At 42.4% G+C, this 72089-nt stretch overlaps 1 protein-coding gene and 1 pseudogene across 1 annotated transcript; both read left to right on the top strand.

The window, feature by feature from the left end:
- The first annotated feature begins 22288 nt into the window (after window positions 1–22288).
- Window positions 22289–29723, top strand: LOC147455339 (uncharacterized; annotated as a pseudogene).
- Window positions 29724–30063: 340 nt separating this feature from the next.
- LOC147455338 (uncharacterized) lies at window positions 30064–31983 on the top strand. The gene has a single exon (XM_086513693.1). It carries the CDS (start codon window positions 30064–30066, stop codon window positions 31981–31983), a length of 1920 nt encoding a protein of 639 aa, XP_086369819.1.
- The last annotated feature ends 40106 nt before the right edge of the window (window positions 31984–72089 follow it).

Genomic DNA, 72089 nt, shown 5'->3' with positions numbered 1-72089 from the left:
TCTCTCTTGCTCGACAATCAAAGCCAAGCAAGGGCTTTGCAACCACGGCACGGTTCTCTCTCTCTTGGCTTAAGGAAGAAGGACACTCTCTTTCTCTCGTCCTTCGCTAACCAAAGCACAAGGCTCTCTCTCGGCCTTTTCTAAGGAAGGAACCAAGGGGATATACTCTCTCTCCGCTTAAGCAAGGAGAGAGCAAACAAGGCATAATCAGTCTTCAGGGAAGAAGGCCAAGGTTTGACATAGCAAGCAGGACAAGTTTTGAGAGCTCGGAGCAAGCCGACCATGAAGGGAAATTGGAAAGTCTAGTGCTAAAGAAAAGGCAAGATAGTGTTAGAAGAAAAATCAAACAGATGGAGCCAGCACATTAGGATTTTTCTCATCAGGAGGCAACCTAGTTTAATTATTTCTTTTTGATGAGTTGCGGAGCCGTTAACGGCCCGGAGTGATCTGTAATGGGAGTTTAGCTCCTAAGCTATCATTAGCATTATTTAGTGTTGTCCTTAACGACACTTCTTCTTGATTGCGTATCAGTTTCATCGGTGTTACCAATTTTTGAGCAAGTTTTGTGTGTCAATAGCATTAGCAAGTAATTATCTGTTGTTGTATTGTGCGGTGCGGCAATTTTTCACTCTCAATTTTTCCACAGCCAGCATCCCGGCGTTGACTTGGCTCAAGTTTCGAACACTTATCCCCTGACACCTGGCGCACCCGACGCGAAACCGAGCCGGGGTGGGAAAATTGTTGAAGCCTATGTCTACATCACAAGAGGCAGCCATGCAGCAGATGATGCAGCAGTTTGTGGCATACATGCAACAGGCTACCCAGCAGCAACATAATTTGCAAGAGCGGATTCGCAAAGCTCGGCAAAGTGTTACAGAAAAGCTGCAAAGGTTTGAGGGCGAGATATTTCAAAATTTTGCAATTTGTATGAGCAGTCTATGGAAGATAATGGTATTGAAGACCAGGATTCAGTGGAAGGATTTCATCTAATTGTAGTACCAGAACTTAGGGCCCGGATTTAAGAAATTCATGCGGCTCAAGGACCGAACTGGCAGGATTTTAAGAAGGCGCTGCAAGAGGAATATTTTTTGGAGGATTCTCAACGGGTTACCAGACAGAGTTTTACGAAGTGGGTGCAGAAGAAGGGTAAAAATTTATCTTCATGAGACCTGTTGCGAGAGTTTGAAAAGAAGTTTGATCAGTTATCGTCAGCAGAATAACGTTCCTTGAAGGATCAAAAGGTGGAATTGTTTATTCAAGTTGCTGATCCGCGACTACAAAAGAATTTGGTGCAATTATTGGAGGACCCGGTAGGAGAATTGGGGTTGACATTGGATTCGAAAATATTCTGTGAAGCGGTGAATATGATTGTAAAATGACAGAAGCGAGCTGACAAGCAGATCGTGGTTGAGGTTGTAGATGATGATGAAGAAGAGATTAAAGAGAAGCCGCCCTCTACAATACCCAAAGTGGAGGGGCCTGTTCTTGACGACCTGGTTAAAGGTATTCAAGAACTAAATTTGAATTTTAAAACTGTTAAATTTGAAGGGTTAGGTGCAAAGGCATCTACTTCGGAACCTAAGCAGCAGCAGCCACCACGTAAAAATTGGGATCGATGCATGTGGTGCGATAGTGAAGACCACAGGTTTGTGAGAGAGTGTAATGAGTTTGATGAAGCTTATAAGAAGAATGTGGTTTTCTAGAAAGACAAGAAGATTCATCTCAGGGCGACAGGGGAACTGCTTCTCTTGAACTTTAGCGGAGGCGGAATGAAGAAGATAGTGGAACAAATACGGCATAATGTTGCCCTTGTGGAAGCAGCTACATATGGGCTCCAAGTTTGTGGTAAGGAAGATTATGATGGTATAGGTACAAACGGCCAGTTGTGGCCATATGCTTTAAAGACATCAAAGTAGGTAAGGTAACATATGGGAAGTTACACCAGGTAGGTAATTCAATTCGAGAAACTACTGGGTGGACCGATTCAGTGGATTCTCTTTCAGTATATGCTTATATTGCTAAAGCTCAAGCCAATGAAGCTATGGTGGAAGAGAAGCGGAAAAGAGATGAAGAGGTGGCTGGGACGTCAAAAGGGCAGACGAGATCCAACAATAAGAAAGAAGAAGTGCGAGCTCCTAAACCTTCTCCGGAGGTGGTTATGTAAGAGCCTCCGAAGGACAAGAAGCAAGGTAAGCCTAAAGGACCCTCGTATAAACTCAAGTCTGATATTGAATTGGCTACAAATTTGAAGAAATTTTTTGAAGAATGTATCCTAAATAGTAAAGTGGAGCTCACATTGGGGGATATTCTAGGAATTGCTAAGCGCGAGTTCCACGAAGAGATTATATACATCATAAAAAGAAAGCGACAAGTACTGAGTGATCAAGAGTCAGATCCAGTTAAAAGCCAAGTGCTTCGTCACATTGAATCAATTTTGGAAGACTATGAAGAGTATTTAGTAGATCTTGAAGAAGAAGAGCCAAAGCCTGTGGTGGTTCCAAGCCCGATTATACCTAAGGTAAGAAACATGCATTTTAATGATGGTGAAGCTGAAGAAGTTATACCCAAGAGTCACTTTTTGAAGACTCATTGGGCCATAGCAACGACAGAAACAGTGGTAAAGCTTGGCGACATTGAGGAGCCGGTCTTAGCCCTCATAGACCATGGTTCGGAAATCAATCTCATGGCAAAGAATTTGCACCAAAAGGGGAAGTGGCCTATTGATGTAGATCACGGGTGGCGGATTCGAGCTACCAACATGCTTCCTGGAGATCGTTATGGTGCATGCACAAATGTTAAGGTAACTATTGGGGATGTCTGTGATGAGCAGAACGTTTTTATACAGGAGCATTCCTCCTACCCATTGATTCTGGGACAACCCTACATTACACGGCTGTGCTGATGGAAACTAAGGTGCTGGATGATGGCTCGTCCTATGCCAGGGTTTGAAGCTGAGATGGTAAGAAATCAGTTCAATTTCTAACTGTATGTGTTGATCATGCTAGAAACAAAGACAATTTACGTGATCGTCCAATGCCAAAGATACGTAAGGAGTTTAAAGAGAAAAGATTTGCTCAGGATTTTCTTGGGGTTCCACTATAAAGCGGGACTATGGTGGTGCAAGTGAGGAGAATTTCTCGCAAAGAGAAACCTTCTCTTCAGGATTTCTAGGGTTGACATCTGAGGGTTCAGTATCTTACAGGAAATTTAATGATTTAACTAAGTGGGAGAAAAAATATGTTTCAAGCATTCAAAGTGACTTGTAGGGATGTGATGTGCTAGAACCGGATGATGCGATTTCAGGAATCTTCGAAGATATCTCTTATGTTGATACTATGTCATAGCTTGAGGATATCAAGCAGAATAGGTTAGAAAGTGGAACTGAAGTTGTTAAAGTGCACTCAATGGACATATATGAGGCACTTATGCATATTGAGGATGACTTGGATAAAGAAGTTGAAGCACAGGTAGAGACGAAGTACAAGACAGTTACAAAGAAAGTGAGACCTGTGGCTACACCTCTACCAAAGGGAAGTGATGAAGTAATTAAAGAAGCTTCTCAACAGCCTATGCTCAGAAATCCTAAGAACATTGGGCACAAATTCACTAAAGAGACATTGCAGCAGCTTAAGGTGTGAGAAGATGGTTTTCTCAACGAAGAGGAAATCAAGTGTTTTCAAGGTATGCTCGAAAAACATGGTAAATCTTTTGCCTTTGATCCAAGTGAGATTGGGTGTGTGGATCCAAGTGTTATTGCACCTATGGTTATATTCAATGTTCCTCACATGCCATGGAGCTTACGTCCTATTCCAGTTCCTAAAGCTTACTTGCCAAAGCTTATCAATTTGCTTAATGAGAAGATACAAATGGGAATCTTGGAACCATCATGTGCACCATACTCTAACCGATGGTTCACTGTTCCGAAGAAAAATGGTGCTTTAAGGTTTATACAGGATATGCAGCCTGTTAACAAGGTAACAATCAGCAATGTGGGTACCGGCCCAATTGTGCATGAATTTGCTGAGGCTTTTGCAGGTAGGTCAATTTACTCTATGGCTGATCTTTATTCTAGATATGATCAATTTCAGTTAGCTTTGGAGAGCAGGGATCTTACTACGATGCGTACACCTCTCGGATTTGTAAGGATGTGCACTCTGCCACAGGGTGCTACTAATTTTGTAGCTCATATGATGAACGGCATGAATAAGGTATTAAGGGACTTTATCCCACATGCTACTATGCCTTTCATTGATGATCTACCGATTAAGTGCTTTGTTTCTAGCATGATCAACACATACAGTTAGAAATTGAACCGCTTTATTACCATCTCGGCTTCAAACCCTGGCATAGGCCGAGCCATCATCCAGCACCTAATTAGTTTCCATCCGCACAGCCGTGTAATGTAGGGTTGTCCCAGAATCAATGGGTAGGAGGAATGCTCCTGTATAAAAAAAGTTCTGCTCATCACAGACATCCCCAATAGTTACCTTAGCATTTGCGCATGCACCATAAAGATCTCCAGGAAGCATGTTGGCAGCTCAAATCCGCCACCCGTGATGTACATCAATAGGTCACTTCCCCTTTTGGTGCAAATTCTTTGCCATGAAATTGATTTCCGAACCATGGTCTATGAGGGCTAAGACCGGCTCCTCAATGTCGCCAAGCTTTACCACTGTTTCTGTCGTTGTTGTGGCCCAATGAGTCCTCGAAAAGTGACTCTTGGGTATAACTTCTTCATCTTCACCATCATTAAAATGCATGTTTCTTACCTCAGGTATAATTGGGCTTGGAACCACCACAGGCTTTGGCTCTTCTTCTTCAAGATCTGCTAAATACTCTTCATAATCTTCCAAAATTGCTTCAATGTGACGAAGCACTTGGCTTTTAACTGGATCTGACTCTTGATCACTCGGTACTTGTCGCTTTCTTTTTATGATGTCTATAATCTCTTCGTGGAACTCGCGATTAGCAATTCCAAGAATATCCCCCAATGTGAGCTCCAGTTTACTATTTATGATACGTTCTTCAAATTTGTAGCCAATTCAATATCAGACTTGAGTTTATACGAGGGTCCTTTAGGCTTACCTTGCTTCTTGTCCTTCGGAGCCTTTCCATAACCACCTCCCGAGCAGGTTTAGGAGCTCGCACTTCTTCTTTCTTATTGCTGGATCGCGTCTGCCTTTTTGACATCCCAGCCACCTCTTCATCAATTTTCCGCTTCTCTTCCACCATAGCTTCATTGGCTTGAGCTTTAGCAATATAAGCATATACTGAAAGGAAATCCACTTAATCGGTCCACCCAGTAGTTTCTCAAATTGAATTACCCACCTGGCGTAGCTTCCTATATGTTACCTTACCTGCTTCTCCTATCTTTAAAGCATATGGCCACAACTGGCCGTTTGTACCTATACCATCATAATCTTCCTTACCACAAACTTGGAGCCCATATGTAGCTGCTTCCACAAGGGCAACATTATGTTGTATTTCCTCCACTATCTTCTTCATCATCATCACAAGGGCCGTTTGTACCTGTACCATCATCATCTTCCTTACCACAAACTTGCAGCCCATCTGTAGCTCCTTCCACAAGGGCAACATTATGCTGTATTTCCTCCACTATCTTCTTCATTCCGCCTCTGCCAAAGTTCAAGCGGAGCAGTTCCCCTGTCGCCATGAGATGAATCTTCTTGTCTTTCCAGAAAACCACATTCTTCTTATAAGCTTCATCAAACTCATTACACTCTCTCACAAACGTGTGGTCTTCACTATCGCACCACATGCATCGATCCCAATTTTTACGTGGTGGCTGCTGCTGCTTACGTTCAGAAGTAGACGCCTTTGCAGCTAACCCTTCAAATTTAACAATTTTAAAATTCAAATTTAGTTCTTCAATACCTTTAACCAGGTCATCAAGAACAGGCCCCTCCACTTTGGGTATTGCAGAGGGCGGCTTCTCTTTAATCTCTTCTTCATCATCATCTGCAACCTCAACCACGATCTGCTTGTCAGCTCGCTTCTGTCGTTTTACAATCATATTCACCGCTTCACAGACTATTTTCCAATCCGATGTCAACCCCAATTATCCTGCCGGGTCCTCCAATAATTGCACCAAATTCTTTTGTAGTCGCGGATCAGCAGCTTGAGAGAGAGAACCGTGCCTTGGTTTCAAAGCCCTTGCTTGGCTTTGATTGTCGAGCAAGAGAGAGATTTTTTCACGCTTTGATTACCTCCTCGCCTCGCCTTACTTGAGCCGGAGATTGAGAGAGAGAGCCCTGCTTACCGCTTTGCTCCCCTCTTCTCTTCTTTACTTCTTTGAACCCTACCTTTTCTTGCTTCACGTTTAATTTTACTTGTGTCCAGCCCTCGCTAAGCCTCCCTTGCTATATTTGGCTAAGCCCATCAGCCACGGCGCCGTGACTGATGTGGCGTGTGACTTATGGTGATGATGTGGCACTTGAATCGTGAGTAGCACCGTTTGTGGCGGGAGTGGTTCCAAATCCGCTCACGAGGCCCTCCTGGTCTCTTTACGCTTCTGCAGCGACCGCATCTGAGCACCGTAGCGCCCAGCGCGAGTGCTTTTCCCCTACTGCTCGTCGGCTTTTTCTTCCATGCACGCCTTCGCCATGCCTGTTTCTTCACATAACGTTAAAATTTAAAAAAAACCCTTTTAGGCGGCCATCCTTAGTCCCTTGGGCGGCCATTGAGGAGGCCTTTGGGCGGGCCTTGGTTGTCTTGGTAGGGCGGCCTTCGGGCTCCACTTACATATTGGCCAAGCTCCACTAAGCGGCTCTTTGGGCGGCCACCTTAATCAAATCGCCACAACATTAGGCATACACACTGAGCAAAGCAATGCGAAGCACAACATCTTTCCCCCACAGTCCTTATCTAACCTTCATCTTGAACTTCGATGCCCATATCAACCTCTCGTATAATCCTGCATACCTTTAAGATGCAAGTATAGGTGATTGCATTGAAGTAAAGCCTTCTCATCACATACGATAAAAGGTGTCAAAGTTTATTTCTTGTCAGCTGGGTATTTCCAATAACGACCACTGTCGGCCAAGCACTGCATAAAAATGACATCCCACGCATGAGACTCATCAAGCTGCTACTACTCCAGCATCCCAAACTCTAGACAATAGACACAACTCCCAGCTAAGACACCGACCGAGTCGACTGGAGGCCAGTGGTGGTGGCAACCATATAGGTCATACTCGGCTCTATATATGTACATTTTTTGTTGTATTGTGTTTCTTGTACCCGCATTTGGGGGCTCCCTGTAAAAGCCCCCAGGATGATACTTTGCTAGTATGGTGATGTAATTGTTTTGTGGACTACATGGCTCATTTTGAGCATAGAGGAGTTGTATGGTTCTTTTGAATTTAATTTAGCTCACTTAATTAAGTAATTACTGCCAAAAAAAGGGTGTTGAAAGGCTTTACAAACCAAGACCACGCATGGTCCATTATGACCAAGGATACAATTGAAAAGGCAAAGCTCTTCTTGCAAGGTGGAGAGTGAAAAGAGCTAGAGGTGCACAACACCCTAGTGGTCATGCCTACAATTGGGTGGCACAATGGGCAAGCTAGTATGTAAGTTTACCAAATTAGAGGCACTGGAGCGGAGAGAGGTAACCAAATATTTTTAAAACTCAATAACACATTGGTCCACGTGGATCTCTAAGGCGAAAAGAAAACTATTGAATTCCTTTTGGAGGGAAATTGCCAAAAAGGTGGATAACAAAGGACTCCAACGACTAGCCCACTTCTGGGATAACTGCAACAAGAACTGGAAAGATTCTATCGACGGCTGAAATTTTTATTTGATGCCAATCGGCATGTCCATCTTTATATGGAAATCTTGGTGGTGGCCTAGGAGGAGATAATAAGTTTATAAAGTGTAAATCAAGAACATTCACCACACCCTAATGATCAAGACTAATTGGTTCTCCCACCTTAACAAGCACTAAGGTAAGCATTGGATGGAATCAAGATGGGTGGCAATAGCAAATAACATCTAGACTCCACATTGGCCACTATCAATGAAGACCTTTCTATGGAAAGCTCTTTGGGGGGTTCTACCAACCGGTGTCAAGATCTTTGCTAGAGGTATCGATGTAGGTAGGTGCTAAGAATGCAAAATTTCAAATGAAGACCTCTTTCACTTATTCAAGGAATGCAGGATGACTAGAGGCCTTGCATGGAAGATATTCAAATGGGTTCAAAGGACTTGGAAGATAGAGTTTTTTTAAAATGATACGTTCTTCAGAGGGAAAGCAATGAAAAGCCAATTATTGCTAATACATACTCAAACTGATAGGTTCTCCTACCTTGAGTAGGTTTGGAAAGCTAAGAACTGGCGGGTTTTTGAGAATGACCTGTCAATAGCTAGCTTCACAGAGATCATCCACAAAACCAGGGAAGTGATTGTTGCCATCGAAAAAAGGAGGAACTCAAATAAGTGGAGTTAGGCAATTCTTGCCATCATCACTGTTAACACCGTGTAAGTTGGCATGGGTAATGGCTCACCTCTTATTGGATGGTTATTAAGGCCCAAGCCTTCTACTATGGGGCCCCAAAGAGACCAATGCCTAGTTCTCATGGGGGTCACTTAATAATTTATGTGACTATCACGTGAGTGCAACAAAAGAAGTTATTAAATTTCATTTTTTCTCACATTTTTACATACAAAGGGGTATTGTAAAATAGAATTGGGATAAAAGTTTACAGATTGAATAGAAAAAGGGTGTATTTTATTTATCCAAATTTCATAGATAAGGAGTTTTAAAAATAGTCCTTGAACACACATGATATACACAATTTATACATAGTGACCCCCTTGAGGCCTAATTGTACCTTTTTCGTGTCTAATATTTTCCTTCCACTTGAGTGCATTTGTAGCTTTACTACATTTTTGTATAAACTTCCCCGTAAGTCCACCTAATTGAGCCTTGACATCAAGAGATGGAGAGAAGTCTATTTTGTATGTTGATGTTGGACCATAAACTACCTTCAGATCCCATGTGGGCTTCCATGACCATTCCCTTGCCATGACAACCCAGCTCTCATTTGTAATGGCCAGGGTGCAAAACAAATTTTCACATAAAGCCATGTCATGACTGATGGCATCAAGGATGTGAAGCTCTCCCTGAGATTTTGATTCAGCAATAGACGTCCATTTACCCCTTTGCCACGATCTTCCAGCAATCATTTTATTTCTCCACAAAAACTCCTTGATTGGTTTCAAGAAGAAAATCCAATTTCTCCGAAACAATTGCAAGAATGGTGATGTGAAGGTTATAAATGAAATGAACAAGGTACTAACTATTGTAGCTTTATAGTGGAAGGCAATCAGGATGAATTCCCAAAGCTTCATTTTCTTTTTAATTTATTTAGAACCCAATTAAACATAGTCTTGTGAGCAATTCCTTCCCCAACTGGCACCCTGAGCGACGAAAGATGTTACCTCTCTTCACAACCTCTCCAAAATCTAGCATGCAAAATCAAAATTATCATGTTTTGACAAAGAGATAGGTCTTGATTTTTCTATGTTGCATGGAGAACCTAAAGTCCACTAATGTTGGGGTGGATGGAAACATCTTTGTCCTAGCTGTTGGGGTATAAAGCCCAATGTGGTCGCCCAGGTAAGTGGGCGGGCCGCCAGGTATGTACACATATTCTTTTGTTAAAACCTAATAAGAACTCACTATGCTCTAAACATTACAGTAGAGCGAGTTCACCATATCGTCGTGCTCTTCTTCTCGCACTCTCTCTCGCGTCGCACTTTCGCTCGTACTCCTTCAATTGGTATCAGAGCTCAGATCGAGGCTCGGGGCAACACTGCAGGAGGCTAGAGTCACTAACTCAGATTGGAGTGAAATTCGACAGGCGAAGACACGGCCCCAAATCTTGTGAGTAAGCCAGAAGGGCTTGGTGTTGTCAGAATTTCATTCTGAGGTCATCTCGGCCACCGTTCGGCTTCGACAAAGGTCTGCGCAGGCCATTTTCGACTACGTGGTCTCAGCGGGTGCAGATACGACTCTGCAAATTTGGGGTTTTTCGGCCTACACCTGCAGGTGCTGAGGATATCGACACTCCCAGATTGTTGATTTGTGGCTGTCTACACATCGAAGGACGGCTCACAGTTCTTGGAGGCGTGTCACATACAACACATGCGCATCTACACACAGACTGTAGGCGACATCCACTAGTTCATCAGGTAGCTTGTGTTTGCTGCTTGATATTCCAGATTTCATCCTGACATTGCAGGTACTTCCACATGGGATGTATTGTCAGAGATGATGTATGTCTGTTGAGGGTTTGCTGGCTGTGAGTCACACAGCAAACAACTGCCGCAACGGCTACAGCATACAGTGGGAAATTTGTGGATGTATGACTTTGTGGGAAGTCTATGTACTATCAGAGTTATTGCAGCCTTTGTTCAGGGTCGAGTGAGGTTTTATTGAGCTGGGGGATTCTCGAATGTTGAGATCCTTTCGGTGATACAAGTCTTGGAGCGATCCCTCGAGCACCCTTAGATAGGCAGCTAGGATGTATTAACTGTGAGTTAGATAGTTGGGATTGCATCTTTGCTTTACTGCCGTTGAGGCATTGTCGCAGTCTATGCTTACAGGACAGTCAGAGACAGTACAGGTGCAGGACAGGTTTACCCACAGCTTACAGTGCCAGAGAGACAGTGTTTTTTGAGTTGTTTTTTGGTCTGTTTTTTGAGTACACCATAGCCATTTTACAAAGGAGACTCTACCAAAATTTATGCAGAATCTGAAGCTTTCTTGGTTCATTTGACAGGTTGATATTGGTTCAGAGGTCAGTTTACAAGGGAAACTCTGTCGAATTTTTCCCAGGAAAGTAAACTATTGTGAAGCATAGCTATGGCTGGATCACAAGACACTGCTCTTTACAATATCAAGAAGCTGGATGGAACCAATTTCCCATTGTGGAAGCAGTAGATTTGGCACGTGTTGGTACAAAAGAAGCAGATAAAACCTATAAAGCTCAAGGGGATAAAACCAAAAGATATGGACGAAGATGAATGGAACGAAATGGATGAATTGGCACTTTCTACCATTATGCTGACTTTGGCAGAAAGCGTTTACTTCAATGTAGCAGATGAGATGTCGGCTTATCAAGCATGGTTAAAGCTGAGTGATCTTTATGAGAAGCAGAGTGCAGCTTCACAGGTATACCGGCTTAAGAAGCTTGTTGACTTGAAGATGAAAGAAGTGACACCTATGTCCAATCATCTGAATGAATTCAACACAATCTATAGTCAGTTGTCAGCTCAAGGTGTCAAGTTTGATGAGCCTGTTAGAGCTATGTTCCTGTTGATCACATTGCTGGAAAGTTGGGACACTTTTCGCACAGCTTTGAGTAATTCTTCACCTCCAAATGGATTGAACATAGCAAGTGTAGAAGGAAGTCTGCTTACTGAAGAAACCAATAGAAAGACAATGGACAAAGGCAAAGGAACAGCCTTAGTTGTCAGGGGAAGGACCAAAGAAAAGTACAAAGGTGGAAAGAGGAATCAGTCTCGTAGAAAGTCCCGCAGTGTTAAAGGCAAGAGTGACATAGAATGACATAGAATGCTACCATTGTGGCAAGAAGGGTCACATGAAAAGAGACTGCAGAGAATGGAAAGCAGAAAAAGGCAAAGAGAAAGCTGAAGAACAAGTCCTCAGTGAAGATTCAAGAAATAAATGTGACAAACACCGTTGTAGAGGATGACAGTCTAGTGTCACGAGACATCTACTTCTTGAAGAATACAATGGACCCAGCTCTTCTTACAGCATCTGATGGAAATGCACTAGGTGACTGGATTATAGACTCAGGGGCATCACTTCATGTGTCTCCAAACAAGGAGTGGTTTACTTCTTATGTGACCACTAAAGATCATGTTTGGCTAGGCAATGGGCAAACATGTGAGATCTTAGGTGTTGGAGATGTTCAATTGAGGTTTCAGAATGGCTCTTCTTTCACGCTGAAGAATGTGAGACATGTTCCCGCAATTACAAAGAGCTTGATCAGCACAGGTTTACTTGATGATGCTGGCTACGTCACCACTTTTGGACAGAACATGTGGAAGATATCCAAGGGTTCTATGACAGTAGCACATGATTTATATATCAAATGTCTCTAAAAATGTAATCAATGTAACCGAGCAGCCGAACGTTTCTTTGTGGCATAGCCGGTTAGGACATATGTCCAAGAAGGGAATGGAAATCTTGTCTCGTTCTGGTTATTTGCCTGGCTTTTCATTTAATGATTTTGAATTCTGTGAACATTGTCTGTATGGTAAGAAAACACAGCAGCCACATAAGCATAGAAGCAGTAGAAGAGATACACAGTTGGCACTTGTTCATAGTGATTTGTGTGGACCTATGCCTAACCTATCTCTAGGGGGAGCTTCTTACTTTATGACATTTATAGATGATTACTCGAGGAAAGTATGGGTTTACTTTCTCAAGCACAAGGATGAAGCGTTTAGTGTTTTCAAAACGTTTGTGACACTTGTGGAGAATCAAAGTGGCAAGAATCTTAAATGCTTACGCACTGACAATGGTGGAGAGTATGTTTCAAAGGCCTTTCAGGACTTTTGTGAGTCAAAAGGTATAAAACGTGAACTTAGTGCTCCTTACAATCCTCCTCAAAATGGTGTTGCTGAGAGGATGAATGGGACCATACAAGAGAAGGTCAGAAGTATGTTGTCTAATGCACATCTGCTAAATGGGTTTTGGGCTGAAGCTGTATCAACAGCTGTTCATCTTGTAAATAGATCTCCTAGCAAGGTTTTGCAGAAGGATTCAGTGCCAGAGATGGTATGGTCAGGCAAAATGCCCTCATACAAGCATCTCAGAGTCTTTGGCTGTGAGGCATATACTCATGTTCCAAAGGAATTTAGGAACAAACTTGAGCCAAAGAGTAGAAAGTGCATCTTTCTAGGCTATGGTAATTCTGGTGAGATGGGGTACAGACTTTGGGATCCCGAATCCAGAAAGGTTGTCCGCAGCAATGATGTTCACTTTAATGAATCCAAATATCATTCTAAACCAGAGAGGGTTGAGGAGATTAGAAGAGTTGTCTTCCAAGAAGATGGACCTGCACGTGCAAGACAAAATGTCAGGGCTCAAGAGGAGCAAGGACAGGATAGAGTGGAACCACAGGTTGTGGCTGAGCCTGAGCCACCTATTGTGCGTAGATCTGGACGTGTCATGCGACCTCCTGATAGGTTTGTTCCATCTATGAACTATGTCATGTTGACTGATTGCAATGAGCCTTCATGTTACAAGGAAGCACTGCAAATGAAGGACTCCAGGAATTGGCAATTGGCCATGCAGTCAGAGATGACAGCTCTGCATAAAAACAAGACATGGAAGCTAGTTAAATTACCACAGGTCAAAAAGGCTCTACCTTGTAAATGGGTTTACAGGTATAAGATCACCGCTCATGATAGTCAACCAAAGTACAAAGCAAGGCTTGTTGCCAAGGGCTTTAAGCAAGAACAAGGGATTGACTTTGATGAAGTCTTCTCTCCGATGGTCAAGATGACTACATCGAGATGCTTTCTTGAATTGGTTGCCATATTAGATTTGGTGTTGCACCAAATGGATGTCAAGACAGCGTTCTTGCATGGTGATTTAGATGTGGAAATTTACATGCAGCAGCCAGACGGGTTTGTTGAGAAAGGCAAGGAAGATTTGGTATGCCAGTTGTTAAAGAGTCTTTATGGCTTAAAACAATCACCGAGGGCATGGTACCATAAGTTCCACAAGTTTATGCTTTCTCAAGGCTACAAACATAGTGAGTTCGATCACTGTCTATATACAAAGAAGGCTAAGGATGGTAGTTGGCTGATCCTTATTTTGTATGTGGATGACATGCTGATTGCTGGCAAGCACTTGGAAGAAATTTCAGCTTTGAAGTCAAAGATGAAAAAATCGTTTGACATGAAAGACATGGGTGAGGCAAGTCATATACTTGGTATGCGCATTGAGAGAGACAGATCAAAGAAGTTGATTTGGTTATCTCAAACAGAGTATATTGACAAGGTTTTGCAACGTTTCAATATGGAGAAGGGAAAGGCATTGAGTGTTCCATTGCCACCATATGTGAAACTTAGCAAACAAGATTGTCATGTGTCTGAGGAAGAACAGGCTGAAATGGATAAGATTCCATATGCATCTGCAGTGGGTAGTTTGATGTATGCAATGATTGCTACTCGCCCATACATTGCATTTGCAGCGGGAGTAGTAAGTCGATACATGTCAAACCCAGGCAAGGAACATTGGGAGACAGTGAAAGGAATATTGAGATACCTGAAAGCTACAAAGAGTATGCGTATATGCTATGGGAGTCACGAGCTAAGTGTAAAGGGTTTTACAGACTCAGATTATGCAGGTGACTTAGACAACCGAAGGTCTACGTCAGGGTATGTCTTTACATTGGCTGGTGGAGCAGTATCATGGCGTTCTAGATTACAAGATTGTGTTACTCAGTCTACTACAGAGGCTGAATATGTTGTAGCATCAGAGGCATGCAAAGAATCAATTTGGCTTAATCGACTAGTAACAGATTTGGGAATCAAAGAAGAGATGCCTTTGTTATATTGTGATAGTCAAAGTGCTATACAATTGGCTCGCAATCCAATTTATCACTCAAAGACAAAGCATGTGGATGTGAAGTATCATTTCATCAGGGAAATGCTCATTGATAAGCAACTTCAGCTTGTCAAAGTTCACACCACAGAAAATCCTGTTGATCTACTTACAAAAGGACTTCCCTCAGAGAGCTTTGCGCATTTTCGCAAGCAGTTAGGTGTAGGGTAGTACGTCACTTCTCTACATCTCTTGTATATTAGCTTGTATAGTAGCTTCTCTCACACTTAAAGTACCACATTGGACTTTAAGTGGGAGGTTGTTGGGGTATAAAGCCCAATGTGGTCGCCTAGGTAAGTGGGCGGACCGCCAGGTATGTACACATATTCTTTTGTTAAAACCTAATAAGAAATCACTATGCTCTACAAATTACAGTAGAGCGAGTTCACCATATCGTCGTGCTCTTCTTCTCGCACTCTCTCTCGCGTCGCACTTCCGCTCGTACTCCTTCACTAGCTACTCTAATTAATGGAGAGGGGGAATCTTCTTTTCCAATAATCTGGTTGAGATGGCCTATCATAACTTTGCCCATTTGATCAGGGTTGTTGATCTAAACTCATTGGTTATCAATCAAGAAGGGATGGTAGCATGTTGTTTTCTTAACTTGATCGTTTTGAGTAAGGTTTTTTTATTGATTTCCTTAGTCTTGATGCACCTCTCCTTGTCTCTAAATAGAAGGAGATTAGTCTCCTCCATTTCCCTTTTGTGCAAGGTCTATTTGATCTTTAGCCATTCAGTGTGTTCTTGGTTCGAGGCCTTGCCTTGCATTTTCTTCTGGCCTAGCTCTTCAAGTTTATATCTATAGACTGAGATTGCATGGTTATTATACTTGCTGAGTGTAGGCCTAGCTCTTCAAGTCTAGATCTATAGACTGAGATTGCATAGTTGTTATACTTGTTGAGTATAGGACCCACCCTCTTTATTGCAGTTTGGATTTTTTTTCTAAATCTTTTCCATGAGTTATTCCTTTCATTGATGATGTCCTGGTTTAGTTCTTCCGCAATTCGAGACACCAGAGCCTTGAAGTAAGCATTTTTAAACAAAATTGGATAGGTGATTAGTAGTTTCTTGGCACCCTATGGCTGATTTTTTCAAAGAAAATACTAAGGTTCCAAGAAGGGCAAAATGATGTGAGAGACTTTCATTTACGAGGACTTGCATAAGCAATGAAGAAGGCACCCAATATCCACGGTGAGAGAAATAGAGCCTATCGAGTCTGGCATGTGAGTTGTATCTAGAAAATCTACTATCTTTGCACACAACCATGACATTGGTTAAGTAATCCCTCAAGGATTTGTTATCACGTTATCCCTCAAGGCTCAAATGGTGTGGCAACACTAGTTGTAAGTCAGCGTTTTCTTACACATTAATTGCCAATTAGTGCTGGAGAAAGGTTTGCCTCAGCTTAGCCCAGAGCCGATTGAAAATCAAGATTAGCGGTTGCAAACCATGGTAATGGGAAGTAAAATTGATAAAGTAAACAAGAAAATAGTTAAGAAATACTACAAATTTGGAAAATTTTGTTTTTCCCATCTCACATAGTGAGTGTTTATATACTTAAAAAACCAAAATAGCTTACATAGCAAGTCATGCTCCTTCTAAGCCATGGAATTAGTGAGCCACCTAGATACAACAAAAATATACATCTGCTAAAAAAGGGTGCCACCCTAAAACCATTAGACATTTGAAGCAAAGAGGAACTAGCACCGACTTGGAGTTGCTACCAAGAAGCGAGCCATGTCACCACCCACCCCTTGATCTCCAAGTTGGAGTTAGACCAAGACACTGTCAACAAGAAACCAATAAGTATCACCTTTTCTTCTTCTTTCTTTCTAACAAACTAATGGTTCTAGTCGAAGGTCCCGCAACATTTATCACATGGCCAATGAGATCTAACCTTTTGATCTGCACATGACCTGTAGTAGTGTTAGGCTGGGAGGATTCAATGGGAGCTTGATTCTCCAAGGTTGTATCATAAGCGATCTGGTTTATCTTGAATCTCGACTAAGGGGTTCTCAAGATTATTATGCATCTCTTCTAAAGGGTTCTTGACTCTTTGCTAAGCCCACCCTGCTTCCTCTCACTGTCATTAGCCTCCTCCTCTATAGGCTTGTGGGAGGTCGCAAGAAACACAGTGTCCCTATAAACACGTCTCCATGAATGTGGGTAACCTCAACCTCAAGGCAATTCCTAGCATAGTGTTCAATTCTTTGACATTTATAGTAGGCATTAGGGAACGAAGTGAAAGCCACCTCTTGCCGAAAGGCACCATAATATTCCATATTGAGATCCAAGTATCTGGGGATTGGTATGCACATGTCCCATAGAATGCACACTTTCACATCCAAGCCCAGCATTGTACATCGCATCTTCAGAGAAAACAGCACCCGGCCCATAAGAATGGTAATAGTGTCCCTGGAGCCACAAAGGAAGGTTCTTAAGCATGACCAATATAGGGCAGAAATTCATAAACTCTTCATCTGGGCAGAACTTGGGCGACCATGGCATAGCGTATGCAAAGTAGGATGCCTCCCACACACCTCCTCTGATAACCAAACCTTGAACCGTGTGCTCGGCCAAGCACTCTACCACATAGAGCCCCTTGCCAACATCAATGAAATGGCAGATTGCATTTTTGTTGCTCGTTGCTGCCGACGCTGAGTCCCAATCTCTGGGACGACATTCACCAGCCCATAAAGTGTATAGGATCATCGAGCGAGTAGAGCACATTTCTAAGCCTTGTAATGCTAGCTCATAAAAATCGCCCTACATCACATACTCATCCTCAGTCTTTTTCTGACTGAACATGTTTGCCCCTTGCTGCAATATCTTTGTTGTTAGGGTACGCGCTCCAAAGGAGGATGGCTTCAAGATCTTCTTTGGTCCGGGATGCATCAATAGCAGTGGTGTTTTTTATTTTCACCTTGACAAGGAGGAAGCCCAACCGTTTAGCTAAAAAGACTTTCCCAAACACTCTTGCCAATGCACTAGGTGTTAACAATAAAGTTAGACTATCATGTGCAAAGGTTGGGCTTACTCAAAATCAACATAAGTTTTCTTGTGCTAGACACTGTTCTTCTATAGTATTAAATGGTCGATTCACCGTCAAAAGTGCACATAGAAAGGTCATGGGTGACATAATGTTGCTACGATCTTGGAAGCACGACAAATTATGGGGTATCTAGTGAGATACCCTCAAAAAAGTGAAGTATAACGAGAGAGAGAGAGAGAGAGAGAGAGAAAGAGAGGGAGGAAGAGAGGGAGACAGGCCACGTGTTAGTACATCCTTGAGGCGAGGGATATTTTTTGCACGTAGGTTGAGGATGGCGTGTGGAGAGAGAGAGAGACAGAGAGATGTAGGCGGGAGTCGAATGCAGGGTCGACGAGATCTCGAGAGGCTGGGCATGTTGCAGTGGAAGTAGCGAAGGCGTCCCTCGCATGGCGTCAGTCCCTCTCGGTCTCTCTTCCCTCTGCGGCAGGCTGCAGGTCGAGTGAATGAGTGTGCACGAAAGGAAGCCTGTTGTCTGGCAATTGGAACCCGGACAAAGAGGGAGATCCCAAGCCGAGAGTGCGTCCTAGTTATAGGATGGCGCTGTGCAGGGCATTGGGGACCAAGTTCGAAGCCAGTCTGAAGATTCTGAGACAGAGAGGCGAGGACGTGAGAGAGAGAGGGGAGGCGGAGGGCGTAGCTATGTGCGTCATGGTAGGCACAGTGGGAACGGGCGCGCAACACAGTTTCGCTTTTCCAAATGGCACAGCGGAAAGAATCTCCAAACTTAATTAATCAATGAATAGTGAAAGTACCCAATATGTACCATAAATGGGTGATAATCAAGCACACTATGGCGGTCGTTTTTGGTCTAGATTATGTCTATATGGCTAGCGTGTCACTCGGGCTCACTACCCATTGGACACGCATCTAGGTTGCATATCTAGAATTTTAGACTAGAGCCTTTGTCTATAGACCCTTGGTCTGACATTCCAAGTAAAGAATCACAAATACTTAATTTTCTAAATCTTGAATCGCACCTTCCCTCTACCCCTTTTTGGCCTGCGGAAGGCCATAGGGTTTGGGCTGCAAAGTTGTTGCAATTTTTTGGCCGTTCGATATATTCACCGGATGAGCGCCACGTGGCCCTAGGTTCACTAAAGGTTGTTTGAGATAGCCTGCGACGTCTTTTCCTACTGCGGCCTGCTCTTGGTAGGTCCCGTCGGTTTTTGCCTTGCTCCTAGAAGAGAAGGCGACGCGTGTAGGAGGTGTCGTCCTCCTGTGAAGCTGGCGCGCAGCAGGTACATGTGTTTTCGTGCTACTCCTGCCAGAGGGCGTGTGCAGTGGTGCGGGTCTTTCACACGGCAGTGCTGTGTGTTCAATGCTGAAGGCGGGCGCTGTCTGGATGCTTTTCGAGGTTGTGGATCCATGTGATTTTAGGGGCGCCTGCATTCAATGGTGTCAGCAAGTGTGGCCTCAGGTGCTGAATGGCGTTCGTCTTCATTCTCTGTGCTTGAGAGCACGTGTTGGGATGGAATGCTTAGAATATATTAATCTAGATGCTCATTGTAGCTTGTATAAAAGATGAGAAAAACGTTGTGTCATAAGAAGCCCCTGTCTCAGCCGATCGTCATTATGTTGTGTCGTCGTTTTGTACATGTAGCAGGAATTCTCAAGTTTCTTTTACTGTTCGTGCTTTTGAGCTATGTATCTAGTGGAAAATTCTCTCTGTCCTACCTCTGTAAATATGCTAGGAAGTCTTTTCTAAATATGCCAACAAGTCTTTTGTAGATGTAGCAACAAGTCTCAAGTCTTTTTTACTGCTTCAGATTTTGATGTATCTATCTACTGGAAGATTGTGTGTGTCCTGCTTTTGTAAATATGCCACGAAGTGCTGATCTTTGCTTCGATGTTTAAGCCTTGAGCTATCACTATTTGGCGGAAGATTCTCTTTTCGCTATCCAGTCTCTATGTGCTGCCCCTACTGGAATTCCAAATTTAAGTTCACTTGAGTCACCATATGTGAACGAACGTTTTCTTTTGCCGAATTCTGTTGAAGAGGTTGTTGTTGGTCGTGAGCAGTTGAAATTTGTCGAGCATCTGCTGCGGATTGGTTTGAGGGTTGTGTGTTTTGCTTAAAGTATCTCGATCCTTTATTATCATGGCATTGGATGCTAGTATTGTTGGTGGCGGTGAAGGGAGTGCAAGCAATGCCTCGCCTAGCGGTGGTGAGAGCATGGACTTCTCCGGAGGTTTGTTTCCCTGCTTTCTGAACAGTTTCGTGTACGCTTATGTATGCCGATAATTTTTTATTTTCTTGTGCTATGCTGGTGTTGATTTTGACTGTCGGTTCTGGTTTCTTTTTGCTTGCGAGCGATGCACTCGAAGTGTTTCTTGTGCTGGTGTTCTTGCTGGTCCTGCTTTCTTTTGGCTTGGTGCACCTGATGAGGCAACTGAGCATGACATGACGAGCCTAATTCTTGGCCTTAGCTGCACTGCGAGTTTCAAGTCCTCAATAGACTAAAATATATTGCGTGCCTGTACTTGTTATTAATAAAAGTAGTTATGCTACCCTTGTTCCCTAAGCCCTGCAGTATACTGTCGATCTCAGTCTTGGCGGGCTCTTGGTTATATGGAATCTTGCAATGAGCGAGAGAGAGAGAGAGAGAGAGAGAGAGAGAGAGAGAGAGAGAGAGAGAGAGAGAGAGAGAGAGAGAGAGAGAGAGAGAGAGAGAGTTGGACTAATAATCATCTAGCACAGCATCTCTTGCTACTCTTTGTCATGCCCACTGAAACTGTTTCGAGATTATGTGAAGTTATGTATGCCGATAATTGTTGATTTGCTTGTGCTATGCTGGTGTTGATTTCGACTGTCAGTCCTGGTTTCTTTTCGCTTGCGAGCAATGCACTCGAAGTGTTTCTTGTGCTGGTGTTCTTGCTGGTCGTGCTTTCTTTCGGCTTGGTGCACCTGATGAGGAAATTGAGCATGACATGACGAGACTAATTCTCGGCCTTAGCTGCACTACGAGTTTCAAGTCCTCAATAGACCAAAATATATTACTTGCCTGTACTTGTTATTAATAAAAGTATTTATGCTACCCTTGTTCCCTAAGCCCTGCAGTATACTATCGATCTCAGTCTTGGCCGGCTCTTGGTTATATGGAATCTTGCAATGAGAGAGAGAGAGAGAGAGAGAGAGAGAGAGAGAGAGAGAGAGAGAGAGAGAGAGAGAGAGAGAGAGAGAGTTGGACCAATAATCATCTGGCACAGCATCTATTGCTGCTCTTTATCATGCCCACTGAAACTGTTTCGAGATTATGTGAAGTTCCTTCAGCCCTTTGCCACGCAGCAGGGGACAACAGAATTTCCAACGCTTCGGCAATGGCCGAGTGGTGGCTGGCAACGACAGTTGGCAGGACACATTGCATTATTTTTCCATCCATTTCAACAGTGATGCCCAGCTCATCCACCATTGCAATTACACATTCAATCTCGGAATCAACCTCGGATTCGGGAGCCTAAAGCTTGACTTTGACGATGAACTCGAACCTGGTGGCGTTTATAACCATCATTCTGCGCAAGGCCAGTGCAATTACACTATAGGGGACATCGGCAAGTAAAGTTGTGAGTAGCATGAGGAGTGAACTTGTCACATATACATCGACTTTTCCCCCCACTACTCAGCCGCATCAACTCCTCAACTAAAGGATCAGTCATCATTTCCATGTGCAGACCTTTTGCATGACGCACCCACAGATGTTGCAGTTCCAAAACTAGAACCCTGCTTCTTGCTAGCGATTGCTTTGCTTTCTCCACCCTGCTTGATCTGAAGCTGCTGCAAATTGAGAACGTATCGTCTGTTCTATAAGTATTGCATGGCTCAGCAAATGCCACCGAAGCATCCTGTTCCTGGACAGCATGCTCCGGCATTGTCATTGTGTATTGCAGTGAGAAAGAGAGTGAGGGAGAGAGAGTGTGTGTGTGTGTCTTACGTCTAAAACACTGCTAGATCTTGTTTTTTAGGGTCCATTCAAATAGATAATCAGAATCGATGTCCAAAATAAGGTGTTTAGAACTATATTGCCCAAATTTTGACCTTGGAAATCAAAGGTTGAATTAAATTGAAACCGGGAAATCTACGCTTCAAACTGGGATATGTGAGCATTGATTAACTTGAGTAATGGGGCTCGGTCGGTAAAGGATGGCCTTCATACTTTTCGTATTTCTGTTGGGATGGGATGGGTGCAAGCAATGTAGACTCCTTGTCAGCATGGAGACCATTGCAAGGCTGTAGTCATTGACACACCTAACTCCTTGTTGCCATACCATACATGTCATGTGTAGCGTATCACAAGAAGCACGAGAATTCTCACAGCGTGACTTGCCTCAACATCATGAGCTTCTGTGAGGGGGGCACCGTATACCTGGCTGGGTACGATTCGGGGCAAGGGGCTTAGCAGTAGCATCATGCGCACACAACGGCTGTCTTGTATCCCACAACCCCACTCTTCTTATGCTCTGGTTATACCTTTTTCGAGCTGTCTCTACATGCAACAGCTCACAAGCCTCAGCAAGGCCAGGCCCGGGCATCAGTCCTTCATTAGCTTTTGACTTATGCATCTCTACACATGCTCGCATCTCTCGCCCACCTGAGGGGAGTGAATCAAGAGGCTCCACCTGACGCTCTTGATGTTCATGCTCGCTTGAGTAACTTGCAATGTTGCTTCCTGGCTCGGAGGCCTCCATATATGTTGCCTCTCGAGAAAAGGCTCATGATGTTATACATTGTATGAAAAACATTGAGAGACTCTGTTTTCCTGGATGAGAAAATTTCTAAATCTTCTTGTGTATGCAACCTGGCGAGGGATTTGAAACGTGAAATTTTCCAAGATTAAATAGCTTGTTTGCTTGCTCACCCAAAAAGAAATCATATTCCGTGCAAGTTTGTTCGCATCCTTTCAATAAGTTCATTTATGTGCCTCGTTCTTCCTTTGCTTTTGCAAGTGTGCTGCTTGTAGGATCTTTTTTACTCTCTCTTTGCTTTCCTCAACTAGTCAATGCTATGGTTAATTGGATTCTTGCTTTTCTTTTCCTCTTGCAGAACTGCGTAGGTTAGTTGAGTCTCCTCCATGTCCTACAGGCAAACGTTCATCACAGCTGGTGGTGTCAAGCTCTGCCGGGTCGCCGCCAGATCCGGCCTTCCAGGAAATCGCAACTGGGAAGAGGTGTAGGCATGTGTTGCTTCAAGGAAGCCCTTCTACCGATCCCGTTGGCAGTGCATGTATCGCCGATGCGCACAATCATTCTTTGTGGAACAGCCTTAACGTGTCTACGGTGTTCTTCGCTACAGTGCATTCTTGAGTGTCGAGTTGCGTTAAGATGGTGCTCTGCTCTTTTTTGCAGGCAAAGGATACTCTCCACTAGGAGAGGAGTGCGCACAAGCACCGTCTTCTTCTCAACAACAACTTCCTTGCCCATCTCGCGAATTAGGGAAAGCTGCAGTCTCATTCTCTGAAGTTGGCCAATCTTCGGCTGCTCATAATGTCTTGGACAATGGCAAGCTACTGGACAAAGGGAAAAGCTTGTTAGTCAAGAAAACCTTGCCGCTATTCATGATCAGTGATATAGATGAGGATAGTAAACCTTTTTCCATGGAGGGGAAAATCTTGAATTGGTATGGCACATACCGTTTCATCTCGTCTGGGCAAAAGAAAAATGCATGTTACTTCAAGTTTGACATCGTCGATGCCGAGTGCATCTACACGATCACGGTCATCGTTGGTGGATCCCTTCATTGAGACCTACACCAAGGAGCTCAAGATCGGCTTATTCGTCAGGCTTGACTGTCCTCTTGTGAGAGATAAAAACCATAACGATGCCGGTTCAGCTTTGTTCTCCTTGCATGTCGATGCGTCGACAACCATTAGACCTTGTGACCCATTCCATGTCACTTTAGCTTTCTATCCTGAGACCAAGATAAGCACATTTCTTGCTGACGCTACAATTTCCGAGACTACTAGCCCACGTCCGCCCTTAGCGACACTGGCGTTTGTTGTCTTGCAAAGTCGTAATTTCCATCAAAGAATTGGTACTACATTTGGGGATTTGGTTGTTGCTGATGGCCCGACCCCAGACGACAAAGCAGTTGTACGTATCAGAAGCATTGGCTCCAGCGTTTCTTTCTTTTGATATTGACAAACCTTTTGTCATATGTAGGTCAGCTTTGTCAACTCTCGAAAGCAAGACTACGATCGGGTCATGGCCCAGATGGCTAGGGAGGACATTGTTATGTTTGTGGCTAGGAATATTGGCCTCTTTGTTGGCAAGGTGCGCACATTGTCTGTTCTGGATGTCACAACTTTGGCCCCCGTGCGAGGATCACGTTTGAAGGAAGAATTGACCATAGCATTTCATAGACAGTGTGAGACTCTCGGCTACAATAGAGAGGTGACTTTGCATGGTTTGCACTCAACCGGATGAAGACATCTTTAGTGGTCTTTACACGTTTGTTTTTTTGGTAGGTCGTGGGGACTTTGCGCTTTGTGAACTTCAATAGAGCTCTCTTGCATTCCCAGTGCTCAGTTTGTGACTCGCCGAAGGTGAAGAAGGTTGAAGGCCGACTGTATTGTTCTCTTTGCGATAAAGATCACGTCATCAACACGACGCTCAGACTGGAGACACAGATTCAAAGCAACATTGATAGACGTGTTGTGGCGGTTCAAGTGTCAAGATTGTTGAGATGTCGAGCTCTACACCTTGAGCTGGCATCCACTACGGGTCTTGGCCGCTTACGGCATTTACTCATTAGCGCGTTAGGTGACCGACACGGAGGATCTCTGCCAGTGATTCTACAGCTGGACTACACTTATAGTGTCAGCCTAGTACTCTTCTAGCGAGCTCACACTCAGTGACCGCATGTACATATGTGCTACTTTTCAGCTTTAGCACTTAGTCATTTTGTACTCTCTTTTCTGTGATGAAGTAGAAGAAGCTTTCCATCTCTGTGTGCTTTGTGCTTGTCTTGTGTAGCTCTCTTGCATCCTCATTCTTTACATGGTTTTTCGCACAAGTTTCTGAACAGGTCTCCAAAGTGCAGTATACAGAGATTTACTGTACAAGTACAGTGGTTGTATGTACGCTTGATTGTGGACACTCGTTGAGTGTAGAAAGCGTTACAGGAACCACGATAGCAGGTTCAACAGATTTGCAGGTTTTTGCAGATTGCAGCTATTTTGTCTTAGTGCTTCAAGATGTCTGACGGTTTCAGTCAGATTGTTACTGAGAATCTTGAGAAAAATAACTACCCTGCATGGAAGTTCAGAATAACAAATTTCCTAAAAGGAAAAGGTTATTGGGACTATGTAGAAGGAGACAATGAAAAGGAACCAGAGATTCCCGAGGCAAATGCTACAGCAGAACAAAGGAAATCTTTGAGGGACTGGCAACAAGGCCAGAGCAAAGTGATGTATTGGCTTTCTATGAGCATCACAGATGGCATGATGGGCTATCTACAGGATGCTGAAACCCCCGCCATTGCATGGAAAAACTTAGGCAGAGTGTTCGAGGTGAACACCAAGGCCAGGAAGCTTCAACTAAAGTCGGAGCTAAATCAAGTTAAGAGGAACAACCTCTCCATCAATGATTATGCTTTGAAGATCAAGAGTATCATTGAGGCTCTTGGATCTATTAAAGTCTCAGTGGAAGACGATGACATTGTCCGTGCATGCTTGGATGGTCTAGGAGATGAGTATGTACATTTTAGGTCTTCCATGAATACAAGAGACGACATCCCCGTGTTCCAAGATTTGATTTCTATGCTTATTCTTGAGGAGAAGAACCTTGACACATCTTCTTCTCATGGCAGAAATAATTCTGAACAGGCCTTCTATTCTAACTCCAACAGAGGTAGAGGTAGAGGTCGTGGTCGAGGCCCAAGGGGTTGCAGGGGCCAATTTCTGGAAGGTCAATCAAATCAAAACAATACAAGTGGCAGGGGAAACCAGTCTCAAGGCAGGGGGAGTCAAAGAGGTCGTGGTGCAGGATCAAGCAGACAGCAACATACTCCAGATAGTAGAGAATGTTGGACTTGTGGTGAAAGAGGTCACATGTCACGTGACTGTCCAAAGGGAAAAGCAAGTAGAAAGAGAGAACAGGGCAACTATGCATCTACTAGCAGAGATGCAGATGACAGCAAAAATGAGCGCATGTTTGTTATGCAACATGTAATGAATACAATGACTGCAAAGAATTCCACCCAAGATGATGTTTGGTATGTGGATTCAGGTGCCTCTAATCACATGACGTCTTATGGAGAGTGGTTTAGAGATATGCGCAAACCAGATGTGTCAGGCTATGTGCAGACAGGAGATGACACAGCTCACCCCATTGCTCATGTAGGGGACATACCTCTAAATACGAAGAGTGGGAAATCAAAGTACTTAGCAGATGTACTTCATGTCCCAAACATTACAAAGAATCTTGTTTCTGTTGGACAAATGGTTGAGCAGGGTTTGCAGGTTCGCTTCAATCCAAATGGCTGTTATGTAGAAGATTTCCAGAATGGTTGTAAGCTGATCACAGAGGGCAAATGTGTGGGCAGAATGTTTACGCTGAATGTAGACATGCCTGAGGTAAAAGCTGCATTATTTGCACAGGGCACAGGTGTTGTGGCTGATGTTGACATTTGGCACAAACGCATTGGCCATGTCAATGAGCAGAGATTGTGCAGCATGCAATCAAAACAGATTGTAAAAGGTTTGCCCAAATTCAAGGTGGATGGTATGCATAAAGTGTGTGCAGCATGCCAGTTTGGAAAACAGTCAAAGGGCTCATTTCCACATGAGCGCAATGTATGTAAAAAGCCACTTGAGGTGGTGCACACAGATGTTTGGGGTCCAACCGATACTGCAAGTATACATGGTTGCAGGTATTATGTCTCTTTCATTGATGACCATACAAGGAAAGTATGGGTCTACTTCATGCGTAACAAAAGTGAAGTGTTTGGTCACTTTCAAGACTTCAAAGTCATGATTGAGAAGGAGACAGATATGCAAATCAATACATTGAGGTCAGATGGAGGGGGAGAGTACTTCTCCAATGATTTTTCAGATTTTCTGCGAATGCATGGTATACACAGGCAGTTTACATGCAGATATACTCCACAGCAGAATGGGGTCGCAGAAAGGAAAAACAGGCACATTGCAGAGGTTGCACGTGCATTGATGAATGAGAAGAACATGCCTCATCATTTCTGGGCTGAAGCTATAAATACAGTTGTGTACATTATGAACAGGACACCTACAGCTGCGGTGCATGATGTAACACCTGAGGAAAAGTTTATAGGTACAAAGCCTGATTTGGCACACTTGAAAGTGTTTGGCTGCATAGCTTACGTGCATGTACCAGATGAGTTGCGTAGGAAATTGGATCCTAAAGCAGAGAAATGTATTCTTGTGGGATATTCCCTTGAACAAAAGGGGTACAGGTGCTACAATCCTACTACACGAGAATTACGAGTGAGCAGAGATGTAGTCTTTGATGAGATGAGCAGCTGGTATAGTAATGCACATGGCACTATTGGGGCTGATGTAAAAGATGATGTGGTTGTACAAAATGTGAGGCCACAGTCACAGGTTTTGAGTGGACCACAAGAGTCCTCTTCTCGTGGCTCTGTTGAGAAACCATGGAATGGTAGACTACGTACGCAGGTTACTCCACCAACAGGTACAGGGAATGTATCACGAAAAGGAAAGGAAAAGGTTGATGAACCTCCCTTTATGGTTGATGCATCATCAGGTTTTTCACATGTAGACATGGATTCAGATGGTTCTGAACAAAGTCTTGATGAGGAATTTGGAATTTCGGCTGTCAGGACACCTGGTGTAAGGAAAGTACAAGAAGATGCTAGAGGGCAAAGGAGTGACCCAGGACCGCGCAGATCTAATAGAGTCAGAAATCCAGTTCAGAAATTGACTTATGATGGGTATCTAGCGCATCACCAAGCCTACATGGCTAAGGTGATACAGGATGTGGAGCCCACATGTTTTGAGGATGCAGTTGGAAATGTGCATTGGGATGATGCAATGAATGAAGAGATGGCTGCATTGGAAGCAAATGACACATGGGAGTTGGTGCCATTGCCAAGTGGCAAGAAAGCTATTGGCTGTAAATGGGTGTATAAAACCAAGCATAAGGCTGATGGTAACATTGAGCGTCACAAGGCAAGGCTGGTCGCAAAGGGTTATGCACAGACGTATGGCATAGACTATGAGGAGACCTTTGCTCCAGTGGCAAAGATGACGACAGTGAGAGCTGTCATAGCAGTGGCTGCATCTAGAGGATGGATTATGCATCAAATGGATGTAAAGAATGCCTTCTTGAATGGTGAGTTGCAAGAGGAAGTGTATATGGATCAGCCACCTGGTTATGTCGATCCAGGTTACCCAGATTATGTATGCAGACTTCTCAAAGCTTTGTATGGTTTGAAGCAGGGCTCTAGAGCATGGTATGACAGGATTGCCAAGTATCTTGTCAGTATTGGTTTTAGGAGAGCTCATGCTGATCATTCACTCTATGTACGTGAGAGTGATGTGGGGATTGTGGTCATTACCATATATGTAGATGACCTTATTATTGTTGGTGACAATGCTATGGAGATTGACCATGTGAAGGGTCTTCTCAAACAGGAGTTTGAAATGAAAGATTTAGGCGAGTTGCGCTACTTTCTTAGCATTGAGGTGATCAGGACTCCAGAGGGTGTATGGCTATCACAGAGACAGTATGCTTTGGACATGTTGTCAAAGTATGGTATGGCTGATTGTAAGCCAATTTCTATTCCCTTGGATGTGAATGCAAAGCTGAGTGCAGAGAAGGGTGATGTTGTTGAGGATGTCAACATGTACAGGAAGATTGTGGGTAGTCTAATCTACTTGACTATCACGAGGCCAGACTTGAGCTACACAGTAGGCTTGGAGAGTCAGTTCATGCAACTTCCGAGGAAGCCACATTTGGATGGAGTACGACGCACACTTAGGTATGTGCAAGGTACTCTTGACTACGCATTGTTCTATGCAGCAGATGCACCATTAGCATTGTATGGGTATACAGATGCAGATTGGGCAGGTAGCATTGTTGATAGGAGATCTATGAGTGGCTTCATGTTCTCTTTTGGGAGTGCTGCTGTTACTTGGAGCAGCAAAAAGCAGCCTACGGTTGCTTTATCGAGCACAGAGGCCGAGTACAGAGGTGCAGCAGTTGCGGCGTGCGAGGTAGCTTGGCTACGCACATTACTTGAGGACTTGGGAGTGCACGTGGACCAACAGATTTTCATCCATTGTGACAACCTCAGCAGCATGCAGTTGGCTAGGAACCCAGTGTTCCATGCCAGGACCAAACACATAGAGGTCCATTACCACTACGTTCGAGAGCGAGTGTTGGCGGGCGACATCGACTTGGTCTACGTCAGCACAGAGGAGCAGATAGCGGATATCTTTACCAAGGCCCTCGGAGCTGAGAAGCTTCGACGTTTCCGGACTATGCTTGGACTCTGCGACATGCAGAGCTCGAGGGGGAGTGTTGAGATGTCGAGCTCTACACCTTGAGCTGGCATCCACTACGGGTCTTGGCCGCTTACGGCATTTACTCACTAGCGCGTTAGGTGACCGACACGGAGGATCTCTGCCAGTGATTCTACAGCTGGACTACACTTATAGTGCCAGCCTAGTACGCTTCTAGCGAGTTCACACTTAGTGACCGCATGTACATATGTGCTACTTTTCAGCTTTAGCACTTAGTCATTTTGTACTCTCTTTTCTGTGAAGAAGTAGAAGAAGCTTTCCATCTCTGTGTGCTTTGTGCTTGTCTTGTGTAGCTCTCTTGCATCCTCATTCTTTACAAAGATCTATGGTGGATCGTCTTCTGGGCTTGCCAAGGAGCTTCAAGGAGGTGTACATGGAGAGCATTCTAGAGGCGAGGGATATTTTAGCGACATCTGTTGTTGAGGGTGTGTTCAGAATTGGCACAAATGGGTCTATGATATCTTTCACTCCTCCGTTGGAAACCTAGATGCTTTGAGAGCATGTATTTGAATAGCTTTTGACCTTTCACCACGAATAACTATCCTTCCTTACCTAGATCCCTCTATAATTGATGGACTAAATTTTGGCTTGTCCATTGTATATCCCGTTTCAGAAGAAAGTCCGTGGTGTCTCTCCATAACTCGCTCTCTACTCTTCCTTCCTATCCATCTTTTCAACCTTCCAAAGCAGAGACTTTCTCTCTCTCTCTCTCTCTCTCTCTCTCTCTCTCTCTCTCTCTCTCTCTCTCTCTCTCTCTCTCTCCAACACACGTACACAAACAAACACACAAGCTGACTTAATGTTTACAATCTTTGCGTGTCTTTCCAATGACTCTCTTGGCCAAACACGATGTTGATACCATTTTCACGGCACAGTTTCCAAACAATTCAGACATCTTCCTCGTGCTACACCATCTCCAAAACTCAGCAGGTGCACCGCATGACCTTAGATCAAATTTGCTCAACGACTTGTTTGAGAGCTTCTTGCATGACATACATGTTGTCCCGGGTGCATGCCTCTTCTTCCGTAATGATGGGGCCACTAGAACAATGACAGTCACAAAATTCTCGTCTTTGTATTCAACATCCACCAACTCACTTGCCCTTAGCCTCGACATACTAACGGCCTTCGCTCGCTCTGTGACTTGTAGGTTAAAAGTGTATTTGAAAATAAATGGAAGTGTGAGAACAATCATATTGGGGATGCCATCGAAACCATTTCTTGCAAAGGGCATTATGCTCTCCGAAACAAGCAATGGCATCACATACCTTCCCACCTTCACAACGTGCTCAAACCGTGCACGTGTTCGATGGGAAGAAGATGAGGTGGCCACTTTGCATCAACTATCCTTGTTGCGTGAGGCTATGCCAGATATTGAGGTCGTCCGCATGTTCCAAGCCAAACACCCACACACGTTGCACACAACCCATGCCGTGAAATGCAAGCTTTCACGCCTGAAGACCGAGAAGGGCCTGGTCACCGGTGCTCAGATACGAAGCACCCATGCCAGGCTGAGCAAGGCGATTAAGAGATACAACAACAGCATCAAGGACAAGCCCATTACACCTTGCAAAAAATATGGACGCTTGCTGTTCCGCCGCCAGCTAACACGTCAGCTTCTACCTTCAGTTGCGGAATCCACTTCAAGGAAGCGAAGACGCTATGTGGATGTGTACATCTGCAACCAATGCAAGAAACACTTGACAAGCGATAGCAACCGCCTGTGGAGCTTGCAAGAGACAAGGTTTAATCCAAAGCTTCCCTTTGTTTCAGATCTAAACCCCGTAGAGGCACGCTTGGTCTCCATTCGTATTCCCTTCGCCAAGATACGTGAACTAATGTATGATGGTCAGTATGGGCTTAGAGGTAGTGTTGTCAATGTGCTTGCCAACTTGGAGAAGAGCCAGGCTGTGCTGCCTCGCTTCATTGAGGATGAGGCTTCTGTCCTTGTGGGCATCAAACGGAAACTCGAGTACGATAGATGTTACCTAAGCGGTGTTGTGCGACCCTTGCTCACAATGCCTGCAACCACTACGTTGATCTCCACACCACTCTACACACGAGAAGGTATCACCATCAACAACAAGTGGCTTGCACACCTTTTCGGTCTAGGTATGGCTCCTGCAAATACCCTTAACGACAATACGCACGATGTTGAGCTTGAGGATGATCAGACTGATGTCATGCTTCATGGGGTGACAAGTGCAGCAGAGGTTGTCGACTACAGTGGCAAGATTCTTCATGTTGCGCCTTGCGAGGGCAATTCACCATTGAGAATCTTCACGGACGAGTATTTCCAGGAGTTGAGCTTCCCGACTCTTTTCTTCGGGTCCCCTAGAAGATATAGGGAGGCCGCGACCAAAGATTATCAAACGATCGCAAAGTGGGAGCTTTTGAACGTCGATAGAAGATTCACCCTGGACATCGAGAATTTATTTTACAAGTCTATCAAAATCATGTCACAACAAGTTGCTTCCTCTGTTTGGGTGCAAATGCGCAAGGGAAAGCTAGGAGGTGCAGTGCTAACCGCAAGGCAGGTTGTAGAAGACACAAACATAGAGAGGCTTCTCAACTCAAGATTAGGCTTTAGAGACTTCGAGGCGCTGCGCACGTCCCCCGACTACAAGGAAAAGATGAAAAAAAATATCTTCGCAATGATCCGACAACTTGGACCGTCTACATTTTTGTCACGTTCTCCTCCACAGAACGAAGATGGAAAGAGCTTCTTGCTGCACTTGAGGAGTTAGTCCCGCTGAGCCAAGAGCCTGGCGAGAGTCTGAGCTCATATCAACGTCGCCTCGTTCGTGCCGATCCCATTACAACTGCTTGTTTCTACGTCAACAGGTTCAACGCAATGAAACGGTTGTTGCGCACTGATTCCTCCATATGTGGCAAAATACGGGACCTCTTTTTCATCACGGAGTTCCAAAGTCGCGGTAGCCAACATGATCATGGTTTATTGTGGCTAGAAAATGCTCCATCACTCACAACACACTCAAATCAAGATATTGTATTATTTCTAGATACCCACATTAGCACAGATAGATCCATCTTGCCCAATGACCTTTCTGAAGCTTACAAGCACAAGCATCATAAGACTTGCCAAAAGAAGAGCAAAAGTTGCCGTTTTGGATTTCCACGTTTTCCCATGCCATTCACAACTATTATGCGACAAGGAATACTTGAGGCAAACATAGCTAGACAAGGCAAGATTTACTTGCAACAAATCGAAAAACAACTCATCCAAATTGATTTACAAAATGCCCCTACGTTTGAAGAATGGCTAGAACAAGTACAACTCTCCATGGAGCAGTACTTGCTTGCATTGCAAGCAACTATCTCAACACCCACTATTTTCCTCAAGTGCAAACCAAGCAATATATTCACAAACAACTTCAACAAATCAATAGCTTCACTTTGGAATGCAAATACAGATATACATTTCGTGCTAAATGCACATGGAGCTACGAGCTATTGCACCTCATACATGAAAAAAATGGACAATACATTAATAGGAGCAATCAAGTCACAAGTTGATCACTGTGTCACAAACAATGCAACAATGTTGGAGAGACTACGAAAAGTTGGTAGCACAATCCTTAAGACACAGTAAATTAGTTCACAGCAAGCTGCTTACATATGTCTCTCGCTTCCATTGCATAGCTCCTCTAGAGAATTCATATACATAAATACTAACCCACCTGAAGAGCGTGCTCTCATTCTCAAAAAGAAGAACGCCCTACAAAAAATGCACCCCGACACAACAGAAATCTTCTCTGCCTCCATCATTGATAAATATGCCTCCAAACCACACTCGTTGTTTGCCATGTGCTTGGCCCAGTTCGCTTCCACAACCAAAAATCCCTCAAGGCCTGACAAGTTGCTGCAGAGGGCACGCATCGTACGATACGCCAGATACATTAAAGCCAAATACCTTGACAACCACTATAGAGAACAATGCCTTCTCTTCTTGCCGTGGTCAAGGCACGAGAATGAGCACCTACCCGAAGGTTCATCTTGGATCGATGTCTACACTTCGAACATTGAGATAGTAAAAAACAATGAATCACAGTTCGTTGTCGAACCAGCTCCACTTGATAGACTCGCAACAGCTATCACAACCTCACGCAGCACGAGAAGTGTAAGTTCCTTGAACGATTCCAACAATGCCAACGTGATGATCAACACCCCATCAAACCAACTGACGAAGAAACCATTTACTTTGCATTTTTCCAAACATATTGGCATGACCAATGAGGATTTCCACACATCAAAATAAAGAAACTAAACCCACAACAGCGACTCATCCTCGATGATGTCATGCTTAAAAAACTCATAATCCATCCGAAAAGATACATCTCTTCCTCACAGGTGGAGCAGGCACTGGGAAAACATTCACGCTGCTCTTGTTGGTCGAAGCCCTCATTCGTTTCTACACGCATAAGTCAGGCCACAATCCTGACTTTCCTAAGGCACTCTTGATGGCATATACAGGCAAGGCAGCATTCAACATTGGTGGTACAACTATACACTCAGCTTTACATTTGCCTTTGATAACTACGACACACACAAGCCTCAGAGCAGAAAAGCTAGATGCATTGTCCTTACTTTATCAAGATTTGGAGCTTGTAGTGTTTGATGAAGTCTCCTCGATAGGATCAAGTGTCTTCTCATTGGCCGACTCATGTCTTCGTGCCATCACGAGAAAACACGACCAACCTTTTGTTGGCTTAGATTTCATACTTTGTGGTGACTAAGCAGCCTCTTCTCGAGGCGGTTGCACCTTCGTACTGGCATGAATTTCTTAAGTGCTACGAATTAACGATGACAATGAGACAAACCGATGACAGTTTATAGAGGTGCTCAACCGAATGAGAACTGGCTCACACACCAGCAGTGACCTTGCATACATTAACAACTCCTTCCACAGAGAGCTGCCTGATGACATAACCATATCACACCTATTCTACTCTAACAAAGCAAAGGATGAACACAATGAAAAGGTCTTCGCACAATTGCCCGGTGAGCCACACATATTCAAAGCAATTGACAAGCGAGCCGCCTCTTGTAGCAAAACAATAGCAACTCCATTGGATGTCAGACAAACTGTGGGTCTCCAAGCAACATTGTGTCTGAAGTTGGGCCTAGTGGTCGAGCTATGCGCTGGAAATCTGGACATTCCCGACAGCCTCGTCAATGGTGCAGAAGGCGTCTACAAGCTCAACACTACATTCTCCGACACGACATGCCTCTGGATTCATTTCACCAACCCTAACATAGGGCAAAAACAAAGGTACGACCATCGTCATCTTTGCAACCCACTCACATTGCCTAGTTGGACGCCAATTCTCCGCATCACATGCGAATTCCAAATTGGCAAGAACTACTTCAACACCCTCACACGCAAGCAATTCCCAGTTCAGCCTGCTGCGGCCCGCACGATTCACCGATCGCAAGGGCTTACACTCAACACACTAGCTTTCAACCCCAAAGGGATTAGGTCTCACGGCCTCGCATACACTGCTCTCACACGGATTCGTGACACTGCAAATCTATATTTGATGGATAGCTTGTTGCCTTGCAACATTCACACCGACGCGTCAGTCCTCAAAGAGCTCCACAGGTTGAGAACAGAAGCAACTTATTTCCCCGTCCAAAAGCAACTACAGCTCCACCAAGATACACATTACATTGTCCAATCACTGAACGTCGTCTCCCTTGCAAAGCATGCAAACGATATCATCCACGACAAAAGCCTAATGGCCTCCGATGTCCTCTGCCTACAAGAGACTCGGCAACATGCGACAACCATTCCAGGCTTCCGCAGCATATCCTCAACACAACTACACGGCATCTCCATTCTGCATAAAGACAACCTAATACCTACACAAATACACATCTGCATCAAGCAAACACTTGAAACGATCCATGCAACTTTCCACTGCGCCAACAAGTGCCTAGCGACAGTCATTTCACTCTACAGGACACCGACATCATCGCTCCCACGGTTCCTGCATAGCATCTCCAACCTTCTTGATTCAACCCGCACCATGCGACCACTAATCATAATGGGAGATTTCAACATTAACGCACTTGAGGAAACCAGCACATATAGAACCCTTTCCAACCTCATTCTCCAGCACGGTCTCCACCAATTGATACACCAGCCAACCACAGTACACAACTCTATGCTGAACCACGTATGGGTTAGCAATGACCTGTCACAAACCATGTCCGGTACTAACTACAACTACTAATCCGACCACTCCACTACATACCTCCTCATCGCCAAAAACTGACCTTGCCTTGCTTTCTGCAGGCCGCTGTGAGTTCTCACTTTGTTTTCTCCCTATTATCTAGAACATTTTTGTATGTTTGGCATTTAATATTAATAACATACCCCACTATGCCTTTCCTCTCCCTTTTGTTTTTGCCTGTAGTGGCAAAGGCGTTAGTGTTTATGTTTGGGTGGGTTTTTTTAAAAGCTTAGGAGATAAGACAATGATGGGTTTAAGTGATTCCTTCAAATTATTGTTTCCTCTTTAATGCTAAATCTTAAAAACCAAAACCATTCTTTTACTTTTGCACACATTTTGTTAACACCCCAACACCCCCCCCCCCCCCCCCCCCCCCCCCTCAAACATTCACTTCCACACATACACATCAAAAAAATACACTTTTTTTATTTTTTGACGAGCCATTTTAATTTTATTAACATTTTTTATACTTGTTTTCTTCCTATTACCTTGAAAAGTTTGGCTTGGTGATTGATATTTTGTAACATGTCCCACTATGTCTTGTCCACAGCTTCTCAATTCTCTTTTAAGTTCAAGTTTTTGTTGTCGGTTCACTTGGTGGAGGTGTCGTTTGTTTCACTACCTTGTGAGTGACTTTCTATAGTGAAGAGATAAACCAGCATACTTTCAAAGCTATTATAGGTCCTAAGGTTTGTCCTCATGCAAAAATAATTGTGGCGCATGTGGAAGGAGAAAAAGTTCTTCTAGGCACAAGGCACAAGGCACAAGGTAGAATGTATGCAAAAGGAAGATTGACTTACCTTGCAAATTGGGAACTCACTTTCCATCATTGTGATAACGTTTCATGGCATTCCCACGTCTAGTGTGAGAGAAACGGAGTAAATCAGGCTTTATTAAACAAAAACACCTAATAATTTGTGTTTTTGAACACCCACTAGTGGCTCTCTACCACAACACTAGGGTTTTGGAGCATCTCTTCCTTTTGCTATGTAGCCTACGAGGCCATGGAAACAAGTGAGCTCAGGATGGCACTATGGCATGGAAGATCTAGTGCAAGGCCTTCAAGAGATGGTAGCTTGGAGGACCAAGAGGGCGATACACCCTGGGCGCTTTCACCTCCCAAGTCAATGTTCTTCCTAAGTCGGCCCCTCATTTTTCGAATAGGTGGAGGCAATCCCTCCGTGCTCGCATTACGGTAGAAATGGTGGCCAAGATTGTGTATTTTGGAAGTGTGGACATGTGGAGAATAGGGTTGATGGTGGTAGCTCGCCCCTATTCGTGTCATCCCTGAGTCTCATGCTCTACCCTTTGTTAGTGCTTTGTCCACCGTAATGGCCCGATTCATGGTGGAAGACAGGATTTGGAGGCTTGTCAACTGCAGCAATTTCTTTCGAATCTTCGGGTGGCATCTGCTCCAATCTAGGATTCTTACTCCGAGCTCTTTTTTTGGTCATGTCCTTTTGGCTTCATTGGGTGGAGAACCGTCTCTCCGTGTGGCAGCTTGGGGGGGGGGGGGGGGGGGGGGGGGTTCATGGCAATGGTAAAGCATGAAGGAGATGGAGACTAAGGGCTCCCCCTTTTGCGATAGTATGGGATCTTCTCGGTCAGATAGATTGTGCATGTAAGACTTGGTGGCTAGCTTGTGAGACCATTCATCATGGTGGCGTCTCTTTGTGTTTTCTTTCAAAATTATGCTCTCATAGTATGATTTGATCATGATTATATGTGGGTTTGGGGGATCCCTATAATACCGCGTTTATGAACAGGTGTTGGTCTTTTTGTACTGGCTTTGTCGGTTGATTTTGTTGATGCCCTGGCTCATCATGAGCAGGGCTGATATTGTAAATTTTTGGGGGTTTCTAATTCATTCACTCACTAATTGTGGTGTTGGTATTTCTGTAATGTTGTTGTTGATTGATTTTGCTGATGCCCTGGCTTGTCATGAGCAGGGCTAATATTGTAAATATTTTAGGGTTTCTAATCCATTCACTCATTGATTGTGAGTTTTGCAAAAATTAATGTTTAATAGGGATCTACTAACCAAGAAATTCATGTGGAGGCTCAATCAAGGGTCCAATGTGCCAAGTTTGTGGTATCAATGGAAAACCAAGATCGAGCCTCATCATATTGACATGGGAAATTATTGACAAGGTGAAGTTTTGCTCTCAAGGGGGGCCATGGAAAGAGGTAGGCACCCCTCTAGGTATGCATGAAGTTAAGCAGCAACACACCAAGTTCATACATAAATGGGGAGACAACTAGATACCTCAAAAACTTCATCACACACTAGTCCTTCTGGATCTCTAAGGTTGGAGGTGGTTCACTAAGGCCCTAGAGAAAAATTGCTAGATAAATCAATAAGAAAGTATTAATACATCTCACTTAGTTTTGGGACAGTAGCCCCTGAGCTGGAAAGAAGAAGAGCAATTGACTACTAAGTACAACCTTAATGGAAACAGAAAACCTTTTGGTCAGCTAAGTTTTTGAAGGTCTAAGTAATGCTCTAGCACCTATTATCGAGGTAGAATTCTTCTAGAAAGTTTGGCATTGGTACAAAAGAAAAATTATGATCTACCACCACTAGCAAAATAGGAGATACATCAAACTTTTCAACATAGTAGCTGGTTTTCTCCACTTAACAACAGGTGGAGGATGTTATGGCCTGAGTCAAAATAGGTGGTCATTGTAGATAACAACTAGGATGCTCCGTGGCCTAGCGTATTGAAGTTCTTCATGTGGAAGATGCTTTGGGAGGCATTGCCAACTGGATCAAGGTAAAATCCAAAAGGATAGCCATATACCTCTACTTAGGATATATTAAAGTGGCTAGTGAAGAACCTCTTCATTTATTCAAGGACTACTCAACCCCACGAGAGGTCCCATGTGCAAAATATGCAAATGGTTATAGAAGATGTGGAAGATTTCCTTTTTTTCAAAAATGTTTTGATGTTAGGAGGAAAGGCTATAAAAACCAAGCCACTCTATTGTGCACATAGATTGTTTGCTTCTTGTTAGGAAATAGGATGTAGCTAAGTAGATATTAGAGCACACACACGAGATTATAGAGGGGAGAGAGAGAGAGAGAGAGAGAGAGAGAGAGAGAGAGAGAAGAGACAGCACATGATATATGTGGCTCACCCAATGTGAGCTACATCCACGAGAAAGAATCCACTCAATGGCTTTAGTACTTCAAAGTAGAAGTAGGTTACAAAAAAAATTATACCCTTAAAGGAATTCCTGCCTTGCTTAACTCTCACCACCTCACACACACTGCTTGTTTCATCAACTTCACAATGCATCTTGTGTGCAAAAAAGGCCTCCTATTATACGCCAAAAGGGTTTTACTCTCTTACTTGAATTCCTTTTGATATTATTGTTTAGAATTCCAACATGAATCCCAACCTCCCTTTTTTGGGGTGTTTGCTACTTGTAACATTGTGGACATGGCAGGTGAGTTGAGCAAAATGGGTTATTTAACCCCATTTTAACATAGTTTTAACACAAAGGAAGGGTATCAATTAAATGGATGATACACATAGTGAATGAAAGAGGGTGTTATATTCACGAAAAGTCTATTGAGTAGTGGGTTTATTTTTGCCTTACACACAATTGTGAGTGGATGATTTATATTAGCTCAAAAATAAATAAATGTACAATTATCCTCAAGCAAATGATATGGAGCTACACAATCCCTAAAGTACAAGAGCAACTTAGAGAGTTACATTTTACGTCTCGTCAAAGCTAGACTTTAGGGGGAAACTATATTTCTTAACTCCAATCTTCATAGCTCTTCTCTTTTAAAACAATGATGATCACTTCCCTTCTTTCTTGAGTAATCTCTTCGAAGCTAATTATCAAGTGGTCTTTTCCAAAGACGTGTTGGTTCTTCCTAGACTTCCAGGTTTGTGGGAAGTAGAAAATGTGGAAAATGTGTGTGTAGATCAAGATGGATTGGTTCTTCCGCACCTTGCCTCCCAACAGTAGGTCGTTCTTGAAAATGGGATCTTCCAAGTCTTTTGCATCCATTTACATCATTTTCACGCTATGCCTCTTGTAGTTTGATAGTTTTGGAGGAGGTGGAGAGGATCCTCATTATTCACTTTGCACCTTGAGAATCTATTTCAGCCTATCCCTATAGTTAATACCTTGATCCCGATTGGAAGAGCTCCACAAAGCACTTTCTATAGGAAGATGCTCATCGTTGGGCTCCATTGAAGGTCCCATATATTGCTTGCTATTGAAACACATCTAGATTCTAGCCGATGCTTTCACCACTGTTTAATGAGTGAGGAGAACTTGTATGCTTTGAACATGAGTATGCAGTAGATTTCCTTAGTTTGTGGCTTGGTGAAGCTTTTGCTCTGCCAATGCCAAGATTTTCTTCATGCATTGGCACAGGCATATTGGCAAGACCCTTGAAAACTCAATATACTTGTAGTTATTCTGCTCCATTGAGATTGAACTAGGTTGGCAAGTGATCTACATCTTTTTATTATTGGGCTCACCTAGTTCACAAATAGGGTCAATTGAGTAAGACCTTTGTTAATAAATTTTTTGGAAGCTTCTCTCTATAATGGATGCAGTATTTCAGTTCCCACTTTGGAGAGCCATGGGGACCAATGGGTTATAGAGATTTTGAAATACTTTGGTGCATTTACAAACCAGCTCGCCTATTGTGCATACAATTAAGTACAAAAGAAGTTACATTTCTTTATTCTTATGAGTGTTTGCACAACTATACCCATATTTACCCATATATATTCTTTATATCAATACAGCTTGGTAATTTACCTTCATATTAACACCAGAAAATCATCAAAAACATCCAAATATGTTTTCTTGTGACAATTCTAGACATAACTATAAAGAAAAAAGTGCACAACTAAAAAACTAGCTTCCACATTGTGACCATCTCAATCTCTTAAAAAAGCATGTACTTGTATCCAAATTGGTATTGTATCCTTAGGTTTGGAACTAAGTTACAAATTGACCAAGTTTATTGAAGGAATTGAGCAATATTGGAATAATACATATCTAACTCAAAATGAGCCTGATTTTGGTAAAATGGAAATTTTTTCCTTACTTTGTATTGCTAGCTATTGGGGGTGTTAAGCTATTGGGGGTGTTATGCTATTGGGGGTGTTAAGTATCCCAGAACTCAAGAAAGATGCAATACATAGTGATGAGTCTATATGTGAAATCAAACTAGCCTTCCTATTGCATGCACCTTGCCAAAAATCTAATGGAAGTTTAAATTTTGTCCATAAATTTGCATGACACGTTCGAGAGGGGGAATAGGGAACACACCCAGCACACAAAATGTTTGCCTCTCTATAGCCCAGGAATGCAAACACTGAACACACTATGAGAGACTTCAAAAAAACTTGACCGAATGTACACAATTTTATTCGTGACATATGGGAACATTGCTTAGGTTGGTTGCCCAACCCCCTCCATAAGAACTTGATGCACTGTGGCACCAACTCTCTTTCAAAATAGAGCTTGAGAGGCAGACCATTAACCATGTGTTTGAGAAAACGACCATCCATCCTTATTAATGCATAAGTACCATTGGGAAAAACTTGATGAACCTTGTAAGGTCCGGTCCACTTCTTTTTAATTTTTTTATGAAAGGTGAAGTCAAGATAGCTCTCGTACTTCATCACTAGATCGCCCTTCTCAATCAGCTTTTATGCAAAATGTTGGTTGAACTTTGCTACTCTTTTATCTCGTTGCTTCACATAAAAATCTGTCGCTGCCTCATGATCCATCCTCAAAGTTTTAAGACTTGTAATCCTATCCTAAAAAACATCTTAATGAGTCTTATCGATTCGCCATAAACCTTTGAGAGACCCTAACTGCACATGCACACGTAATACCGTTTCCTTGCCATATATCAACTCATATGGAGTAAAGTTGGTAGCCACCTTATAGGAAGTCTTGTAAGCCCACAAACATTTGTCAAGGTTAGACTCCCACCCTTCAATCTGCTGGTACATGTACTTTGTAAGCATCTTGACTATCTGCCCATTGGCACTCTCCACCAAACCATTGCACTGTGGATGGTATGGAGATAAAAATCGGTGTTGAATCCCCAATTTGTTCATTACGGCACTCACCAACTTACTTCTGAAACCTTGTCCTCAATCTGATATTAGCACCCTAGGCACTCCAAAAAGACAACATATGCAATCAAAAACAAACTGAGCAACAGTGTGTGCATTTACCTCTTTGACCGCTTTAGCCTTGACCCACCGGGTAAGGTAGTCTATGGCCACTACCACATATTTCTTACCGCTCGCTCACTTGGGCAATGGACCAATTGCATCCAAACCCTGCTTTTCAAAAACATCATGTGCTATGATAGCCCCTTGTTGCTCGGCGACCAGACGTCTTTCACCCATCACTTGGCACTGATGACACGTCTTGCACCAATAATGTACATCTCGCACAATAAAAACCATCAAAACCCACTTTTTAAGATAGAAACAAGACTTGACTCTTACCCTGATGACCACTTGCTTCGTGGCATTGCTCCAATACCATGCCGATCTCCTCCTTGTAAAGGACTTGACATAGCACCCCATCTCTACCGTGCATCATAAGATCCTCTCCAATCAGAGTGAATTTTTGAGCTCTTTGAACAACTCTCCTCTTTTGTAGCTTGGAAAGCCCTTGAGAACATTGACCTGTACTCAAGAAATCATCAATATCCTTCAAAATCTCTCTACCTGCATAAGTAGCCGCTCCCACATACAAACTCAACACATGAGTCTGAACATGACTGCTAGCCAACCGATTTGCTTCCTGGTTTTGCTCTCTTCTCACATGTTTGAACTGCCACTGCTTCAAAGAACTTCAATAGCTTCTTTATGGAGAAAAACCAATTCTTGAGAGAATCCATGTTTACCTATGACCATTGGCCCAAAAGTTGTTTGACAACTAGTAGAGCATCACCTTTTACTACTAACCTTGATATGACAAACTCAATGCACTACTTGAGTCCTAGATGTAAAGTAAGATACTCCGCCTCATTATTGGTATGCACTTTCTCCAAGTCATAAGCTTTGGAAAAAATAATTGTGCCGTGTTGATCTTGAATGACCACACCTCCACCTGCTTTCTGGGTTACCCTTCTGTAAGCGCCATCAAACCACATAGTGAAGGCCCATTTCAAGTCAGGTTCCTCCTTATCCTCCTCTTGTACCACTCTTGGATAATTGGTAATTCAAACTCCTTGTTGACTAGGATATCCACCAAATGAGACCATCTTGTGTGATCCACTTTGAACTCAAACTCAAACTCTTGGAGCTCTATCACCCACTTCGCGATTCATTTCCCTGGCTTCAAGTGTAGCACCACTTCAGGTAAAAGATTGTTAACAGTCAACACATAAAATTTTCAAAAAATCAAATACACTTTGAATTTTCTGCATGCAAAGAACAAAGCCATCACCCATTGTTCCATCTCTATATAAGCAGCTTCCCCTGGACTAATGACCCTGCTTTCAAAGTAAATAGGTTTATAACTTCTCCCCACCTTTTGTAACAATACCGCTCCAATAGCTACCGTACCCACCGTCATAGCAATATAGAAATCATCCTCATGGTTAGGAGGGCACACGGTAGGTAGCTGACACAGAATACCTTTCACTTTGTCAAATGCCTCTTGAGCTTCCTCATCCCATTGAAATCCATGCACCTGTTGACCCTTTTCTGAAGAGGGTACACATATTGAGACAACATCCAAAAGAAGCGGGATAAATACTTTAACTTATGCACGAACGATGCCAATCCCATCACACTAGTGGGAGGCTCCATAAAAACCAATGCCTTCACCTTATCTGGATCTTCTTCAATTCCGTTCTGTGATACCACATGACCCAGCAACAACTGATCCCTTGGTTGTGCTAGCTTGCACTTCTTTGGATTCAATTGACCTCCTTCTTCATCTAGCCTTTGAAAACATAGCCTCAACTTGGACAAATGTTCTGCTATGGAACTATAGCAACCAATATCATCCATAAACACTCTGATGAACTTACCCAAGTATGGCCCAAAAACCTTGTTCATCCAGTCTTGAAATGTCACATATGCATTCACCTATCCAAAAGGCATTCTACGGTAGGCAAAGCAACTCATGGAGAAATGAAGGTAGTCTTTAGTTGGTCCTCCAAAGCAATACCGATCTGAAAATATTCTGAGAAACCATCCATAATGGAATAGCATTCATGTCCGGCCACTTGGTTTAAAATCTCATCCTGGAATGGAAGAGGGTAATGATTCCGCTTGGTCGCAGCATTCAAAGGCTTATAGTCTACACATACTCGCCATTTTCCATTTTTCTTTGGGGTAATGACAATAGGAGAAACCCACTCAGACTTTTTCACTGGATATATAATACCTACCTCAAGTAACTTGTTGATCTCTTGCCATAGAGCCTCCTTCTGAATATCTCCCAACCTCTTGAGCTTCTGTGATTTTGGCATGTAGCCTTCTTTAAGTAGGATCTGATGCTCCATTCCTTTAGCTCCCCTCAGATCTTTATACTGTAAAGAATGAGGATGCAAGAGAGCTACACAAGACAAGCACAAAGCACACAGAGATAGAAATTTTCTTCTTCTTCTTCACAGAAAAGAGAGTACAAAATGACTAAGTGCTAAAGCTGAAAAGTAGCACATATGTACATGCGGTCACTAAGTGTGAACTCGCTAGAAGCGTACTAGGCTGGCACTTTATGTGTATTCCAGCTATAGAATCACTGGCAGAGATCCTCCGTGTCGGTCACCTAATGCGCCAGTGAGTAAATGCCGTAAGCGGCCAAGACCCGTAGTGGATGCCAGCTCAAGGTGTAGAGCTCGACATCTCAACACTCCCCCTCGAGCTTTGCATGTCGCAGAGTCCAAGCATAGTCTGGAAACGTCGAAGCTTCTCAGCTCCGAGGGCCTTGGTAAAGATATCCGCTATCTGCTCCTGTGCTGACGTAGACCAAGTCGATGTCGCCCGCCAACACTCGCTCTCGAACGTAGTGGTAATGGACCTCTATGTGTTTGGTCCTGGCATGGAACACTGGGTTCCTAGCCAACTTCATGCTGCTGAGGTTGTCACAATGGATGAAAATCTGTTGGTCCACCTGCACTCCCAAGTCCTCAAGTAATGTGCATAGCCAAGCTACCTCGCACGCCGCAACTGCTGCACCTCTGTACTCGGCCTCTGTGCTCGATAAAGCAACCGTAGGCTGCTTTTTGCGGCTCCAAGTAACAGCAGCACTCCCAAAAGAGAACATGAAGCCACTCGTAGATCTCCTATCAACAATGCTACCTGCCCAATCTGCATCTATATACCCATACAATGCTAATGGTGCATCTGCTACATAGAACAATGCGTAGTCAAGAGTACCTTGCACATACCTAAGTGTGCATCGTACTCCATCCAAATGTGGCTTCCTTGGAAGTTGCATGAATTGACTCTCCAAGCCTACTATGTAGCTCAAGTCTAGACTCGTGATAGTTAAGTAGATTAGACTACCCACAATCTTCCTGTACATGTTGACATCCTCAACAACATCACCCTTCTCTGCACTCAGCTTTGCATTCACATCCAAGGGAATAGAAATTGTCTTACAATATGCCATACCATACTTTGACAACATGTCCAAAGCATACTGTCTCTGTGATCGCCATACACCCTCTAGAGTCCTGATCACCTCAATGCCAAGAAAGTAGCGCAACTCGCCTAAATCTTTCATTTCAAACTCCTATTTGAGAAGACCCTTCACATGGTCAATCTCCATAGCATTGTCACCAACAATAATAAGGTCATCTACATATATGGTAATGAACACAATCCCCACATCACTCTCACGTACATAGAGTGAATGATCAGCATGAGCTCTCCTAAAACCAATACTGACAAGATACTTGGCAATCCTGTCATACCATGCTCTAGAGCCCTTCTTCAAACCATACAAACCTTTGAGAAGTCTGCATACATAATCTGGGTAACCTGGATCGACATAACCAGGTGGCTGATCCATATACACTTCCTCTTGAAACTCACCATTCAAGAAGGCATTCTTTACATCCATTTGATGCATAATCCATCCTCTAGATGCAGCCACTGCTATGACAGCTCTCACAGTCATCATCTTTGCCACTGGAGCAAAGGTCTCCTCATAGTCTATGCCATACGTCTGAGCATAACCCTTTGCGACCAGCCTTGCCTTGTGACGCTCAATGTTACCATCAGCCTTATGCTTGGTTTTATACACCCATTTACAGCCAATAGCTTTCTTGCCACTTGGCAATGGCACCAACTCCCATGTGTCGTTTGCTTCCAATGCAGCCATCTCTTCATTCATTGCATCATCCCAATGCACATTTCCAACTGCATCCTCAAAACATGTGGGCTCCACATCCTGTATCATCTTAGCCATGTAGGCTTGGTGATGGGCTAGATACCCATCATAAGTCAATTTTTGAACTGGATTTCTGACTCTATTAGATCTGCGCGGTCCTGGGTCACTCCTTTGCCCTCTAGCATCTTCTTGTACTTTCCTTACACCAGGTGTTTTGACAGCCGGAATTCCAAATTCCTCATCAAGACTTTGTTCAGAACCATCTGAATCCATGTCTACATGTGAAAAACCTAATGATGCATCAGCCATAAAGGGAGGTTCATCAACCTTTTCCTTTCCTTTTTGTGATCCATTCCCTGTACCTATTGGTGGAGTAACCTGCGTACATAGTCTACCATTCCATGGTTTCTCAACAGAGCCACGAGAAGAGGACTGTTGTGGTCCACTCAAAACCTGTGACTGTGGCCTCACATTTTGTACAACCACATCATCTTTTACATCAGCCCCAATAGTGCCATGTGCATTACTGTACCAGCTGCTCATCTCATCAAAGACTACATTTCTGCTCACTCGTAACTCTCGTGTAGTAGGATTGTAGCACCTGTACCCCTTTTGTTCAAGGGAATATCCCACAAGAATACATTTCTCTGCTTTAGGATCCAATTTCCTACGCAACTCATCTGGTACATGCACGTAAGCTATGCACCCAAACACTTTCAAGTGTGCCAAATCAGACTTTGTACCTGTAAACTTTTCCTCAGGTGTTACATCATGCACCGTAGCTGTAGGTGTCCTGTTCATAATGTACACAGCTGTATTTACGGCTTCAGCCCAGAAATGATGAGGCATGTTCTTCTCATTCATCAATGTAGGTGCAACCTCTGCAATGTGCTTGTTTTTCCTTTCTACGACCCCATTCTGTTGTGGAGTATATCTGCATGTAAACTGCCTGCTTATACCATGCATTCGCAGAAAATTTGAAAAATCATTGGAGAAGTACTCTCCCCCTCCATCTGACCTCAATGTCTTGATTTGCATATCTGTCTCCTTCTCAATCATGACTTTGAAGTTTTAAAAGTGACCAAACACTTCACTTTTGTTACGCATGAAGTAGACCCATACTTTCCTTGTATAGTCATCAATGAAAGAGACATAATACCTGCAACCATGTATACTTGCAGTATTGGTTGGACCCCAAACATCTGTGTGCACCACCTCAAGTGGCTTTTTACATACATTGCGCTCATGTGGAAATGAGCCCTTTGACTGTTTTCCAAACTGGCATGCTGCACACACTTTATGCATACCATCCACCTTGAAGTTGGGCAAACCTTTTACAATCTGTTTTGATTGCATACTGCGCAATCTTTGCTCATTGACATGGCCAATGCGTTTGTGCCAAATGTCAACATCAGCCACAACACCTGTGCCTTGTGCAAATAATGCAGCTTTTACCTCAGGCATGTCTACATTCAGCGTAAACATTCTGCCCACACATTTGCCCTCTGTGATCAGCTTACAGCCATTCTGGAAATCTTCTACATAACATCCATTTGGATTGAAGCGAACCTGCAAACCCTGCTCAACCATTTGTCCAATAGAAACAAGATTCTTTGTAATGTTTGGGACATGAAGTACATCTGCTAAGTACTTTGATTTCCCACTCTTCGTATTTAGAGGTATGTCCCCTACATGAGCAATGGGGTGACCTGTGTCATCTCCTGTCTGCACATAGCCTGACACGTTTGGTTTGCGCATATCTCTAAACCACTCTCCACGAGACGTCATGTGATTAGAGGCACCTGAATCCACATACCAAACATCATCTTGGGTGGAATTCTGTGCAGTCATTGTATTCATTACATGCTGCATAACAAACATGCGCTCGTTTTTGTTGTCATCTGCATCTCTGCTAGGAGATGCATAGTTGCCCTGTTCTCTCTTTCCACTTGCTTTTCCCTTTGGACAGTCACGTGACATGTGACCTCTTTCACCACAAGTCCAACATTCTCTGCTATCTGAAGTATGTTGCTGCCTGCTTGATCCTGCACCACAACCTCTTTGACTCCCCCTGCCTTGAGACTGGTTTCCCCTGCCACCTGTATTGTTTTGATTTGATTGACCTTCCAAAAATTGGCCCCTGCAACCCCTTGGGCCTCGACCACGACCTCTACCTCTACCTTTGTTGGAGTTAGAATAGAAGGCCTGTTCAGAATTATTTCTGCCATGAGAAGAAGATGTGTCAAGGTTCTTCTCCTCAAGAATAAGCATAGAAATCAAATCTTGGAACACGGGGATGTCGTCTCTTGTATTCATGGAAGACCTAAAATGTACATACTCATCTCCTAGACCATCCAAGCATGCACAGACAATGTCATCGTCTTCCACTGAGACTTTAATAGATCCAAGAGCCTCAATGATACTCTTGATCTTCAAGGCATAATCATTGATTGAGAGGTTGTTCCTCTTAACCTGATTTAGCTCCGACTTTAGTTGAAGCTTCCTGGCCTTGGTGTTCACCTCGAATACTCTGCCTAAGTTTTTCCATGCAATGGCGGGGATTTCAGCATCCTGTAGATAGCCCATCATGCCATCTGTGATGCTCATAGAAAGCCAATACATCACTTTGCTCTGGCCTTGTTGCCAGTCCCTCAAAGCTTTCCTTTCTTCTGCTGTAGCATTTGCCTCGGGAATCTCTGGTTCCTTTTCATTGTCTCCTTCTACATAGTCCCAATAACCTTTTCCTTTTAGGAAATTTGTTATTCTGAACTTCCATGCAGGGTAGTTATTTTTCTCAAGCTTCTCAGTAACAATCTGACTGAAACCGTCAGACATCTTGAAGCACTAAGACAAAATAGCTGCAATCTGCAAAAACCTGCAAATCTGTTGAACCTGCTATCGTGGTACCTGTAACGCTTCCTACACTCAACGAGTGTCCACAATCAAAAGTACATACAACCACTGTACTTGTATAGTAAATCTTTGTGTACTGCACTTTGGAGACCTGTTCAGAAACTTGGACGAACGAAGGGATTGCGAACGAAGGGATTGTGATGCTCTTGCTCTCTTAGCCTCTCTTGCCTGCACCAGGCTCTGATACCATGTAAAGAATGAGGACGCAAGAGAGCTACACAAGACAAGCACAAAGCACACAGAGATAGAAATTTTCTTCTTCTTCTTCACAGAAAAGAGAGTACAAAATGACTAAGTGCTAAAGCTGAAAAGTAGCACATATGTACATGCGGTCACTAAGTGTGAACTCGCTAGAAGCGTACTAGGATGGCACTTTATGTGTATTCTAGCTATAGAATCACTGGCAGAGATCCTCCGTGTCGGTCACCTAACGCGCCAGTGAGTAAATGCCGTAAGCGGCCAAGACCCGTAGTGGATGCCAGCTCAAGGTGTAGAGCTCGACATCTCAACATATACTCTGTTGCAAATAGGTCGGGATAGGATACACATAGGTCCATATAACCTTCCTTCTCCTGCTTTGTTAAATATGTACCTAGCATATCTTCCACCTCTTTAGCCTTCAGAATACAAACAGGAGTTTGCATACCTTTCCTTGCAATTGTACAGTCTACTATGACTTTGAATAAATCTGTATCTAGCTTCAATAAATCCTCGTCACTATCCTCCTCTTTGACACTGGTCAAGCCTTCATCATAAGTAGACTCAGTTTCATACTCATAACTGGTGCTAAAGTCTCGATTATCTCCCTCCGCTAATGGATGAAAACGGCTATTTCATGACAAAAAAATCGATTAAGCATTCAACTCCCATAACCTTTAACTTCACATCCTGTGCCACTCCTAAACACCGAGCTTTGGCATGGTTCGCCATCCTCATTTGCACATTGGACTTGACAAAAGCTTTAATGTCAATATCCCTCATAGCAGATTCAGTAATCACACAAACTTGGGCACCACCATCAATGTAGGCTTGAACGTGCTTCTTCTTCTCAAGAAAAACTTCCACCACTGGAAGCACATCGGTCGGACTCCCCACCCTTAAGGCTAGATTCTGTACCGCATGCACATCTCCTCCCACTCAAGGAAGCCTCGTACTGACACTGGTTGACCACTGCCTTCTTAACTTAGGGTTTAATGCAAGCAACTGCCCAAAAGTGATGTTAGCCCGTTGATTTTGAACATCTCTTACCAGATCATACTTCGGATTACCGCACCCCAACTGAAAATCCTTTTGAGTAATTCTTTGTCTTCGCCTTCTTCTGCTTGGCTCTGGCTGCTCTCTACCTTCATTCACCTTTTCTTTCCCCTTCTTTGCTCTAGTTTCACGTTTGGACTTGGTCTCTCTTTCACCTCATGCTCTTTTCTTGGCCATAATATCAACCTCCTACCTATCAACACCAATAATGTTAACCCTTTGTACTTCATCATTACCTGATGGAGCCACCTGTGCTTGGTTTTCAACTGCTTGTTGCTCCCTTTGGCCATTAAATTGTACCTATCCTCTGCCTTGACCAAACAAAGGATACATGCCGCCCCTGACCTTCCTCTCCGCAATTGTAACACCAGCCAGGCAATTGCCTAGCCCTGCCTCTTCCTGTTCTTGCTTGACCTCTGTCCATAACACTTAAACGCAACTCTTGCATTTGCTCAGACAAATCTTGAACTGTATGTACCCACTATCGAGGAACAGTTGCTACCCCTCGATTGGGATGATTCTCCATTTGAACTTCTTCTCTCGGACTCGAAGTCGGATTGGGAACCATCACTTCGTACCCCAACACACCTTGTTCAATCTTCTTCTTTATTTTCTGGCTCTTAGACCGTGAAATTGCAACAACCCCACTGTAATTCTCCGAGCCCTCGAAATCCACCTTTTCACGAACTTTAAGATGCAAACAAGACATAAACTTTTCCAATTTAAAGTACTCACCACCATTGACCAACTGCATGGCCACTGCAAAGTCCCTCCAGCACTCTTCGAAGCGGGTGAGGAAGACACCAAATTCCTTGTTCACTTCCTGCTTCAAACTTTTCAGCCTTTTATCCAAATCGACGGGAGATACCTCTTTTCAAAACTCTTGTAGAAAACGGGCCCGCAACACCGGCCACATAAGTCTTGGCTCTCCTTCCAAAGCATAGAACCGTGTCTTTTCTCTTCCCTGTATCAACAGAGGAATCATTTGCATTTTTCTATCTTCATTTGGCATATGCAATGATAGCATATACAACTCAAAATCGGCCATCCACTCTTTTGGATCTTCTTCTCCGGTGAAAACTGGTCCATAACTATGGGCTGCCATCTCTCCTTGATGGAAACATCCGTCTTTGATCAACACTGACGAGCAATCAGCTGCTCCTCCATGGGGGCACCAGAAGATGGAGAGGGGGAATAGGGAACACACCCAGCACACAAAATGTTTGCCTCTCTATAGCCCATGGATTCCACAGCACCCCTAACCTCTTTAATAACACCTTCAAATTGGCTAATTTGCACTAAAAATCCCACTTTAGCATACCGAACCACCGCATCGCACCTTGCAAGAAACACCCTTCAGCATAAACACACCCTCACTACTCAACTCACACTTGCGAACTCACAAAACACCCCAATTCTACCCTCTTAGTGACACCCTTCAAGTTGCAAGCAAACCCTCTGCAAACACCGGCAAGTACACAAAGAGCAAGAGAAAAGGAGGGGGATGGGGAGAAGCAACACAAGCAGGAGGGGTAAATATTTGGTATTATTGCATAGGGGGTAGTATAGTAGAATATGAAACTCCAATGGAAAGCTTTTCAGTACACAGGCTTGAAAGCCTTCAATCACTCCCTATGGCAAAAAAGCCCTTGAAAAATCACTCCTCTCTCCTTTTATAAGTTTTGGCTAAGGCTAAAAATGAAAAAAAACATGAGCTATCTAGCTCGTACAACTTAACTGGAGCTTCCTTTAGAAATTTCCATTGCATGGCTACCACTTGGCATTTTCTTGGTGTTAGGGTATCTGCATGGTACATACTTTCACAATTTGGTCGCCTGGCTCACTTTTGGGCTTCATCCCTTTGTTTTTTTCCCTCTCTTACTCTTTCTTGGCCCATTTGTTGTGGGATCCCATTTTTGATTTGCACCTTGCAGCCTTCAAGTTTTCCCTTACTACCTCTTGGTGGGATTCCTCCCCTTGACCGGCCTTAAACTTGCCTTCCTTCTTCCCTTTCTCTGCTATGGGACACATCCCTTACCATACACCGGGGAGGGGAAGGCAATAGCGAGGTTGCTATTGCCCTCTCCCTCTATTTTCAAAAATCGTGGCCTTGTAAGGCTACGGGCACGAGCCCCCAATCGGACGGCCTGCCACATCATCACCTGGCGACACGGCAGCACGCACCACCGACATCATCACACTCCCCAAGACCACCATAGGCATGCCCACGGGCCGCCCTGCACTGCCAAGCACAACGCCAACAGCGCTGCCATGCACTTCCTCCATAGCTCGCGCCACACTGGAGTTCCTCTCCCCTCTTGATTCCCTTTGAATGGCCACGGGCCAGCCCATATACCCCAAAACTCAGTAGCCGGCTCCCCCATGTGGGTTTTTTGCAGGGCCACATGGCAGCACCACTATACTCCAACCTTTTAAGGCTTTTGAAAAACAATGAAAACCATCTTTAAGCAAAACCTTCTTCCCTTCGGTTTGCAAGACCTGCCATTTATTCTTAAGTATGGAGCTTGATTTTCCCTTGTAATTTTCTATGGTAAAAATGCACATTTGTAAGGCCCCCATTATGAGGAGAAGCCATTGTGCGTGAAGGAAAATCACTCGCCGGAAAATAAAAATCACTCGTCGGAAACCAAAATTTTCACGACCAAAATTAAGGGGCAACCCACCCCCGAGACTTTTTTTTTCCTTCGCCAGAATATTATGGCCGGACGGCGATGGAAAAATGACCGGTCGGTTGGTCGGTTGGCCGGTGGCCGGTAGTCAATGGCTGGTGGCCGGTGGTCGGAAGTCAATGGCCAGTGGCCGGTGGCCGGTGGCCGAATTCAATGTCCAGTGGCCAAATTCAAAAGTGGACTTGTCTTCTCAAGGGCGACCACACATGGGCGGATTGAAGGGTCCGATTTGGACCTATCTACACAAGGACGGCTACACATTGCTGCCTCTCATGAGAGAGGGCAGTCCTTTTGGCCTATAAAAGGAGTCCATTTCTATACACATTTCATAGTGTGAAGTTGATGCAACAAGGTGGGTGTGAGGTGGTAAGAGTGAACCAAGGCGGGAGCTCTATTAAGGGTATAATCCCTTTGTAAACTACTTCTTGTTTTGAAGTACTAAAGCCATTGAGTGACTACTTTCCCGTGGACGTAGCCCACATTGGGTGAACCATGTATATCGTGTGTAATCTCTCTCTCTCTCTCTCTCTCTCTCTCTCTCTCTCTCTACTCTATAATCTCTTGTGTGTGAAATCTATCTCTCTCCATTAAGTAATCTACTCAAATATCTATTTAGCTACGTCATATTTCCTAACAACTCGTATTAGAGCAAGGTTTGCTCATAGCTAAAGTATCTCAAGGAAAGGATTCCTTGAATTGAGTGGAAGTTATGGCGGAGGAAGGGAAGCTCAAGATTGAGAAGTTCAACGGCAAAAACTACCAACATTGGAAGATGCAGATTGAAGACTATCTCTACCAGAAGGACCTCTATTTGCCACTAGGCGGTCTTGCGAAGAAACCCGCAACAATGGCAGATGAAGCATGGATTTTTCTTGATCGAAAGGCACTAGGAACAATCCGGTTAAGCTTGGCGTTAATGGTGGCCTTCAATGTTTCGGAGATGAATACCACGGATGACTTGATGAAGTCACTTGACGACTTCTATAAGAAACCAATGGCATCCAATAAGGTATTTCTTATGAAGCGCTTGTTCAATCTAAAGATGACAGAGAATGGTTCAGTTGATGCAGAACACCTAAATGACTTTAACACAAACATAAGTCAACTTCAATCGGTGAAATCTCTCTCTCTCTCTCTCTCTCTCTCTCTCTCTCTCTCTCTCTCTCTCTCTCTCTCTCTCTCTCTCTCTCGCTCTACTCTATAATCTCTTGTGTGTGAAATCTATCTCTCTCTATTAAGTAATCTACTCAAATATCTATTTAGCTACGTCATATTTCCTAACATTTATGACTCCAGTGTCGGGTTGCCAGACTGCAAAGTCCAGGCATGACTCCACGTTGTCAACTGCAAACCCATCCAACTTCATCATTTTTTTAGTTCTCTAATCCCTCGAATCGAGGCCACAAATAGCTGATCAAATCATCTGCAATCCAATCAGGATAAGTGCACCTCATCTTCCGACTCCACTATCTCCCCGCTCCGGACTCCGTTTGACTTGTAGCCACTTCCTGTTAGCATCATATGCTGCATACTATGTACCAAACACTTGGCAAGCTCATGAAAACACCAAATGATGCATTTCCCAATGCGGGCAAGTGGGCTCAGAACTGGCCCTCAAAAAAACTTCAATTGACTATATCTTGCTAACCCGAGCTCTGATTTGCAATTCGAGAAGACAGGTATTCTTCATAACTTGAGCACTATACATATATCCTTTGACATCTGCCTGGGCCACTTGTCTGTAGCTGACCTGTCCGGGCAAAAATTTGCAACACCCTGAACCTTCAAGCTTCAATAACTTGGGCTCCGTAGCTCAATTTGATGAGCCGTTTGGACCTGCTCCTTCGGCACTTCAAGCTCTCCATTACTGGGCCAAAAAGCTATGCTTTGCATCTCCTTCATTTGCTTCCCCAACTAGCCCCTCACGGAGCCTTCCTTGGCCTATAGACCACATCAGGCATACATTCGCGCTGTTGCTTGTCAACCCATGATCTTCCTAACTGCTCCGACCTTTTGCCAAACTTCTGCTAGTCTGCACATATCTGTCCATGCCTCCGTCTAGAGTCGACACACTTTGGTTGTACCAATGTTTTCAATGCATAGGCCTTAACTTCAAATACATAGAGTATCCATGCATTAAGAGCATTTGAAAACATTTATAGTAATGAATTTTTCTTATGTATCACCTTACAATTCACTAAGAGGCATTTTAGGGTGGTATACGGCCAATTAATGAAAATGGGACAAAAACAACATAAAATTTTTGACACAATCTAGGTTGATAGGTGCTTCTGAAAGAAATTTCTAGATTTGAAATGCATAGCCCAAAAAATTTCAAATTCTTTTAACCTCATAAGGCAGCTTTGTGGATATCAAACACTCTAAGACCTCATCAACATCTCTTGCAATAATTCTAAGAAATTTCTTTGCTAAGAGGACATAACAGTTTCCAATTACCAGTTTAATTATATGAGCATTGTATAAATTTTATGTGCATGTATATTCAATGTTTGTCTGAGTGCTTTGTATGTGGAATATGTACACAAAATACTTGGTCGATAACGTGGGTGTGGAGAGTATCCGGTATACAAATTTCCATGATGTTTATAAATGCTCAAGTTGATCTCTTTTGTCAAACAGTCTTGTATCAAATCATAATGCATATATATAAAGCAAAGAGAATCTCATTCTTATTTGTCAAATATCTCTTTGTAAAATTGGTTAAAACTACAGAAAAGTAAAAAAAGTATTTTTATAATATTGATCAAAATAACCATCTCAAAAAGTCTGTCATTCTCTTTTGTTTCATCTCTCTATCATGTTAACAAATTTTATTGAAAAACTAAGTAATTTGGTCACAATATAACGCTCTTTGTTTCCTAAACATATTCAAAGAAGAGTATCAATTCATCATAAAAATAAACTTCAACTATCCTCCCTCCCTCTCCCGCTCTCTCTCTCTCTCTCTCTCTCTCTCTCTCTCTCTCTCTCTCTCTATATATATATATATATATATATATATATATATATATATATATATATATATATATATATATATATATGTCTCTAATTTGTACAAATTTTGTAAAGAGCCACAAAATGGCTCAGATCAAGCTTCTAGTAAATGGGACAAAGCTTTAGCAGAACGTCAAAACCTCTTGAAACTTCTTACATATGGTATTAAGATATGTAGCAAGTATATGTAGCAAGTTTTAAAATGCTCAATTTACATGAAAAACTCAAAATTAGAAATTTTACTTTTCTAAAATTGGTAAATTATTTGTAAAACTAAACTCTACTAGTTAACTTGGAGGAGTAAAAAATATCGACCGCCTTGGATTATAGATCAAAAAATCTTAATGTATCTATCATATACCTACTATTGGGACATTTTCAAAGAATTTTGAGCGTCCTTAACAATGATTTGATTTACTTCAAAATAGAATACCAAAAGGAATTGTATCTTTGCAAATTAGTTGTTAAAAATGGCCATGAAAAGACACGTTTAAACATTCAAAATTGTATAAAAGTGTAAACTTTATAATTTTTGCATAGACCCCTGGGAAGGGTTATCTCTCACCTATTATCATAGCCTAAGGTTATTGGGATAGCATGAAGCGCGATACTAGTAGGGTTAGTGATGCATCACACTCATGCATGTTGTTTAAGAAATAATATTGTATTCATGAGCATTTATGGGTGACATTGATTGGTGATATCTATTTCAATTGTCTTCTTGTGTGGATTTGCATGGTATTGGGTTACAAAAATTAATTGAAGTCTCATACATGTGTATTAAGGTTTTGAATGTTTCTTTTGTAGTTAATCAATGACTCCTAAGGTGACGTCTCAATGCTTTACCAAGGAGAACATAGGTTTGGCCATAGTGTTAAATAGCATGGTGACATGATTGCCAAGGGATGCAAGGGAACTCTTTTCCCTTGAGATCGGGACCAAAGTCTTTGCAACTCCACGGATCATGACTTCTTGGAAGAGTGTTGGCCATAGTTACCTCACTCGTAAAACCAAGAACCTTTTTGCCAAATATTTATCTATATTGATAATATCCCCAAGGATTGTTTTGCGAACCTTAGATTACTCCAACCTAGGATGTGGCTAGGCTTAGGGGATATGCACTTGGCAATGAGTTCACAGATGTTTAGGATTGTTGATTTGCCAAGAAGTTTGAAGCACTTGTTTCCATCATAGGGGAGGAAAGATTAGAAGATAACTGTAGACCTTAGTGTCGTATGAGAGGTCCAAGGGAATTTTTAGTGATGCTAAGAGGGTGTTTAGAGAGTTATCTTTGCAACATGCATAATGTTGTAAGCACCCATAAAAATCTAATTTTGATGAATAAAGGGCGTAGAATCACTTTTGGTATCCATGTGTACTAAGTCTTATCTCTCCGTATCTTGTTTTTAGATGGATCTCCTTAATCGTCTAGTTGAAGCCGCAATTGACTTTGCGAGAGATGTATTTTTCAACTATGCTATTGAGTGGGAAGTTGGAGTGGTTCAAACTTCGCAAGGGGACTAGAGATTGTCTCGCTCCAAACTTCTACATAGCATGGGAATTGTATGTTGATGCCCAACCCAAACACCCAACCCAAGTACCTGCTGCTAGGTACATGGCCACACCCACAGCTTTGGGTTAAGGAAAATTTTCAGGAAGGTGACATTTGAGTGCAAGGATATGTATTAGCATTAACCTATGCTCACCTTTGGAAGTACCCACCATTCATGAAATCATTCATGGAAAAGAAAGCACTCATGCTTAACCAAAGATATGGCTTCTATGGGAAGTTCATATTTAGAGTCTAAAAAGAGTCAAATAGTAGGAATTGATTCTACCTTCTACCTTAAGACTGGTTCAATAAAGTCTATGGCCCTATCCTTAAGTACAACCCTCAGAATGTCGATATCACTTTTGATGCATATGAGAAGCCAAGATGTGTTTGGGACTTTTCTCAAGCATTTCCTATGGTGATGGACCAAGTGAGAACTTCGATCGGGATTTTACCTATTTGGAAGGTAAATTATCCATAACTCACACAATGTAAAGATCCTCTTCAATGGCTATAATAGAACTCAATGCCTAGTTGGCTTTTTTTACACACACTATACACATGGATTTAGATACCATATTAATTCCTCAAGAATTATCCTTAGTTTGTTGACTATTTTAGTTTTAGAAATATAAAATCTCACAGTGACATGAAGTGCTTGTGACTAACCGCTCACTCATATAAGAGTGATACAATTCACGTGCAAACAAGGACATGTTTTCATCTATAGTTGGAAGAGATGAATGGAATACTCTAGAGAATATAATTGTAGAGTGGGATGACTAAAATCCACCGATAAAAGGATGCCACAATGGTTATCATAAAGTACATTACATTAGGGCTATTAGACAATATTGATAGCCTTCAAAAGTCAATGATTAGAAAAAAAATTAGCACCGATAATTATTTGATGTATGAATTGATTTGATTTGTCAAATATTATTATTATCCTTCTTCCTTCCATCTCGTACTCTCAATTAGCAGATTCAATTCTTTAAGGTAGACTACGGTGTTTTGAACTAAGAGAAATCTTGGCTGGATATGGTGCATTAGTTAACCATGTCTCCTAGAGGAAATGGAGTGGCTGCAAACACCAATGTTCTAATTGCACCTCAACTACAATCATTGATTGAGACATTGATGCTATGCTCCACAAGTCTGAACATAGGAACTTCATTGGAGAAGTCAAAGATGTGGGTGAAGTTCTTGAGGAGTGGATTGAGCATATAGATGATTATTTTGATTTGGCACATTGATCTATAGAGAACAAAGCCATTATTTCTAGATTCAAATTAGAGAATATGGCCAAGAAACGGTGGAGAGACCATTGTAATGAGAACAACACCAACCCAAATATAACAACTTAAGATTACCTTCAAATAGAGCTAAAGAAGAAGTATAATAACAAGATATATCATTTGAATTGCATGAATGAGTTTCTTGATTCTACTCAAGGAACCAAAGATTTGGAATCATATTATTATATTTCTTGACCCTTGTCAATTATGATCCAATGGAGATGACCAAGGAGCTCAAAGTGGCACGATATGTGCCAGGTTTACACAATCCTATGAAGACTGGACTTCAAAGTCTTTGATTCACTAATTTTGCATGACATGTCCTTGATTATCAAATCAAGATCAAAGAGGAAGAAATACCAAAGATAGGATTCAACACTCAATTTGGACATTATGAGTTAACAATTATGCCTTTTGGACTTACAAATGCTCCAGCAACCTCTCATGTGAGTTCGAAAGGAGGGGTTTTAAAATTCAAAAAATTTAGGCAATTTAACAGAGATACATTAAAATAAGGGGGTTTTAAATTCAATTTTGAAAAAATCTCCTAAAATAAGGGGTCATTTTATTCATTCAAACATGTTAGAGGGATTTTTTTAATACCCGTGAACGCACGTTATATAGGGGGTATTGAACGATGAACCCCCTGAGAGCAACCTTCAACCACCTTATGGTCGGCATATTTAGGGAGCACCTTGATGATTTTGGTCTTGTATTATTTGATGATATTTTGGTTTACTCAAAGAATAAGGAATAACATGAACAACATGTGTGGTGAGTACTTGAAGTTCTACATCAGAATAATCAGCTTTATGCTATGCATAGCCAATGCACCTTCTACACTGACAAAGTGAAATACTTTGAGATTTATTGTATCCAAGGAGGGCATCTCTAATGATCCAAGTAAGATTAAAGTTGTTGTAGCTTGGCCTACACTTAAATCAATCAAATGAGTATGCGTATTTCTTGGATTAATGAGATGGTATCATACTTTTATTGAAGGCTATGCTCAGATAGATTCTCCATTGACCAAAACGTTTAGGAAAACTAAATGTTTCATTGGAATGATTGTTCTTGAACTAGTTTTGAGCCACTTAAAGAATCTTTGGTGAATGCTCTAATTTTATGACTTTCGAACTTCACAAAGACGTTCATCGTCCTCACTGATGCAAGAAGACAAGAAATCAGTGGAATTCTATCTCAAGAAGGAAGACCGTTAGCTTATGAATCTCATAAGCTACTCATTCATGAGTTAAATTATCCTACACATGTTTTGAAATTGTTATCCATTATGCATGCTCTTAAAAGTATGTTGCGTTATCGTTTTGGAAGGTGATTTATGGCACTATTTAATGCAAGTGATGAGCATGAATGCCCAACTTGAGGGTTGGGTAATGATGATGAACATATTCTTCTATGTGCATAGTAGTCCTAAATGCATGGGCATATGTATAGGTAAAGTTAAACACATGAATCTAGAATCTTTTCCAATCTTATATTGTGCTTCAAATAAGATGGACCATGTATACATTGTGCACATGTACATACCTCGACAGGGTGTTGGAGCCTTGGATATGGTGCTAAATGGACTATTTTGGCTCTACAATACTTTTTAATCTTTCTAGAATGTAAAATGCAAGTGGTAAGTTTTGATATGTTCATCTCACCCCAAACGTTTGACACGTATAGTGATAATTGTCTACATATGGCACCTGATATGCGATTATGCGTGAACCTCCTTGAAAGCAGTCAAAAATTTGATTTTGGTTTATGGCTATTCAATCTAAGTTTTAAGGAGCAAGCCTATCAAATTTGGGAAAAATTGGAGTTCGTTTGGCATTTTTTCCTCAAAATGCCCGTCTAGGTCAAAATTGGCCAAAATTGGTCCTACGAAGGGCAAAAAATGGGCTTGAAGGGTGTGAAAGGGCTATTTTTTCCACATCAACAATGGTGGGTGTGGTGGCTCAAGCTGACGAGATGCTTGATTCATCAAATACCTGCAATTTTTCTCATTTGAAAGATGACACAAGAGGGTTTATATAGGGCGGTCTAGTGCAGTCTCAACTAGTTTGCTTCTTTTTCTCAAGGGTGCGAGGGAGTGAATTAGGGTCCCTTCTCTTGAGTTTTGCAATTCGGAGAGTCTATGTAAACTTTGAGGTTTCCATGGATGTGTTTGTGTGAGGAATTGAGGGATTAAAATGAGGCATTTTGCAAGGCAATTTGACCCTCCATAAGTGCCATTGGGGTTGAGATTAGGCCAAAGAGTCCAACGGAGTGAAGTTTGGTGAAGCTTTTGCAATGGTTTGAGAGAGGCCTTTTTGTGGCTGGAGTTCTTGTGTTTTTTATGATCCTTTTTGTGTCTTTAGGTGTCCATTGACTGTGATACCAAGCCTTGATCACCTTAACTCACTATGTAGTGTTTGCCGGTAGGCAAGGGCTTGTAGTTTGAGACATATTGAGTTTGAATTGAGTTTGGGGGGAGTATTTTCATTGATCTCTTGAGAGTTTGTGTGTAAGGTGAGTAAACTAATGGAATTGTTTGTGTTTTGTTAAGGTGCAAGGGTGTGTGAGTGTGTGCACGGTGTCTTTTTCTCCATCACCATAACCAAGGCAAGGGGATTACGAGGTACATAGACAAGCTCTATGTATATCATAATACATGGCTCATAGATATTAAAATAAAAGGCTTTCCTAATGGCACTATATCTAAGTGGTTCTATGGCCAAGGTGCATGCACTGAAAGTGTTTTTTCTTAGCCTACGGGCATGTCCTAGCTGATGAAAAGAAATTTATTCATGTGATAACATGAATATTCTACAAGCACCCCCCTCAAATCTATTTTTCAGTATATCGCACCAATAGTGTCTCAAAGATCCATATCACTTGTGTATGACCAAGTTTTTGGATGCCCATTCATTTGTAAAGTGTTCATGGTCACATGTTTAACCATTCACACCAATATTCAGAGCTTCAAAAGCGATCCTCAACTATCACATGGAAGTAAACAGAGAGTCTTAGCTAAAGAGATGAGGCTTCTCCTCTAAGTTCTAGTTTAAGTGTCCTCTAAGCTATATTCACTAAATTTCACTCTTAGTGTTTAGTTCACAGAACAAGGAAATATTTGGAACAATAGAAGCAAGTATTTGGTGATGCAAACTTAACTCCTTCAATTACAAGTCCCCTTACAAGGTAGGTATATGATACTCTTTCTCTTCACCACATAACATGTAATCTAGTTTGGTTTCATTTCTAAATATGCTTCAAATGAGCTTTACAAGGTGGATTCATATTCTTGAGTGATTTCATCCACTTATGTCCATGACAATGTCATGTTTGAGGAAAGGATTATAAAGGTTAGTGTGTACCACCTCAGTTAAGTTTTCCTTTGGTTGTACTACACGCACAAAATTTCTTTTGGTCAATTTTCTATAGACGGTCATAGACCTACATGGTAGGGATCATTTTTGGAATGTGTTGTCAATCACAAGGTGTCTAACATGGTCGAGGAACTCATGGAGTTCACTTTAGCTAGTGTGGAGCAAGGTTCATGGGGGTCCCTCTCACTCATGTCATTGAGTGTTTCGAGTTACCTCCACACACAATACTTCTTGTACTTGATGAATTTCATATTTACTGACATCACTATATAAGACATATTCTGCATGTTTGCATTCAAGTATTGCCAAAATCAACATAGCTTCTTCATTCCTAGAGCCTTGGTGAAGAGTCTGGATGCCTCATCCTCTATTTAGATATAGAGAAGATTAGTGTTTCTATCCAAGACCCTCTCTATAATGAAATGATGGTGAATCTGTATGTGTCTTGTTGCTTGTATCTCTAGGTCTTGAAATAGAATCTCCAAATATACTTCAAATTACTATACCTATGTACTTTGTCTCTATATTTGGTAGTGCTACAGTGGGCTACTCCTTGTTGCTCCATGTCACAATAGCACTCCCAAAAGAGAACATGTAACCACTACCATATTGTTCATGATTAGAAACACTACAAACCTAATCTAAATTTGTAGATTCATATATTTTCAACCCCGAGGAGTTCACCTTTCATAAATACCTATAGAAAGTGTGATTAAAAGGTATTTATAAAACCCTTCTAAACATGCACTTCATTATGAAATAAAAGACCCCTCTTCCTTCATAAAATTATAACCTTTTTAAAGTTTTTAATATTTAAGACGCTCTTTTACATGTATTTTTGTAATTGTTTAGTATTAAAAACCTCTCCAAGTGAACTCGCATCCTACACTTGCATATTTGGAGGTGCACCCTTGAGCTTGCACCTTTGTACCTACATCATAGAAAAGAGCATAATTCAATTTAGCCCTCACATACCTCACTATGCATCCCATGGCATCCAAGTATGGCTTATGTGGAAGATGCATAAATTGACTCACCAAACCAATAGTGTAGCTCATATATGGATGTGAGATTGTCATGTGCATCAAGTTTCCCACAATCTTCATAACATAGCATGCTCAATTGCTTGTCCTTCATCAACTCAAAGAAAATTCTAATCTAAACGTGTGTAAATAGTCTTACAAATAGCCATACCATACTTGAGAAAAGAATATCCACCCGATACCTTCTCTACAATATCCATATGTCATATTCAATAGGTCTCACCTTAATTCCCAAAAAATGGCTTAAATTACCAAAAACTCTCAAGTCAAACTATTTCCTTAAAAGGGCCTTGACAATTTTTGCATTATCCAAACTATCATGCCTAATAATGAGATCATCCACATAAACAATACCATATTTTGCACATATGATGACTGGTCCACATTAGCCATACAAAAGCCAATAGTAAAAACATATTGAGCTATCTTATCATGCCATGCATGAGGGGCTTGATCTAGACCATACAAAGATTTTTGAAGCTTAAATACATAATATAATATGGGTGACATGTATCCTTATAGCTTTGTGGATACTCCATATACACTTTATCTTATGCCATCTTTTAGAGCTTGATAAGTGTGTGCCACACCTTAGATCATTTCCTTTAATCAAAGTCATCATGCAAGAAGCATTTTTTATATCTATTTGATAGAAAATCTAGCCACGGCAATAACTTCTTTCCATATTTTCAATGAGAACATTTGTTTTCTCATACATCTATGCATATCCTTTGGCTACAAGTCTAGCTATGTATCTACTCACATTGTCTCCTTACAAGCTACATCATGCACAATTGCAATGGGAATCTTATTCTTAATATACACTGTCATAGGAATACTCTCAAACCAATAATATGAGAACATATTCTTCTCACTCATCAGTTCAAGTTCACCTTTGCAATCAATGCTTTATTGCAATCATGATTATGATTACAAAACTTTGTCAAGGAGCAATGTCATGCTTTCATATTGCATGAGGTGTCCACTGGAATCAAATGAAAGTTTAGGCTAAGGGGACCACAAAAAGACTTTATCTACCAAAATTGCACCATAGTTTGATGATTTTTTACACAAGGTTCCAATCCGAATTGGAAAAAGTATATAAAATGGGAGTCGTAGCTTATGAGATGAATTTTATGCCCCTATTTTTACTTTTTTATTTGGAGACATGGTTGAGGAGATATGATCAAAATACTGGCACATCATGGAGGGACATCTCATTTCAAACTTTGCCAGGTTGTTCTCTTTCTTGTGTAACCCTTGGGGGTTACCTTCACCTATAAAAGGGGGCCTCTTCTTCCTTATAAACCATTCAAGAGATGAATTCATGAGGGAGTGAGAGCCTATTTGTACTTAACCATAAATATAAACATAAGCCTAAGTCTACACTTACTCCTCGAGGAAGACTAGCCAAACTTGTAAGTTATCCTTGGAAGATAAGCTCTAATCAAAGAAGGACTTGAACTTGGTGCATCAATCAATGCTTGAAGTCTACCCTCTTCTTCTCTCTCCATCAAAAAAGGTGAATAACTCCCAAATGGTTTCTCAAGTAAGATGTGTTCTACTTTGATATTTTTTTGATTTCTTGCTATTTTCTTTTTCATCTCTAGTCCAACATATATCTCTAATTTCATCTCGCTCTCTAATCAAACCTATCTCTCTCACTCTTAGAAATTCATTCTCTCTACAAATTCTAGGTTCTCCTTGCTACAGGTACATCTCTCCCCGAAGTATCCTTATGGGCTTGGGAGGGAAGCTTCTCTTCTCTTCACTTCTCTCATATCTACATTTTGCACATACTAGAGTTATCCTAGATGAATAATCCACATGATGTGAATTTCTATCGTTCCACTTTGTGCGACCTATTGCAATTAACGTATGGATTAGCTGTAAAATACACTTTCAACAACGTATAGTGTTTCTCTTTGGCCCAGAAAGGGTCAATGAAATACTTCTTTCACCGGATCCCACCATGCTACCCCTTATAGACTATAACTTTTCTTTTGACGTAAGTGTATTTATCTTGCTATGAACCAAGAGGATTTGTACACACAATTAATCCTAATCACTAGACAAAACATATATATTATGATAAGCACAAAATTACAATTCCAAAGAACAATTCATAGCATGTTTGGTCGGCAAAGATTGAATGTCATTAACTCATCTATTAATCCTTTCATATTACCCATGATATGATACGATCATAGTCTCCATGTTTTCATCTTTGTGTTGTTTTGATATGATCTTTTGTGTTCTTTCTTTGTGTGTGTGAGTGCAAGAGAGAAAGAGCGGGGCTTCTTTGATTGCACTTCCTTCCAAACCGTAGACTTCATGGCATCTATGGTATAACTCCTTCATATAGTTTTTGGAGTTCTCTCACGAACTCTCAGAGCCAAAAGCTCGATGCTTTCTTGGCAAAACCGCAAATTTCTTGACAAGTGAGAAATATTCATTGAATGTCACATAGAGCTCGTTAGATAGGTTGAAACGAGAACACGATCAGATGTTGGCAAGGAAATAGATGTTGTGAAGGATTGGGGGGCTCATCTCTACAACACCTCAAACCACCACAAAGAAAAGAGGATGAAGAGAATATTTCTCTCAAGTTAATATGGGTTGATCGTTGCTCACAAAGTTGGTGCAGTAAATTTGATCTGTGTTGAAAGCAGGCACAAGTGTGGATATGTATGCTTGCAAGTGCATGATAAAGGGCTAAAGCAAGTACAAAGGACTTGGGCATGTAGGTGATAGCTGTGATGTATGCTTGATGTGGTTTCATAGACCAAAAGACCTCTAAAAATGGGCCATATGGGCTGATAGGTAAAGGTGCTCAAAATGTTGAGTTGATGCTTTGGAATGTGGTTCTTGAGGTGCTCTAGAAGCCGGTCTAGATGGCCCCTCAAACGTAGCCCTGGTGTGAAAGTTAAAGCTGTTCAAACATGGAATGCATAGCAGATTCTCAACCAACAGGGTAGGTGGGGATAGGTGGCTAGAGCTAGAGTCAATCGATAGATGTGGAGTATCCATGTTGTGAAGCATGATGGTCCTTTCAAATTGACAATCAAAGCTAGAACGGGCAAGTTATGGCTAGTGGAAAGTTTTTTGCGGGGGCTAGTTGTGTGGAGATTTTACTACATCGATAAGCATGCCATCGGGAATTTTCTTATCATCGATAGGGTTCTAAGGGGTAGGGTACATTGTGTGAAGTTGGAAATAATCAATGGCTCCTTGATCCAAGCAATGACTAAAAAGATTTTCCCCGTCCAAGCTGATGAGCAGTCGGAGGGAAGGATTTGGTGGTTTATTTCCATCTTCATGACATCAAATCACGATCTTAGGGGAGTCAAATCGGGAAAGATTCTGTAGTGTTGAGATCGGAAACATGGGTAGTCAATGTGCTTTTATGGTGAGTCTAGCAAATGATCGGACAATAAATGGGAAGGGGTCAAATATGGTGCCACCAAGAGATATTTTCTGGAAATTGTGGGAGATTTTGGGGGCCCATTAGAGAGCAATGCACAGGGAAGTTCCACATGGCATCAGCATAGTCCCATATGCGGGGGTAGGGCAGAAATATGGAGGCTACAAAGGCTTTCACCATGAGCCATTCAAGGAGAGAGTGGGTGAGCTTGGAGCTCCCGTGGGCTATGCTTGGCAACGTTGGCACTGCGCACGATGTCCATTGTAGCGGTTTTGGTTGTGGGAGATAATGGCATGCAATGGCAATTGCCAACAGGCATCGGTGATAAGTGAGGATGTGGCGGTCTAGTGGGGCCCATTCTCATGGCCTCTTGAGGGATTTTTAATTGGAGAGAAATGTGGGGACTAGTGCTGGTGCTAGTGCTCCTCTCAGGAAAGTAAGGTAGCAAGAGAGAGACAAGAAGTCAAACTTATCAAATGGAGCATCAAGGTGGGCCAATAGAATTTGACTTGCTAAAAACGGCATGGGACCTACATAAAAAACAAATTTTTGATCATTTTAAGGGTCTTGTAGCCCAAGAGCAAGGGGTTTTTTCCCGCCGCCAATTTTTAGGAGGGCCAAGGGAAGTGAGTTTGTGTGTAGCCTTCACGGATGTGTATGTCTGCAAAGCTTTTTTGAACTTTTTGCTTGCTGAGCTAACCATGGTTTTGGCGCTCATGCCTATGTAATGGTTTTTTTTTAACAAGTGAAGCCTACATTGCCTCATTGTGATGTTGATTCTCCCCTTCCCCCCTTCTCTTTCTCTAGCTATCATCTTGTATCCATAATGTCAGCTATGTGGAGGTGTGTGCCCACCCGAACTGGTGGTTCTTGTGTTTGGAGAGAATGAGTTCAGGTGTTGGTGCATGAGTTGAGAGGATTGATATGGACACTAATTTTCATGCCAAGGGTAGGACCAGGCAGGGCCAAGGTCCAGGACGGACATGTAATCAAGGGGATTTCTTTAGCAAACCAAGTGCCTATATAGATCATGGCTGGGTGGAGATTAGCATGCTCCACTCCCCTCTGCCTTTCACTGGTATCAGAGCTCAAGGGAGGGGAGATCTATGGAAGAGGGGGAAAGACCTTGCATGCTTTTTGCATGATGGCTGCATGAGCTCTCTCTCTCTCTCTCTCTCTCTCTCTCTCTCTCTCTCTCTCTCTCTCTCTCTCTCTCTCTCTCTCTCTCTCTCTCTCTCTCTCTCTCTCTCTCTCTCTCTCTCTCTCTCATGAGGGCGTGCATGGAGGGGCCAGCCGAGGGTGGAGCCGTAGGAGTAACCCCTTATATGGGGAGGTTCAAGGCGAGCTCAAGAAATTGATAGAGGGCGTGGGACCGGTGGCTTGTTAAGGAAGAGTTCAAAGTCAGAGGGGGTGTGCACGGCGGCTTGCGAGGAAGGGGGGATTTCCAACCTACATCAACTGCCAAGAGTTTGGGCTTGATCTATTAGCACCATCGAGCCAAGGAAATCTCATCAAAGGAGAGCAGCCCCACGAGCTACATGGGGAGTTCCCTTGCCTGCACAGTCATCCATTGTAGCCTCCATCGCTGCCAGGTCAACGCCTTAACACTGGTGGCTGCCCGAAGGTCAATTTTGACCTTTGAAATTATATAAGGAGCGTGCCGACGTCAGCCACGCACTCCATACAAGGTATCCACCGTATCACAAAAAGGTGCAGTATCTCTGCAAGTATCACAAGACTTTGTTTTACTATATTGCAAAATTTGGTGCAAAAACTTGGCAGTAGAGGTTGTACCATTCTCAAAGGCCTCCACTTATGACATCATAAAGCGAGTAAGAGATGCTATAGATGGAGATGACGTTCTTAAAGTCCAATAGAGGATTCATAAAGCATTGGTTTGGTGTTGAATGAGTCTTTCAAGCATCAAAAAATTGCAAGGTAAACAAAAATGTATCCTCAAGTTGGTGTAGCTACGAGAAACCATAGACAATTCACAAGCAAGCACAATATTTTCATACAAGTTGTTAACAACCTGAGTGGGTCGACAAGGTTGTCGATACGCAAATTTATTTAAAGCTAATTTGCTTTTGAGTTTATTTTGCAGAAACTTGTTCATTAGGAATAGCAAGCTTCAAGACCATGACTTATGGTGGAAGGGGAGTTTGTTCCAAGGGATGTTTATCAACGACAAATGTCAGAGTGTTCAGGCAAGGTTTAACAGTAAGCTTGGCATGGAAGGCCGTGCAACATGCAAGATATTGCATTGTGGCTACAAAGACATATTCCTATCGCTCAAAGTGGACTTCTAAGAGTCGGTAAGCAAGTCAATTTTAATGTTTTCAATTATCACTTCATTGAATCTCGCATATCTCTCTGCATTATAGCACGGCAAGCAAAGGCTAGCATGCCAACTTATTCATTCTTTGCAAGCGGCATCCGACGAGTTTTCTAAGACATCACAAGAGCACGGCTCCGTCAACAAATCCTCAGGATAACAGTAATCGAGCCCATCAGGTACGAGGTACATACTTTGCACAATTTTTTTTGTTTTTCAATATGTTGTAAAACTCGACAAGGTCAATTCTCTATGCATGCTTGACAAGGGTGACTTTCTTTTGCTATGACATTGTCAATTGTCAAGAGTGTCTATTAGCTATGAGCACCAGAACTCCATAAGTACTTATGTGAAGCAAGGTTTCCCTTTCAACATTTGACATAGGGGTTTCCAAAGTTTGGAATTATATGCTATTAGCATATGAACTTGGGAGAACCTACCAAGATGTCGCAGGTCGACAAAATATTTTGGGAGAGTTGGTAGAGCTTTGTCTACACAGATTTTTGATTCGGGCTCATTTCGGTCTCCATTTCTACTGCAGCCAAGTCTACATAGGCAATTTTGTCATTTTGTGCAGAATTTTTGTCAGTGCCAGATACTGCATAACAGGTCCCATACAGTCTACTACGGGTTGTGCTATATAGCACATGCCGGTCTCACTCAGTTTCTTCTCATTTTGGGCAGTTTTCACATCAAGTGTAGGCATTTTCCGTGGCTGACAATAACATAGATGTGTTCAAGATGTTTTCTACTAGGGACAATTACCCTATGTGGGCTTATATGATGCAACATGTTCTTGTGTCAATGGGCGGCTAGAATATTGTGACCTCAATTGAGGCGGATAAATCAATCCCAGGAGGTAAAGGCTTTTCCTTGTGTTGATATGCATTTGGTGGAAGCTGGTAGAAGTGTTGGCAGATGAGAGGAGATATCATGTGTGCCTACGAGGCCTCAAAAGTTGCAAAGAGGCATCTTCAAAGTGCCACCCAATGTGCTTGATCAAAAGGGTTTGATCAAGGAGGTGGTGCACAAGTTTGGAGAGAGGTTGCATGTTCCAAAGCACATAAATGAGAAGGTGGTTGAAGTGCCAAAAGTGGCAAATTCTAAAGAAGAATCCAAAGGTTTTTCAATTTCTAGCAGTTCTTGGCACACAAATAACACGTAGAGACACAGTCTATATCCTCAAGGTATGAGGTTTATGATGTTGTACATGTAGATGAAGTGGTAGTCGACAAATGTCAGGTGCATAAAAGTGAGATGAAGGTCAAAGATGAGCATGATGCAAATTTAGAGATACCTTGTGTGAACTAGGGGGTTGGGCAACCATCTCTTATGCCTTGTGGTGGTAAGGCCCTATTCAATGAAGAGGTACAATGTGATGGTGTGTCCAACTTAGTTAAAGAGAAGTTTCTTAGGGATAACAAGAAATAGCTAGAGCCAAAAGAGGAGGTGTATATGCAACCTACGAGCTTGCTAGAAGAAGAAGTACAAGTGGTTTTGCTAGAGCCTTTGTGTGTTGTGGAAGTGGACAATCAGTTGTGGGATGCACTGGTAGTGGTAAATGGTAAAGACACTCTCGAAGCGGATGAAGCTATTAGAGAAATTCTATGGACTTGGGATTAATGGAAGGAGGAAACTAGGTGTTGGGTAAACATGTTTATGCCAACAAGTTGATGATTATGTTTTTGAGGGTTGGTTTGCAGCAAGTTGTGTGGCAGGTATTGTGCTCTATAAGGTAGTTTGCTTATGTGGAGACCTCTTTAGGGGATGTTGGTGCGAGTGCATATGATAGAGGAGCCCTGTACATGGGTGGGGATATTTATGGTGTGCACGAAGATTATCGTTGTAAAGCTTGGAGATATTGTGAAGGGATGCTATAGAATTTTTTGTTGGGGGTTTCCAACGCCTTAAGTGCACATGCTATTGGTCTTTTACAAGTGTTTGTCTATGATTGTGGCTATCTTTTTTATCCAAGAGGTGGCCTTTGCTTTTTATGGGGTTTGGTGGTATTTGTATTCAATTCAGATGGATAATAGCAAGTGCTTGCAGGGGCAGCAGGAGGACGATTTTCTATAAACTTTTGTACACACAGGTTGCAGTGTGTTTTGTGCTTTACTCAAAGGTTTGTGTAGCTTTGAGAGGGTTGAAATGGACAACTATGGAATGTGAGTACAATGTGGTGCTCTATCTGGGCATGTGTGCATTGGGAAGTGTGCAAATGATAGTTTTTTGGTGTGAGTGTGTTGCTTGAAGGTGTTTTCCAAGAGCATAGGGGCGATGTGAATGCCTTGGGCTATAGAGAGGCATTTGTGTGTATAATGGGTGTGTTCCCCATTCCCAGGAACTAATGTGTACAAGGGAGTTTCACTTCATGTATCTTCCATCACCAAAAATCAAGAAGAGGGATAAAAGTGCATAGGTCATCACCCATGTTCATTGACTTCTTGATGAGAGACACACTCTCCAATCAAGGCTCTAGGCCTAGCACACACATGCGAGCACCTCGACTACACAACCCTCATGCACCACTATAGGTTGCAGCAATAAAGGCATCCTTCTTCATAGTTGAAAATCCAAAATCACTCACAATCCAACGCTCATAAGAGCTCAATTTTCTTCACATTTTTTTTGCACTTACTCACTCTTTAAATTCTTGACACTTCTATGTACAAAAATAGCAAAACCATGTACCCCGCACAACTAGCCCACATGCGTAGAGGCAACTCGAACATATTGCCTTTGTACACTTTGTACAAGTATGCTTTATTTCCATCCAAGAGGTTCAAGAGCACTAAAAAACGTATCTCAAAGTCTTTGGGGTAGCCCGCACCATTCTGCAAAAACACGTCACAATATGTTGCACAATAGCAGCCATACCCTCCTTCTTTTTCTTGAAATCAACAAGCATTCCCTTCTAGTGATAGTCCAAGATGTCCCAATGTCACACTCAATGTGAACCAATGCAAAGGGTTAAATAAATGCGCAAGTATCCTTCTTGAGTTTTGTTGTTACCCAATGATCCTCGAGATCCTTGGTATTGTAAAGTAGTATCTCCTATTTGGGTCTTCTATGAGTAGTGGAGCTAGCCATCTTTGCTATGTAGCAATGAAGACCTTGGATTTCTGGAATGAGAGAGAGTGAAAGGATTGAGTAGTCTAATGAGAGAGGGAGAAAATCATGATAGTTTAGGGAGGATTTTGAGAGCAAAAATGTCATTTTTCATAATTTTGAAAAAAAATCATCTTTTCGGGGTTTCTATTGTACATGGATTTTTGTTTCTAAAGTAGGGATGGTGGGTCCTTTTCCCTTAAAGTGTCCTTCTCAATCATGGAAGCTCCC

This window comes from Adiantum capillus-veneris, chromosome 6 (assembly GCF_014529385.1).
Source record: "Adiantum capillus-veneris isolate H3 chromosome 6, ASM1452938v2, whole genome shotgun sequence".
In the NCBI taxonomy this organism is placed as follows: domain Eukaryota; kingdom Viridiplantae; phylum Streptophyta; class Polypodiopsida; order Polypodiales; family Pteridaceae; genus Adiantum; species Adiantum capillus-veneris.
This window is presented reverse-complemented; position numbering and strand designations above follow the sequence as displayed.

Excerpts from the sequence above, each read along its gene's own strand:
- LOC147455338 (XM_086513693.1), top strand. The coding sequence starts at position 30,064 with ATGACTCTCTTGGCCAAACACGATGTTGATACCATTTTCACGGCACAG.